This window comes from Tubulanus polymorphus, chromosome 6 (genome assembly GCF_964204645.1).
Source record: "Tubulanus polymorphus chromosome 6, tnTubPoly1.2, whole genome shotgun sequence".
NCBI lineage: Eukaryota > Metazoa > Nemertea > Palaeonemertea > Tubulaniformes > Tubulanidae > Tubulanus > Tubulanus polymorphus.
The window spans coordinates 10,101,509-10,173,597 of NC_134030.1; the positions used below are offsets into that span (position 1 = coordinate 10,101,509).

Genomic DNA, 72,089 nt, shown 5'->3' on the forward strand with positions numbered 1-72,089 from the left:
CAAGCCAACATTACCTACGGGAGAATTCTTGCTTTGTAAGAAGTAAAAAGTATCATTTCGATTTTTTAAAAAAGCCTGAATAACTGTAACGAGAATCAAATGATTTCGCTTTCGATGAACGGGTCAATCCGCAATGAACTCGCTAAATCAACATATCAATTAGCCGATAGCGATTTCATTGTATACCCAGTCGATTATTACGATATCTGAGATCTTAGAACTATTTATCGTTCGTTGCAGTCAGTATTCGTGTCTTTACTGCGCAAAAGCTAAGCGGCTATTGCCAGAACGGTAGTTTTATCGTTAATTGTGCGCGTGCGCGCGACATCCGTTCGCTAGAAGCTCTACCAAAACGCCGGCGAGTCGGGTACGATGCGAGAGATGAAATTCGTCGAACTCAACGCGATCTTTTTAAAAGGACTCATTCGGCGAAGATGAAAAAACACGTTCAGTAGCCGCCGCCGCTTTCCGATCGTTTCTCCGTATAGCGATAACGTTATAGATATTAAACGAAAAAAAACCGATTGGCATTTGTTGTGCTATACTGGTCGAAGATCATGCTGCGTATTCGGACTTTACAGCAACTGTTCCTGGCGTGCTATCTATTTGCGTGGTGCTTGGTTTGTTCGCGTGGCCTCAGTAAAGTTTGCGGGGGCTTCTACCGGACGTGCGACGGGTGCACGAATCAGTTTTTGACGGGAATTTCGTCCAGCATAGAACTGTCGAGTACGCCCAACACTCCGGAAGTTGACTGTTTGTGGAATTGCCTGAAGGAAACGCAGTGTCGGTCGGTCAACTATATGCAAGATACGCAGGTCTGCAAGTTGAACAAGTTCCAGAACAACGACACCGGCACTCGCCTTACCACTAAGCCTGGTTGGATATATCTCCACATGGTAAGCAAGACAGCCCAGTTCCAGGAGTAAGATTAGTGATAAAAACGCGGGCTTAACCCTTTAACTGGCAATCGGTCGCTAGCGACCGATTTGAATAGGCCAGCTATAGTGAATAGAATAGTCAAGTATTGATTTCAGTGAAGCATTCTAACTCATTTTCCTATCAGCAGATGGCAACACCAGACGGCCTACAATGTCTAACAAGGTTGGAAAGTGATATATGATACATTTGGCATGTAGAAGGGGTATGGAAACCACATGTCACGTGGGTCAGATTTCCAAAATTGAGAATATCGTTAGTAGTAATGGTCAATGCACTAAAGACGTTCTCTAGTGAGTTTGGCTGATATTTTGGACATAGTAATGAAAGATTCTGATGATAATTCATATTGGGATGAATCTCATGACAGTTTTTTATTATGGGTGGCCCAAAAATCTGGATGACCTTGGGATCTGTGACCTTGGGATCAGACCCTGAAGGTAACTCCCAAAGTTCGCAAACATGGTATCATTTGAAAGCTTGTAAAAAGAGCTTTCATAAAAAACATACAGTATGGGGTTATCCCTCATATCTACTGAGTTATTAAGTTTTCCCCTTGCAAGGTCCAAAATCTCTCATAGGCCGAAAAATACTTGCCGGTTAAAGGGTTGTATTGCATATAATTATAATAGGAAAATTTACTAAAGAGTCTTGATACTCCAGCCCGTTATGGTCTGTGATTAGGTTATTCCTAACCCAATCGAGGTTAAGTTATTTGGTAATACAGTAAACTCCGCCCAAGTCAGATCCGTTCAACTCGGAACTTCTTTTTTAGACAAATGATATAGCAAGAAAACTAATTTGAAATGGTATTGACGCCATGAAAAATAACATATTTATTGCTTATCGTTGTCGACAATAGATATGAATGATATAATTTAAAATATATCATATAAGGGATCAATAAAGTTATTTTGAATTTGAATATATCGATAATTGAATTGACCGGAAACTAGTCTCGCTCAGATATATTGATGACGTAGTGCTCTCTCAAAAATGATTATTAAAATTTAATCATATGATTACATTCTCTGTCTTCCCATTTCTTTAACATTAACAATAACTAACAATATAGTGCACTAAATTCCCAGCGAACACGTCATGGTAACGCGATTAGGTGAATTTCAACACGAAACAAAAAACATTCTTTAGTCTGTTCTAAAATCGCCGTTGACGGATTGAATGTTCAGGACTGGTGTTTATTTATGCAAAGAAGGCTTTATCTTAACGAAGCTCTTTCAAATTAATTCTTATCAGAACTATAAATTGCATTTATGCAGACGAGACTCCAGTTCTATTCGATGAATATATAAATGGCATTATATCGGGTTCGAGTCCCACGTGTCTATGTTTACTCACCGAGACACGGTTCCACGACACCGGGAAATGCTCGGAAACCTATTATTGTCTCCAGTGTCCGTGTTTCCCTGCTTCATGCTTAACCATTATTGATTATAGCATCGAGTCGTTCTCCGTTTTTCTTTTGCGTACGAGTTAATTTATAAATTAAACACCACCCGGTAACTATATTAGAAATTCGCTATCGGTGGTCTGTGCGTGTTGTCGTTTCCCGCTGTTAGAAACGATTTGTACGAGCGAAAAATGACACCGAGCAAACGCCGGGGTAAACTTTTGACGTGTGTATTACGCGAATGCTAAACGGGACGCTAAACGGTATTTGCCGAACGAAAACAAAGCACTAGATATACATAAAGAGTCAAGTAATGGGCGCGAGAAGGAATATAGCTTGTATCGATTGACGCCCGTATACGAGAGGACTCAGAGGCAATAATCAGAGGTCGCGGCAATAATTTACTGAATCCCACGACGGTTTTTTTTAATACCACGTTTTCGACGAAATCGAAGTAAATTCGTCGTGGCTACATATTAGAACCTGTCCAAATCGTTAATCGAAAATTGTTTCCAACGTGCCTGCAGTTTGAAATGTCGTTGACTCGTGATTCGTCGAAACGGAAGGAAGCATTAGCTACCGCGCTGTCAAACGCGGGAAAACAATAATCAGAAAACGATGATGTATTGCCGCGTCAGACGCGCTGCGTACACCGACTTACTGCCGAGTTCAGGAACCTTTGATAAGCCTACTGCCCGAACTGTGTTTGTTCCCCGATAAAACGTTATATTAAACGTGTTATCTAGCCTTCAAATGTTTCGTTAATTAGATGGTCGCGTAATAATTAGCGCACGCTATGTCACGGTCAAGTTGGTTGGTTGGTTGGTTGGTTGGTTGGTTGGTTGGTTGGTTGGTTGGTTGGTTGGTTGGTTGGTTGGTTGGTTGGTTGGTTGGTTGGTTGGTTGGTTGGTTGGTTGGTTGGTTGGTTGGTTGGTTGGTTGGTTGGTTGGTTGGTTGGTTGGTTGGTTGGTTGGTTGGTTGGTTGGTTGGTTGGTTGGTTGGTTGGTTGAATGATTTTTAGCACATTATGGGTCTGTGCAAATCAAATTCACACTGTTATGCAAATTCAACATTCAATTCTAGATACATCGACGGGATTTGATCGATTGATTAAAAACACCGCGAAATATCGTTGAAAAGAGCTTTTGAATTTTTACCGAAGCAAAAACGGCGAATTTGATAATGAAAAACCCGATACAACGTTCAAGCCGATTAAATAAACGCGACCGGCGAATAGAATGAATTGAATTGTGTGCATTCGAATTTTGATTAAACATTCCTCAGCATTATAGTTGATTGATTTGCAATTAAATCCATTGTGTATCGAAACGATAATGCGGCGAATTATTCATGGGCACGCTTAACCTTGTTTCCCATCTACAACTTAGAATAGAAAAGCCGATTCAGTTTACGCCTGGTAGCTTTTGATAACTAAACGAACACGGGCTTTTATCAAGTACTTTTTAGCTGGAACAGTGGAATTCTATTCTGGTGATAGAGGATTCACTGGATAGGGATAAGTGTACGGTGATTGACAACACTAGGGTTAGGGTTAGACTAATGAAAGTTCTTCTACGTAAATAATTTTATGATTATTCAGGGAGCTTTTTTATAGAAAATGTACGCGATTGAATACACGGAGTCCGCATCTAGTACATACATGGTAAAAGTAATTCAATTTCTATTGCGCCTTTTCCACTGTGACACAACGTTCAACGGCGCTTTCCATTAAATTGGTATTACCCCCAGCCTTTAACTATTTCCCTGGGGAAAAGTTACATCTGAGCAGCTGGGCGCTCAGGAGTCATCTATCAGATGAGGTAACCATTTCCCCCAGGGTGGAGTGAGGCAATGAGGATAAGTGTTTTTCCCGGGAACACTACGGTTCGAACACAAGACCTGGCCTCTCACAGTCGAACGCTCAAACCACTCGACCAAGCCACACCGCTCCACAACCGCTACTTACAATATGTCGTACCACCATGCGTGAGGTGCATTTTTTACATCTACTTTTCCGTAGACGGAAATTGAATTTAAAAAAGGAAAACCAGAAATGAATATGAGATGCATCGCGTTCAATCTATATTCTATTTTGTTCGCTGCCCACCCCATCACTCGACTTCCATTTCACTGCATCCGGTCTTCTCGCAAAACGCTATAATCCGCTCGCGTTTCAACGACCTCCGTAGCTTGGTTACGATCGAACGTTACCGTCGTCGTCGGTTTCAGAGCAGAAGCTGCCCAAGCGTTGTAAATAAATCCGATCCAAAGCGATAATCTAATGATAATCTAATACACCCATTAAGCATATTAAATCATTCAATCAAATTGAATAGCTATAATCGCTCCACGTGAGTTAATCCGCCAAGTAGTTCGTGATAGTTTAGATAATTATACATTATCGGGAAAGCCGGCGTCGAAGTCACATGTGACGGGAACGACGTTGTTATCAGATACTGTTAGAAAAAGCTCTCCGTTAATCTCCGTTAAACCGTCACCTACAACACTTATACTGATATCGTGCACTAACCATCGAAAATGTGTGAAACTGTTTTTTGTTAATGCAAAATATTTTTGTGAACAATGAAATTGCTTTTAGTTCAACCTAGAGCCAAACTTGTATCCGCAGGTTAAAGAGCATTCTACTATTGCGCGCCATTTCTTTTGAATTAGTTACCATACCAATTACATTTTAGTACATCCTTGCTTTTAAAACTCGAATGAAGACTCACCTTTTCGCGCTCATTCCTAACTATTCTTTTATATCTGTTGTTTTACCAATTTTAAAATCATGCATCTCATTTGTAAGCCAAAGAGCATATTTTATGTGGAATTATGGCAATAGATTATTATTTCTTTCATCCATGTATCTATTTATATAATTGCCGGAGAAATCGCCACTATCACATTACTCCACTAACATTATTCCTGGTAATGAAAAATTCATCTCGTTTGGCGCTAGCTCCCTTTTTACTAATGTTCCTCTCGCGCCTACCCTGGATTTTCTCGGACGTAAACTACCCTGAATTTTCTCGGACGTAAACTACCTTCATTAGATTTCAATTTTGATATTCCTATTGATTGTATCATTGAATGAATTTAAATTTGCACTCAGAACTGCATTGAAGGAACATTATTTAGCATAGAGTAAGGAGTAATTGTTTAACCGGCTTCTGCGATATTTTCGGTACAAGGCTGTACCGCCAGTAAAAACCTTAACCTCCCTCATTCCAATTATCCCTTCGCATTTGTGAAACTGCCAATTGTTGAAACATAAGCTGTGGATATTTTCGTGTAGCCATTGCCTTCCATTACTTTCCGTTTTTGTCCTTGACACGACGACCAAGATTTGCTGATAAATAATCGTCATATAATTGTGGAATCGTGCGAACGCGATAATGGCACAATTATTAACGATAATGATCAAAAATCACGAGAATACTCGAAGAGACATTAAAACGCTTAAAATCGATTTTCAATTAGAATATTCGATGGCACGCGATTCAGTAAATCATTCCCATCACGCAATCGGAATGTCAAAATTGGATTTACTATTACGATCGAATTCCCGCATAGAATTATGTAGATTATAATATCATGTAGAACTATATAGAGCGACAGGGAGGGCATCCCCAGGTGACGTCAGATGACGACGTCACTATCGTGATCAAGGGGACAGTGACCGTCGAACGACTTGATGTAAGTCTCTAACTAATACATCCAGAATTAAAGGATCTTAAATCAAGCTACCCATATGTTAGTTTTGATTTCCAGTCTAAATCTTCATTCAATTTTAATCGAATTAATAATCAGAGGGGAGTAAGGTCACGCTAAATTAAGAGAATAGTTTCGAGTCATCACTTTGAAAATGGCTCATAGAACCGAGTTGAAACGTCAAGTCTTCTAGCTTACTACTACTACTACTACTACTACTACTACTACTACTACTACTACTACTACTACTACTACTACTACTACTACAACTACTACTACTAGCTTTTCTTCATCGTCGATTTTTTCCTTCTATTGAATGATTTTTGCTAATTTGAAGTGTCATCCTATTGCCGGCGTTGCAACAATGGTGGTTGAGTTCGAACCCCACTTAAATTGACGGCGTTTCCGCAGTTTTGAATCGGAGCGGTCCCCGCTATGTTTTCAGCATTGCCACTGAGTTTGTAATTCAGGTGGCCTGAACTCTGCCTTACTCTGCCTTAGTGTTAGGACGATAGATAATTCTCATCTTATACAAGGTGCGCGCGGTCTATTAGTAGCCCGGATCAGTAGAACAACGCGGTCTCAACCAAACACGCGTGCTCATCGACGGTTTACTTCGCTCTTCATACTTGGCTTTTCGCGTGAAGAGCAGTGATGCTGGGACCCTAAATTTACCAAGACTCGGAGACTGAGACGCACCATATTGATCACTATTCCTCGAGTCCCTTGACAATTAGAGGCGATCGCTAAAATGTTCTATTTGCGTCTTACTTCCTTAAATGGCAAATCTTAAGCGAAACCTTGATGTTGTCCGAATAAGAAAAAACTCACTCTATATCATCTATGTTTTATTGGATTCGGCAATACGCGTGGTTATAATGTTTGCAGTCCTCTGCTCCAAACTATACACATAATGTGTGATTTACCGGACACGACGCGTGAAATGGAGCGTGTAAATGAACACGGTTTTAGTTTGCGCAAGAAAACGTCACATTTCACATGATTTATCGAGTTGCGGAAAAATGCCATTATAAACACATTCGGTGTACGTGACGCCGTGATAATGTAGTTTTTTTGCCCGTCAATTGGGGACTTGTCATACGCGCAGACAATACAATTTCCCAGGCAATGTAATAGGCATGCAGATTTCCACATCAGCTGTCTATTTCTCAAAAAAGTTATCCGTTTCTCATTTTTTTGGGTCAAAATATTCACATTCACCAGACCTGTTTGAATTCCGCTTGTATTGTATTGCCCATGTGTTAAAGGCGCGTGGATGCGACAGGGGCAAGTTTTATGGACTCTGGTATCAACTCTAACCTTGGTACTTATTTAATTCAATTTTAATCGGGTCAATTCCTGGTTTAGTCTTCTAAAACCAGTCGCACGGTCGTGAATTAAGCTCAAAAGTGGTGTTAAAGTATTTAGACTGCACTTAAGTTGTTAGAGGTTGACTGTAGAACTAACTCAGACTGGTCTTAAATCGAAGACTAACTAATCGAAGAACTAACTCAGACTGGTCTTAAATCATACTGTGCAACTGGCCCTAAGGGCGAACTTCGGTTTTCGCCACTGGACTAGTGGTCGGAACTAATGATTGATATTATTATATTAACTTAATTATTATACTAACGTATTTCACAGCGTCGGCCATCTTGGAAGTAGGTCGGAACTGCAGCGACTGTGCTCAATTACGCGGTCGACCATTTCCGGACCATATTTCCGACTAACTGACATTCGGTTTCGTTTAGTTCGACTATAGTTGACTGACTCCGAAAACCAAAGTTCGCCCTGTCTACATCGCCCTATAAAATAAATCCCTTGTGCGTATGGCAGATATTTTGTACGAGGAGATCGAGTTATACACAGATCACAACAAGCGTTATATCATGACGATAAAAAATAACTCAATACCCGATATATACATTGAGTTTATAATGAGTTTCTTTTGTTTCACTCTCCCTGACATTTCCGTCTATATCAATTTTTCATCTGGCGCTTTCCGTGTTTTTTGTTTCTGAAGAATTGTGAAGCGATGTGCACTTAGGCACCCGAAATTAATAATGCATTGCACGATACCGTTGTTACTGGCAAAACTCGATTAAATCGCGTGAATTAGTGCCTTGTTTCGGTTACGTAGTTTTAATTCGCTCGAAAATGTGACGACGCACGATTCTTTCCATGGAGACGCGACTAATTCCCTCGACGGTTCTGATACCCCAGAGCCGATTTAATTGAGGCATCAAAGTTCGTTGAGAGTAACCTAGTTATCGAAGCGAAATGTGAAATGTAAGACATTGATTTATGAATTCTTTCGTCGAGGTAAAAACGTTTCTACGATTGAATATTCACCGGCAACCAGTCTAACTAGGCTAGCCCCGATATTGATGACGTAGGGCACATCCATTCAGAATCCACCATCAAAAAGACACGAAAATTTATCGCATAGAAAATAAAAATCATGAAATTTATTTAGTTACAAAATAAACGCCAGTATATATTTGTTATTTTGAAACGTCATTATTATTGTACATCGACTCACACAGAACCCCAATTTCAACGATGTATAAAAACATAATTGTAACGGTTTTTACGGAGCCAGAAACACGTAGTTGGAAGGAAATTGACTTTTTGTGTGAATGCGTATATCAGCGATTGTTGTACCACCGATCATTAGCTAAGATCAAGGAACTCTTAAAGATGTTGACGTGGCTACTTCATCCACTACGAACTGACAGTCCTCGATTCTAACGAATAATAACATTATCAACCACGTACCTGGAAGTGTATAAAATGCTTTTGCGATTCGTTAGGCATGGGATTATCAATATAGAAGACTTTATCTGATAATTCAATTTACTGGGAAAATGAGTTCGTTAAACAGTGCACATCTCGGTTGCGAATTGCACCGCCATGTAATAAATCGATATTCACTTTTCTTGTTTGTCTGGTAACTTATATAGGCCAGCTCTCTTTTATGAAAGGTGACAATAAACTAACTTATCATGATACAATATTTTATTACGTGCGATACCGTTCGTAAAGGTTATTCGGATCTTTCTGAATGTGTGCATATCACGAGAAGCGCTTATGACTTCTATCTTAACATATTGAAACTGAACGAATACAAATATTAAATACAATATCGTGTGAAGTAGATTCAGGCGGCAATATTTTGCTACTGCATACGTGGGAATTGGGGGGGGGGGGGAAACTCGCAGTACAGGTGCACGAATGTCATTTTTTCCGATAATATGTCGACACGCGCACTCGTCAGACCCTTATAATTCCATTACGGGCGCTTAAGTACCGAAATTCAACGAACATTTAGGGCGCTTATGTCGGCCGTAATTCACACAGATTCCATTACTCAACAAACGACAGGAGATAGATAGCGCCGTTATGTTATAATGAAAATACTGAAGTGAACTATCGAAGCAAACCTTCTATCGAATCCCGAATTTTCGCGAAAGAAAAAATCTACGCACAACCCCGACTTTTTTCCGTAATATTCAAATGTTGAATACATTCGAAAATTTCATATATTTTCATAGGTACCAAGACCACCGTTGGATCAGTTTTAGCATCATCAACGCCTAAGACCACGTACTATTCATATTAGTCACTTAGTGAGTAGAACCGCTTAGTCGTCGGCGCAATAGTAACCTTAACAAAAACTTAAGATTTTAGATTTTAACTATGTTTCAGGAATAGACGACGTCTCAACTCTATTTTGAAATGATCTTTGTGTTGTGGGAGTGAAGATCAGCAAACCATCACGTCTTCGTCAAAGAGGGAAGCAAAATGAATGGATGCACGGCCAAATTTAAGAAAAATCTTCTGCATTAAATTGAGCGATTTCGTCGGGAATTCTAAAAGGGAGTCGCGAAAAATGTATAATTCTGTACTCAACTTTATGTGTTCAGTTATCAACTAATGATTGCTTTTGTGGTTATATACTAACCTCGAAAAATTGTTATGAAATAAATATTTTCTTTACCATTCTCCGCACCAAGATAATCTTTCCTAGTTCAGGAGACCCGTTTATGAATATGAAACGCTAGCGATAAACTACGGGGATCTTTAAGCCCTAAACGTAATTTACTCGAACTTCCGATTTTCTGGACGAAGTCTCTCGATCATTGGCGCTCTTGTTATGATCAACAATCTTACAGTTCAATTCAATTTTCTTTTATTGATCGCACATATGTATTAAATTAGAATTCATTTATCACTATTGATTGTTGAGTTTACGAGTTTACTTGAACAGATTAAAATAAAAGAAACTTACTTGAAAGTTTACTGACGCCTTGAAAAATAACACATACATTGCTTGTCGACTATGAATAACATCATGATATCATAATATGAATTTTATATAATTGAGGAACAATAAAGTTATTTTGAATTTTGATATATCGATAATTGAATCGAATTGACCGGCAACCAGTCTAGCCATTATATATTGATGACGTAGTGCACATCCTCGAAAAAGATAATCACTTCAATTTATCAAAAATAAAATAGAAGTCATGAAACATGATTAACGCCAAAATTCATTATTTTGATTGTTATTTTGAAACGCCAATACTGATGACGTAATGCGCTTCGAATCACACAGTACCCCCTTATATAACGCATACTAGGTATCAATGTATATAAACATTTATTCTATCGATTTTGCGGTGTCAAAAACACGGGAATTAGATCATTGAAATGCGAGTGGTAAACAATATTGCTAATGAATATACTAAATTAGACATGACATGCTATGATGCAGAGTAGGTGATATTTCTAAAACTGGGAGAATAGTGTGTGCGCAATAGTGATACTGGCAGTGTGATTGCGCACGTCTTGTTTGTCCGGTACTAAATCGTGAAATTTCTGTCTGCTTTACTCGACGAAGTCTCAATGGTCTATGGAAATCTTGTTTGATGATTACATGTTCTACAAATGCAATTATCTTTTAAATAAACATACATGCACGCCTAAATAACCTTGACGTTGTCGATTTCATTTTTGTTTTACGATTCTAAGGCTCTCCAAGCAGTAGAGAATAACGAATATTCGATTTTTGATAAAGTAGGGAACAAGTGTGAAATTTTCCGATTTAAAAATGCACGCAAAAATGAACTGATTTCAACAACTGTGTCCTGGGGCGGGCGCAGGAAAACCCAGTTGGCCTATCCGTTGTTAGGCTAACCAGCTTGAGATAAGAGGCCGCACGAAAACAATGGTTAGCTAACAGCGATTTCCTGCGCCAATTTACGCCTAACCACAGTTTGCTAACAATGATTAGCATTAACAGGGTTTCCCTGCACCCGCCCCTGGGTGTGAAGCCGACATTGATTTAGAACTTGATGATTCGGTCGACTATTAGGGATTAACATTAGCAACGCTTGGGTGGATCGGAAGCTGGAAAATTCCTTGGCCTAACGAGGGATGTGTGTGTCCTACAGGGCCGTCGGAACAGGGGCGGCAGGGGCGGCCGAAGCCGCCCCACTTTTTTGCTTAACAAAATTGTTTTCAAAAGCACGCTGTACCGCGTAGCAGCTCGTCGTTCTCTGTACTCTGTGGTTGGCTCACGATTTCTCATGCTTCTGTGAATGAGACCGTGAAATGGCCCCAAAACGCATCTCCGGCGATTGAATTTTCAAAATTTTTCTAGGGGATGGCCCCAGCCCCCTTCAGACGGCTCTGTCCTATCATGAACCTCATCAGAACGAATTGCATTCCCGAAAGCGTGAGAAACGAACGACTAACAAACAACCGATACAGTGACTATCGGTTCCGTCTCTTGTATCATCCAGCAGATGGCGAGTGAGTGACACCGCAAAGCCGAGCAGACGCGCAATCCAGGATATGACGTCATTCGCAACGCGTTGACAACACGAACAGTAACAACATATACTCATCACAAGCAGCTTTAGCGCGGGATTCCAGATTATTATTAGGAATCGATAGCAATGAATCGATGTAGCGTGCGCGCTGTAAGCAGATTTGGCCTGGTCTCCTATATTACATTAGCTGCAACACACACTGTATCAGACAGACGCGTATTATCTAGAAGATGGACTTGTGAAATGACGGCAAATTGAGGTACGTTTATAATTGTTCGTCCGCATTATGTAGAACTATTGAAAGCCGTTCCATTTCGAATTTGGTTTTTTATATGTATACAAAATGAATGGTTCTTTTCATGGAGCAACAACCGCGTCCATATCTGAATCGCCTATTGGTCATCAATAGATGCCAAAGTATCGACGGATAAGTCGATCATACCAACACACAATCTGGCATATATACGGCTGCAAAGCAAAGCAGTGTCATTAATAATTCCATCATTTCACGCCATACGGTTTAACATCATTGATCGAAAATTCATCGTCGTCTATCGATATGTTGCTCTAGCACGTTAGATATGCATGATATATCTGGTGACATGAAATTGCAGATTTATTCAAGAACCGCATTAGACACGGGCATCGAACTACAAACAGTTCTTCTAGAAATGAAGTTCCATTAAACAGAAACACCATAATGGACACATTTTGGTATCATTCGAAAGCTTCGATCGTATCTTGGCTCCTTAAACCATGATACAAAGCCTTCGAATGTTACCAGATTTGTCCACATGATATGTGTTGAGTAGAAGTAGTATGTAGTGCCCGTCTGTGTTCATGGTGTATGGGATGTCTGAAGAACCCTCTAATCGCTTTCACCAGAGCGATTTTTGGTTTTCATAAGCCGTGATCACACGGATACAATTTGGCCAGGGCCAAATTTGGCCCGTGCCTTATTAGAGAGCGCGTTCACACGCAAACCATTCACTCGATACTAAACAATGCTCAAACAAAGCGGAGTTGATTATTTACGGTGCCATGCAGTTGCAATTCAAACGCAATCATTTGTCTGGTGCTAAAATCTGGCTCGGGCTTGGTCCGACGTTTTTGGTCGGGCCAGATTTGGCCTGGGCCAAACAGGCTCGGGCCCATTTGACACCCGTGTGAACAGTTGTTCCATGAAAAGTTGTGCCAAATTTGGCTCGGGCCAAAAATGCTCGTGTGATAGCGGCTATAGTTATTCGACTAGTGGTCGGAACTAATGACCGAATGGACTATAGCTCGGTCATAACGTAACGTAATGTTGGCCATCTTGGAACTGGGCCCGAAATACTGCGACCGCGCTCAATTCCGGACCATAGTTCTGACCAACCTACGAGCAATCAACTCAACTAGTGTTGAGATGATTACTCGTAGGACTAGATTTTCGGTCGGTTTCGTTTGACTATAGTCGACTAACTCCGACTAACCAAAGTTCGCCCGTGTATTGAGTACACAGGGAAAGTGATGATCTCTGTTTGTACCTAAGTCGTCTATTTAGAGCAGAGGTTAGCAACGAAAGCATCATTATTATACCATCGTCAAAAAACCCCCATGATGAACAAAATGAAATGTCGATCTGTCAACTCATTACGGTGGACGATGATCCGAATACACAAAATGAAATTTCATTGAGTGGCTCCTCAACACAGGACCCCTTCAATCATTTATTAATGCTTTGATTTTTTTCGGACATTGGCTGTGCACGCACGTATCAACGAATCGTGTACATCAAGTTCGTATTTCAATGCCGTGTTCGCTCGCATTAAGAGACTAATCTCCAGATTATAACGTTCTAATGTTCGGATTTCTTACACAACATATTGATTAGTGAACGTCTTTGCGTGTCACTGGTTGAAGAGATGATATACCACATTCTATATTCATAGTGACCATACGCAGTTTACTATTTTCAGAAAGACTCAATGTGATCGCTAGAAGAAGCCGGCCACTCGTTTAATTAAAAAGACGTGGAGATTTCCGCGACCGTCGAGAGATACGGAAACTACGGGAAGAGCTTATAGAAGAGCTCGCAATTTATTCAAAACCGCGTTGAAAGGATACAGCGATGGAATCTATAGCAAGCATCTGCATAATAGCTTCCCAACTGAACTATCTTCGGTTCAAAATGTACGTGGATGCAGCCCGATTAATGACAATCAAAATCGATATAAATCAAATATCTTATTAAGACGCCGCGGACTCTAACAGTTTGAGCATCGCCAGTGACGGCGAGTACACCATCGCCTTTCTCAGACATCGAGTACAACGCAACCCGATATAGATTGGAAATTGACGGGATCTAATCTGTCCTGAACATATCAGAGTATGGATGCGAATTTGACCCGCGGATATTTCCAGATCGGAAATGCCAACAAATCTGGCTCGACGTCGAACACGCGGAACAGTCTGCCGCCTTTGCCTCCGCGTGATCCTTGCGGGTGTATATACCTAGCGCTACTGCTTGCCGGAGCGGGATTTTTGTTGCCGTATAACAGCTTCATCACGGCGGTCGACTATTTCCAGGGCAAATACCCGGGAAGCACGATCGTTTTCGACATGAGCATCACGTACATCGTGGTGGCTTTCATTAGCGTATGCGTTAACAACGTTCTCGTCGAGACGTTTTCGCTGACGACGAGAATCACTTTCGGCTACGTCGTTTCGTTTCTGATGCTGACAGTGGTGACAATTTGTGAAATATGGCTGGAGGTATTCAGCCACAGCGTCGCCTACACTATTAATCTGATAGCCGTGGCGGTGGTCGCTCTCGGCTGTACTGGTAAGTCATCTCCCTCAAAGACGACAATTTTGGAATTAGTTCCTCAATAGTAAGTCACGGTACCCTGTACGTATTTGCCTTGCCTGGCCGACCTAAAGTAGAATCACTCATGTTTCAAGCAGATAATCTAATCACGATCGGAAAACTTGTAGATAATGTGAATTTATATAATCATATGAAAAACGAAGGCGTATACGAAAAGCCTTAAGCTTTGTACATGATTAAAAACGAGCAATTTCATGAGCTATTGAATAAAACCATGAAAATTGAGATCGGCAAAGTTGTCTTAAAATTACCTCTCTCGAGTACGGCAAATTGATGTTGCCGAGGTGTCGATTCGATGGGTGCGCTCAACGTCAAAGAGCTCTCGGCAACGAATTACGAGACCCACTCTCGCGAGATCCTGTGAGGTATAGTGACGACGTTTTAGCGCGCAAAATAGATTTATGCTGCAGATAAGTCGCTAATTTCCGATTTCACGGCGGTATACCGACAGTCTACAGATAGAAATTCGCCGACTTAATCACCATATAAGAATACTAATTATTCTTGACGCGTTTCGGCTTTCGGGGTAGTGAGAAAGTGAAAATATCCCGCGATGATACTGTGTTTTCTAACGTTGGAAAATGAAAATATATAACCCAACCATCAGATGATTCTGTTACCTGTATTCATAAGATCAGAAATGCATAATCTTAGGTTTAATTTACTTCATGGCCATTGCTCGGCACATAGTTAAAGTCTCACCCACTCTACATGGCTCGGGGTTTATGAGAACTCACTTTACCTTCTAGGTTTATTGCTCCATAATAAGTAAATATATTACGAGCAGCACAGATATAACAGTATATTCAATTACAACTTCAGTGACCAGATGGCTTTAAACACAGAACACCCGCCTAGCCGTAGCCGTAGACGAATTCCAAAAACCGTTGACAAATTGAAGGCATATAAGCAATAACCATACTGGGACACCGTGTCCCTCAGCATGGCACAAGCTGCCTTCTTGTGCGTATTCAGTACGTGGAACTAATGGATATCGGTCTGGTGGGAGTTCTCTTTTGCCAGTGTAGACTCGGAAAAATATTCATATCGTTAAGAAACATAATACGGTTAACTGAGATAAGAAACAAAGATATTCCCTTCGCGTTGAGCGTCGCGGCTTTCAAAATGCAATGCGCTCTCTTGGTCTCCTCGTCGAGAAAACAAACGCAAAATCGTCGCATAAGTTAATTCCGGTTCATTTTTCGTTGCAGTTCAGCAGTCCAGTTTCTATGGTTACACCAGTATGCTACCCAGACGATACACTCAAGCAGTGATGACAGGCGAGAGTAAGTTTGTCAATTTTCATATACGCGTATCTCGAGGAAGAAAATGGATACTATATTCGAATGTACTTGAATACGGGAGAAAACCACGTGTGTTCTTGAAACTTGATGGATGTGCGTCCATATACCTGAGTGGCATTTCATTCAAAACTTAAGTCATTATCCGACGATATATCTCTTCGTTCCGCGACGTAAGCCTCGTCGTTAGTTGCAATTTTTGGTTCCCGTAGTCCAATGAAGTTGGAAAGCCACTGCCTGTTGGTGGTAGAAATTACTGTCATAACGTAGTGTTCATAAACATGCCCATCCTGACCCGATAGAACTATTTGATCCGCTGTCTACCTCAGAAAGCGCAGGGCGTACCCAGGAGTTTCACAGGGTTCACTGAATCGCCCTAAATATTTAAGAGGTCCTTTCTTCGGATAATTGGATACCGGCAACACCAAAACACTACAAAACGCCACAAAATACTAGGTTATTTGTCGCGACAAATCAATTAATTTTCAATGAAATTTGAACTAGCTTTTTCAGCTTCCAAATGCGAAAATTATCAAACGAGTCATCGAATATACTCGACTCGAATCTGATCGAAATTTAAAAGAAATTGAAGCGCGGTAACCCGTTTCCGCTAGCGATCCTTGCGGATTATCGCCGATTACTCGCTTCCCTCGGTGGCCTTGTCGGTGTCCAATCGTCTTAACGCACAAAAGGATGGCTCCAGTATTACTTTACGATAGCAAGAGCGCCATAATAGTTTGTCTTGTAACCTGAAACTGTTAATAGTATTTTCTCTTGATAGTTTATCTTGCTTTACGTCAATCAGATCTTTATTTTCCAAGACTAACCCTGTATAATTCTTTATGATTTCTACAGGCGCGGCTGGATTGTTAGTGTCGGTGAATCGAATCGTCACGAAATTGTTGCTTCGCGACGAGAAAATCAACACGATAATCTTCTTCATGCTGTCCATATTAATCGTCTGGATGTGTTTCATCGTATTCCACGTCACCAGACGCACGCAATTCGTCCGCTTTTACGTCAGCGTCTGCGAAAGCGCCGGCGTAGCAGACGACCAGCGCGGAATGACCACTTCCGGTGCAAATCCGGAGGAAGTAAGCTTAGTAAGATATTCTAGTGTGTTCTCAGCACGACAAACTTAATTTTTCGTTTAATTTTTTCTTTACGGTGTACTCGAGTTATCATTGGTGAATTGGTTTCATTTCTAATCATCCCAATAGAACGGCCGTTTCGTTTTTCCACGTGTTTGGAAATTCGAAAAAGAACTTCTTAGAATTTTCTCGTCGGTGGCAAAACATACTAAATCAAAATGCCAATAGATTGTTTCGATGTGCATTCCTCTTTTGTTGTGATCGCGGTAAAAATAAATACAATACCTCCATGATCTAGGACCCGGTTCCATAGTCCTGAGTTAAGATTTGACTCGGAGTTAGTTACGTTAACTCATTGTACATGAACTAATTTTCACTCAGAGTTAACTCAACACTGTGGAAATGGATCCAGTTCCGCTGTGTTGTTGGTCGAGATTTGACCTTAGGGTTTAAACATCGCGGAAATGAACTAAGTCGTAACTCTATAGAGTCGAACTTACCCGACGTCTGGAACTGGATCCAGGATGTTCCGTTTCGCGCACGCTTCTTGTTGTGAGTAGAATTTATTTTCAATATAATCATGAAATAGACTGTCGGATGTATATTCGATGATTCGATGTCAGTTGATATCGTCGATTTAATTCATTCAACCCAGGCAGAGTTGTCGCATTTTTTCATCATAGCTTATAATCGGTGATCTACTAATGCTGTAATTTTCAAGGAGCTGCTTGTGGCTACTGAAGTACTTAAGCTTTCAATCCGCCAAAATACAGAAACTTAAGCTTAATTTTGTTGTAATCTTCTATTTCTGTTAGGGATTACAGATATTTTTAAAAGGGTCGCAGATTCTTAGGGGGTTGGAAAGGGGTGGCCGTCCCACTAATACCTGTGTTGGAGAACACTATAATTTATGCCATACCTTGTACAGGTTGATATAATCGACACGGCTACGCAAAAGGACGGCTATGGAGTACTGGAAATCACATCGCCCGGTTCAACGCCGACCCAGGACACCAAATTCAATAACATCCCGCAATGCCAGATACAATCGACGTCACCGTCGGTTAGCTGTATCCAGCCGAATACGAATACCGAAGTTACGTTCGACAACGAAGTTAGAGTCCAATGTCAAGGAAAATCCTACAAGAAACACATTTCTCTCTGGGATTCTATCAAACGTACGTTGTTAAGACCTCGACTCTACACGAGGTTAATTTGTAGACAAATTCACCGTGCTTTTCTTATGTATTATCTTTAGATTTAATTTCGAGATTTGATTTTGAATTTCATCCGCAAATTTCGACTCAAATTGCAGGCGTACGTGTCCGTAGTAATTGCATTTACACCGTAAAAACCAGTCCAATAATGTTTATCAACATTGATACCTAGTATGCGTTACATAAGGGTTTCTGTGTGAGTCGATGTGCACTACGTCATCAATATCGGCATTTCAAAATTACAATTACATTTGTGAATTTTGGCATTGATTTTGTAATCAAATATATTTCATAACTCTTAAATTATTTTTGATAATTATTTTGGATAGGATGTGCACTACGTCACCAATATATCGGGATTAGACTGGTTGCCGGTGAATTCAATTCTATTCATCGATATATTCAAATCCAAGAATAACTTCGTTGATCTTTTTTATTGTCGACAATAGTTAGTATTACTGTATATGTATTATTTTTCAATGCGTCGATAAACTTTTAAGCTAGTTTTCTTGTTCTACTTGCAGACGGTGTTCTAATGCGACACTACGTATCACGAAACATCTGGCCGTACATGGTATCAATTGCTGCTGCGTATCTGGTGACGCTGAGCCTTTTCCCGGGCATAGAATCTGAGATAATCAGTTGTCGCTTGGGTAGTTGGATGCCCGTAATTCTGATGGCCGCATTCAACTTGGCTGACTTTATAGGAAAGGTAGATGACCTTGGATTATTAGGGTATTAATACATGGGCGAATCTAGGGGGGGTGCGCACCGAAAATAGGGCATATCTTATAATTGAAATGGCACCACGAAAGAAACCTCATAGGAAAACATTACCATAAACTCATTTTTGGGAAAACAATGAAGAGGCTTATGAATTTAAACTTTTAGGCATCATTTTGATATTTTTCATTCACTCATAAAACGTAATGGTAACTTAACACTTTTAGGTGGTGGGGTGCGCACCCCCGCACCCTCCCATTGGATCCGCCGCTTGTATATACTTTCAATTTTATATTTTTCAATCATTCCTATATATTCATCCTTATTTCAGATAATCGCCGCTGTGCCGTATGACTGGCCACCCGGACGACTTCTTCTGTTTTCCGTATTGAGAATACTCATCGTGCCGTTAATGATGCTGTGCGCCGCTCCTAGGAAAACTCCGCTCCTACAACACGAAGCCTGGCCGATACTCTTCTCTGCCGTTCTCGGCCTGAGCAACGGGTACTTCGGCAGCGTACCGATGATCATAGCGCCCTCTAGAGTACCAGACGACCAAAAGGAACTAACGGGCAAGTACATTTATCGGATACTCCAGGATCTAGATCTACAGTTCTGTTTGAGTTAAATTTGACTCTAGGGTTGAAACTTCGAATGTGAATTAATTCTAACTTTTAGAATATGAATTAATGTTAACTCTGAGAATATGAATTAATTCTAACTCAGAGTCAACTCTAACTCACAACTGTGGAACCGGTTCCAGGTGACAATCCCTATCCAGGATATGAGGCTTCGGATACTCCCTGTTGTGAGATGACTTACTATTTTCCTATGATGAGGAATCAGTGATTGATTTCACCGCAAACTACTCCCATTTACAATTTGTGGCTTAATAAAGTGGAACCTCGTCATACGATGAACTTCAGGCCTGACACTTGTAAATATGTTCGTTACAACCGATAGTTCGTTATATCCAGGATGATATAAAAATCTTCCTATTTTGGACGAAATCTAGGTCCGTAATAGCCACCGATAAATCGTTTTATCCGAGGTCGTTATAACGAGGTTCCACTGATCATATTCCATTAGTCCGATCTAAAATGAAAAGGCCAACTTGGAATCGGACTTTTGCCGCTGAAAGCGCTAACGCTTGGTCCGTTCTGAATTAGAACGGATTAAATTTACGCCGTTCTAATTATTAACGCTTGCACGCGGCTTAGATAAATTGTTTGTTTATTGTGCAGTTTGGATTTCGTTACAAAATGTGATAATAAGTTGATCCAACCGGCAAAGTTTGGCCTTTAAGAGCATTCTGTTTATAGTCATTTAAATGTAATGATATGAGAACCTAAGATCCTTAATCTTGAAGATGAGAGCGGCCGCGCAGCGAGTCCTGTCTGGAGGGATGTTATCATGATCTTTCCTACGCCCGTCTACTGTTTTCGACACCGCTCTCTGTAAATCGTTTCAGGTAATATAATGACCTTATCGTACAGCGTTGGGTTGACGGCTGGCAGTGGTATAGCTTACTTGCTGGACCTAATAATCGGACCGCATCCTCTGCACTACTGTGATTATACCCACCTAACCCTGGCGCGTTGGAACTCGACAACGCCCCCTAACGGTGGAAATATCGTATTCGGAAAACCTATTACGTAAAGCTATATGAATGGGTCGAATTTTAGGGGTAAATTTGTCGCATCTTGCATGCTCTGTCTCGGCTTTAACTGGACGCAATGAAAGAATTGAAATATAGCTATGATGTAGAATAACATGTGTTAGCTAATTCCGTGGTACTCTGTGTGAATTTTTCTAAATTCAGAAAGAAACGTTTGATTATTGTTGGATTGTATAGTTATACATGTATTATGAAATAAATGAAGTATATGTGTAACAGAATTAGTTATTTATGTTCTACAGTCGGTTCTACACTACACAAAATACAAGCATCCTCGCAACAGTTGTTACTTTATTCATTAGAAGATGGCAAATGAACTAATGTAAATTTCAACTCAAAAGTCTTACTGCTGGTCCTGGTCTTTAATCCCGGAGCACGGCTCTCGGAAGCTGCAGATAGAAACCGGATATCTGATGCTTACTCTAGGCGCAATAATTCGTGCGTAGCATGCCAGGAGCATGGCGAAGCCGTCTGTCACTGAACTTATGCTAAATCTCCTTATACTTATCCCCTAAGAGCTAGGCCCGGGATCCATTCATCCAGCTATGTAGGACGAATATTATTTTGAAGCACGGTCGATGAGATCGTCGGGTTAATCGAGTAGTGTATACAGTGGAACCTCGTTATAACGAACTCAGATACAACGATTCATCGGATATGATGGTGCGGTGTGGCCGAGCCGTTTAGAGCGTTCGACTCTGGGAAGCCAGGTCGTTGGTTCGAACCCCGTACATTGCCGTAGTGTCCTCGGGCAAGACACTTATCCTCATTGCCTCTCTCCACCCAGGAGTAAAGCGCCCTGAGCAGCCTGGCTGGATTTAGCGCTATATAAGACACATATTATTATGACAAATACAATGTATAGAATATAGAATTTCGTCCAAAGTGAGAACATTTTATTAATTTCATATTGGATATTGGATTTGATCCAAAGAGGCAAAACCTCTCGGCTATAACGAGCATGTTTTCTGGCCCCGTAAAGTTCGTTAGAAATACTAGGGGTCCAGGGACACCATGCCCACTTGGGAACTGGTTTCAAATGCTAAACAATCTAACAATTTCAATATTCAACGCCCCCTGGTGATCATATAAAAAAACCAATGACCTTGAACATGTCATGAACTACAACTTTGCAATCGTTCATGGTAACAAAATATGCCTAGGTACCAATATAATATAATAAGGAAATACTAGGTTATTCTACTATTCAATGCCCCTGGTGACCATATAGATAACTTATTTCCTTAAAACTCACCACAATCATAGACGATGTCACGAGCTACAACTTTGCAATTGATTGTGGTAACAAAATATGTATTGGTACAAATATAATATAGAAATACTAAGATATTGTATTATTCAACACCCCCTGGTGGCCATATACAAAAACCAATGAACTTGAAACTCACCACAATCATAGAACACGTATAAGCTACAACTTTCTAATTCATTGTTGTAAGAAAATATGCTTAAGATATCGATATAATGTAGAAAAACTTTTTCCCACCTACGAATGAGTACTGATGACACCAAGATGGCCGCCAATGGCGTCATAATTGGCTGATCAAAAATACCTATCTCAGGTATAAAACATCCCTTACCAAAGAATACCAATCAGCAATTGCAATGAGAAATGGCAAACAAGTAGGAAGCTACAGGACTCAGAATTCGGGCCAAAATTGACATTTTTGGGCACTTAAAAGGTCCTAGGACGACCATCTTAAGTCCGATCGACCCGATTTTGTTATGCTGATGGGCCCTGGGAGGGTTCAAATATATACGATAGATCAAGGTAATTGATCAAGGCGTCTTCAAAATTTCCCTCAAAAAGTTCAAAAACGTGTAAAAAGTGCTGATTTTGGCGAACAGCAATGGCTGCCAGTCGGCCATCTTGATTCTGACAGAGCAAGTTTTTGGGCTGAAGATGTGTCTAGGGTAGATACATGTATAAACCAAATATCAAGACATTACCTTGAAGCGTCTTCAAAACTTCCCAAAATAACTGGATTCCGTCTACGGACGGACGACGGACGAAAAGTGAACGCAATAGTCCGATGGGACTAAAGTCCCAAGTGGGCTAAAAAGGGGTCGTTGTTTCCGATGAATTTTAACTGTAAATGAGAAGGATTTAGCCCGCAGATTTTTTATCGTACGTAGCAAGCGATGGTTCGTTCGTTCCGAGATTCCACTGTAGTCGTTTCTTCAAACCTGACGATGGTCTCTTTCGATTTCAATTTTAAGAACGAATTTCGTTCGTGTACTCTGTAGTGGGTTTTAATCTCAGGGTTTAATCTCATCGTCGATTTCTCGGGGCGAAATCTATCCTCGTCTGGAGTGTAGCTACCACTACTGCAGCCAAGGGCGCGTCGCCTGAATTACTCAAATTAATACTTTTTCGACCAATCGATTCCCGCGCACAAAAAAAGCAACGAACGACAATAAAACTTATTTGTAAAACTAATGGGTTTATTTGGACCCGTTGTTTTTTACAAAGCGACAGAAATAGAGGCGTGGTCATATTCTACGCAGATTGATAGAGGGAAAAAACTCGATGAAGAAAATGTCGACGAACAAAGATATTGAATGAAAATACATGTCCGAACAAATGTGATTCGAATTACGCCGTAACGATTACCGGACACATCGATCACTCGCTTATTCTATTCTGCAAGTCACTCATCCCGTGAGACAGTTCCACAATGAAAGGTTCGTATTTTATTCTAAGGTAAGGTCAGATTATTTGAACTGAACTAAGATTTAAGGAAGTGCCAAAAGCATACGTAGGTGGGCTTAAACTGGTCTTAAATCTGTGCCGTCAGATCATTTGAACTGAACTAAGATTTAAGGAAGTGCCAAAAGCATACGTAGGTGGGCTTAAACTGGTCTTAAATCTGTGCCATGACTCGTTGGTTCTATATACATATATACATAGCCAATCTAACAACGTAATACCAATCTACGACCACGGTCACGACTGCGCTATTGGAATCCAGGGCCCGGTTACACAGTCGTAAATTAAACCTAAGACCAGCCTTAAGCCGTTAAGGTCTTAGATCTAAACAATAACTGCGCAACCGGTTCCGATGAGTTTTATGATCGGCTTAACAAGATGAGATATATTGAAATTATGCTGAGTGAGTGACTTTGCAGAATACAGGCTCAATCGATCGGAACGTTTTGATTAAAAAAAAAACAGCAGAAGTTTGTACGCGTGTACTTAAATATACACCTGTAGTTGTACAATGCCTAATTGATATTTATGGTTCCTCGAATCCTCCGAGCCCGTCATCAGAAGGAGGCGCCTCGCCGGTTTTCTCGTCGGTGTCATCATCGTCTTTCATGCGTTCTTGTTCCCGACGACGGAAGTCGCACGAATCGCACGATTTAGCGCACTGGAACTGCATGAACGGTTTCGAGTACGGCTGACTGCAGTGACCGGCGTGGGCCCAGAGCTCGCAGTCGCGGTCGTTGTAATCGTTCGGGCAGTCCCCTTTTTCACGAGCTGAAAAATTCAAAAATTATCAAAGATATCATTATTATTCTATATTTTGAATGAACAAAAAGACAAATAGGCCTAAACATGTTTTTAAATTATTTCATTCTTTTTTCAATACCCTCAGCCCACTGAGCGCTACGCAGGGGGCATTGTTAGCGGGTTCGATGTTTACAAGAACCTTCGACTTCGAACCCGTGAACTGATGAAACCAGTCGTAGTTAAATCGTACATTGTACTAAGCTAAGAATAAGCAAAGTAAATGCAGATTTTGCAGCAGGTTTCCATTTGAATACATGTTGAAACGTCGAGGTGGAAAACGGCAACCGGTTTCACAGAACGCCCTTAAGTTTCGTTAGTCATAATAATACAGAAGTAATGCCTCCAGGGGCGGACCTATAGGGTGTCTGATTCAGGGGTAGGTGCACCCCAAAATAGGGCACAAGGTATAATTCAAAGGGCACCTCGAAAGAAAGTTCTCTACTTTCAATCTCAGTTTCAATTTCAGTCACTTTCGTCTCTTACTAGCTAGACGTTTGCAGTGTGATTTAAAGATATGCATTTATAGAGGGACACGCGATGTTTTGCGATATAAAATGAAATCGGATTATGTACGAGTGTCACATTTAAATACTCACAGTCACATGAATCGCAAGAACTGGCGCAGTGAACTTTCATCCAGGTGTTGTATGTACAGTGTCCACCGATTGCCCATTCATCGCACTCCTCGTCACGGGGGTGGCGGTTGTCACACGGTCCTGTAAGAAACGTACGTGAAATGAAATTAGGAAATACATGGCTATCTATATATGTACTGGCGGAGCGCTAAGCGATTTGAACAGGGGCGGGAGAAGGCCGAGGTCCAGAAGAAAATTAGGGCATTTCTCGAATAAAGCGGCCAAGTGTCAAGGACAAGTGGGGTCCCTCCAACTAGGGTAAGCTATCTTAGAAGAAATCCACCCGCAAAGAGATGACGAGTATCAAGTAGTAAGTCAGGATCCGGACCCCTTTGATCAGCCCCGCTAAAAAAACACTGATTTACCGGTAGGTGGCGTCATGATCTATCTTTCGTCGTGTCAAAATAACTTCAATTTCACATTCGTAAGACCCAACAAAAATAGATTAGATCGAATTTTTTACTCGGTGATTGGTATTGTTTTGATTCAATTTTTATTGGCTTAATGTATAGATGAAACACGATTGCCACTCGATGAATCGAAAACTACTGCGGTTAATGTTTTAAGTTCCCTACAAGAACGTACCTCTGACAAGTTTTGGTTTGCTCGGTTTCTCCGTTCCACCCTCAGCGTCTCCGAAGTCGGGAAAATCGTCGTCTTGGGCCAGAATTGGAGCCAGGAATACTACAGATATTTCAAAAACATATACAAATATATTTTAACCCGGCATTTTTATATAAAGCGATCTTTAAAATGCATTTCATTGAAAGCTATACTTACGGCCCAAACTGCATATCAGAAGCATCCACGAAGGCTTCATATTCATATATGACCCTAGAATTTTTAGAAAGAATGCATACAGATTTTAGGCATTCTTTTTTATTACTTTGTCAAGATTCTATGGAATAGCAAAATCAAATAATATTTTGCGAATGAATACATAGTGAACTAGACAATTCACTTTGACCAGCCTTTCGAACTCCATAAAGCGCTTAGACGGTCGTAAAATCGTTCACGGATGTTTGGATTTGAAGGAAAATGTTCCTTCGAGTTTTACACTGGTGTCCGTCATTTCAACGACGAATATAAATCATCAGACCGATCCAAGAACAACATGTACGAATTTATGTTTTTTTCTGTCTATAAATACATCAAAAACGGTCACATACCTTGCGATTATTCGTCAGAGCAGTTTTTACAAGATGAATCTAAGGCTTTGTTCTCGTATCCAACTCGTCCCGCAGTAGTGACCCGGAGTTAATGCCAACACGGCAGCCGCATCAGTCGATGAGGAAAAAAACCTACAAAAACCTCATCCACGTCGACAACAGAAGAGGAGAAAACAGGGGCATCGCAGCGACTAGATCTCTTCGATCGACTCAAGACAACACAAACAGACTTGTTGTCCATCGGATCCTAAACTCGTTTGTGGCTCTAGGGCTTTATATCTTATGCACTTCCCTAGTTATCAAAGGAATCAGTTCATTGTTTTAAATCCGAACTTAAAACCTGTCCTTTTTTCAAACTATCTTGCTGATGTGTCTTTTGTTTTCTGATGTGCAGATATTATTTCTCTACTTATAAACTTAAAACTTATATACTTTATAAATTGGTATATATGAGCAAATAAAACTATCATTGTTTGTAATTATAATTATGATTATCAGTATTGATAAGTGTCGTAAAACGTTGGTTTATGTCTCAAAAACGGAAAAAGGCATTTTGTCGACTTGAATTCCATTTCATTTCGTGGATCTGGTAGTTTTGAAAACCTTGCCGAACTTCAAACTTGCTTTGAAACACGTTTTTGAAGCGATTTACACGGCTTAACAGTGTCGCGAAGTTTCCATCGGGAGCCGCTTATATCGTGTCGGGAGAATGAGAATACAGCTGGTTTCCATCGAAAACTTTTTTTTCTCTGACCCAAACAGTTCCGACATACGTTCGTATTCGTAATCTGGGTTACGAGAAAAAAGACGAAGAGCTCGGTCGAATGAGAAAATAAGGAAGTATATACAACCCCATACATCGATGTGCTACAGTTTACGTACATAGTTTTATTTCAAAATGTAGATAAAAGTAGACATGCAAAATGCTATATGAAAAATCTAGAATGAAGCTCTGTATTTGTGGAAATGGTTATGATATAGGAATTAGAGGACTTCATTTATGGTTCGTCAAATCGACCTATTTCGTCGTCGTCCGGGTTGACCTTTTCACCGGTTTTCTCGTCCTTGCGCTGATCCTCGACAACAGCTCGCAGACGCTCTTGGTGCCGTCGCCGGAATTCGCACGAGTTGCACGAGCGAGCGCACTGGAACTGCATGAACGGTTTAGAGTACGGGTGGTTGCAGTGGCCGGCGTGGGCCCAGATCTCACAGTCATGTTCGTTGTAGTCATTCGGGCACGAACCCCTACGGGGAACTGAAAGGTTTCGAAAAAAGTGCACAAATACGTTGGGATTTAGGGTGCTTATTGACTACAGGGGCTCGTGATATCCGGAGAACTATTATTTTCAGACTGAGGCTAATGAAATCGAAACGAAAAAAAAATTGTTTAATCTTTTCATTTATGTAATTATATCTTCTGGATTTGGCTCCAAAGTTAAGATGTTTACTCCGCAGTCCAAATGAGTTCATTTTCAATCATTTTGGGCCTAGGAAACTATGGTTTTCTGTAGGTTGTACATTAAAGTACATCGGCAAAATACCATAGACACATAATGAAAAAGCTTTATCTATTTATTCCTGAGCCCCGCAAAAAACAGTCGTTTCAACCCACTTAACGATAAGTGACTGCGATGAAAAACGTGAACTTTACCGTGGCAAGTATTACAAGAACTGGCGCAGTAAACCGTCATCCAAAGATTGTGTCGACAATGGTCGTTTACAGCCCACATGTCACATTCTATGTCGCGTATGTGACGGTTGTTACATGGTCCTGAAAATTGCGAAATATATCACAGTCAAATAAGTCGAGAATATGCACAATATCGTGTAAGATGAATATACGAGATAACACAATAGTTAGGCCAAGGATGTAAAAGTTGTGAGACTAAAATAGTATTTGAGCATGACTACTAGAATATAGTCGATAGGTCGAATACCAGCTCAAGGAAACATTTTCGTACTAGTCTTTATGTTTTCGTCTTTATATCGTGGGATTCTCGTATAATATTTTGAGCAACGGTCCGACTGTTAGCCATCATTAGGTATACCGATGGCTAATTACCAAACGCCTGATGATGGCTGTAGTCTTTGGCCGAAACGTTGCTCAGAATATATACTCTCTTACTCAAGAATTTTACATCATTTCTTTGCTTGGCTGAATTGTTGTGGGATTTCTCTCGTGTTAGTCAAATTACTATAATGATTGGTGAATTCAATCTCACTCATTGGGTTAAGCCCCTCGAAAGTTTGTAATCAATAGCATAATTGATTTTTACTATCAACATATAAACTGCCCGCATAATCGTATAAGAAATTGAAGGCAGTCGCATGATATAACGATTTGCTTCTGCATAGAAATGTGCAATTTCACAGGTTTTGGGTGAAAGGATAAACAACAGATCTTACAAATAAATACCTTAAGATCTAAACCTAAATAACAGAATATCTGTAACCACGACAGGTCAATTTCTATGGAATATTTTCTGGAATACACGTATTCTTTTTTTAGAGTGCGAAAGTCTTACACTCTTTGAACGCACGGCACTCGAAACGAAGCATTCCGAAACCCTTGACCGCGCTCGATCTTACAAGCTGCGTCTAATACGTAATACGTACCTCGAGTAATCGAAGGTCGTGTAGGTTTTTCCGTGGCGGCTTCAGCCTCGCCGAAATCAGGAAAATCATCGTCGTCTTCAAACTGGGTTAGAGCTGGCACCAGTAATACTGCAAACAAGTTTTCAATTTCGATACAGTAGAACTCGCTTAATTCGGACCACCTGGGACTGGGACATTTTGTCCAAATTAGACAAAAAAATTAGACGAATTATATGCTCTCATTCGAATAGAAATAACCTAGAGAGGACTGGAATTTTAGTCCGAAATATGTGAAAATCGGATGAATAACCGATCCAAATAAAGCTAGTTGTATTCATCAACAATTACTACAAGGAGAAGATGCCATTTCTCGATTAAATCGATTTGAAATATCAGTTAGATATTAGAAATAGAATTGAATTCAAATTATCATAAGACAAATGCAAATTATTCTGTAACCGCGCTAGTATATTAGTTTTAGGGTTTACTCATAATTTTGTTATGTCACATCAAGTTGTGTAATTCTTCTGACACAATTAACAATAAACTACAAGTTACGTAAAACTTCGACTCAATAAACAATTAACATTTAAACAGCTTTCGACAAAATTCCGACAATTGCTTGAAATCAAAACACATAATTACCGGCCAAACTACAGAAAATGAGCATCAACTTCATTTTACGCTGAAATAGCAAGATTAAAAGATCATAAAAAATCGTTCAATAACATACAGATATTCATCAAAAAGTCCGAACGAAGGAAGATTTGTTGTCATACCTGGTTTGGGTGAGTCAGTAGCTAGGATTTTTACGCAAAGTTCGCGAAACGATCCGTTGAGACAAATGACATCAGAAATGCCTGGTAAATCTTCAAAACGCGGATAAATCCAGTTCACGGGGTCGAAACACCGCGGGAAACAAAGACGAAGGAGGCACATTTTTGTGATCGATGATGCAAAGATACAGGGCGGGCTATTGTTCCAAGAAACAAGGCAAAGTTTTTTCGGTTTTTGTGTCATGCAGATTAGCGTGTTTTATTTCAAAATTTCGAACGTTCGTCGTTATCGGGTCAATCATGCAGTCTTTATTTCCTGCCTCGTTAGCACATTAGGTTTTTGGTAATTTTCCATTTAGTCTTAGCAGGGCGAGTCCAGCTTACCGCTCCTAACACTTGAGCGGTACTCGCGATTTTAGAGGTGTCCTATTTTCAAGTTCTGGTAGAAGTAGGCTAAAATGGTCAATTTGAATGATCGAAAATGGGTAAACTTCTTATTTCTACTGAATAATTTTTCTTTGTCAAAATGTCATATCTTGTGGACACAGAAAAGGAGCCCCAAATTGGTACTCAGATTGCATCTCAAAGCCCTTAGAATTCAAAATGTTCTATAACATAGGAGCCCTTCCACAGCTGAGCAGTACTCAAAACCTTTAGGCTAGATCCGCCCCTGCTTAGTGAACAAGAGTGCGGGAAGATGGATAGATCAGTTCAATACTTCCTAGTTCGTTACGTGTGAATGGGCCAAACAATAAAGTAGAGCTCGACCCAGGGTCCGATTCCGCGTGTGTGAGTTATGAGTGGATACTGACTTAAAATCAGTTATTTCAAAGGATTCAGGACTCAACTCAACAGTCGAAACATCGAAAATGAATTCTAACCGTAGTCAGTGGTGGATCCAGTGGTGTCCGCGGGGTCCGGAAACCTCCCCTTAAAATACCATCTTCAAATATTCCGGACTGAATAATTTTTGGAAGAAAGATCGAAAATACTAAAGAAAATACCAACATTTTGTTGTAGCAATATGCTATTTTATCAATTCTAAAAGATCTTAAAAATCACCTGTAATTTCCTTAAGTAATTTAGTTCGCGAAAAAGAACACCCGGTAAATCAAAAAAAAATTGTGTATGTTAACAACGAAATTGCCACGAAGCTCAGAACAGGCCCTTAATCTTTTAAGTGGGTGACCCTTTTTAGCCATTGACCCTGGATCCGCCACTGGGCCGGTTGCATAGACCAGTCTTAAGATTTAAGACCACAATTTTGGACATAAGTCACGACTGTGCAACAGGCTCCTGGTTCTTTACTCAATTCCGCAAGGAACTGCATGGGTCAGTGGCTTTAAAATGGAAGATAAAGTGAAATCTCAGTCGATGCGAGGAAATAAACCGCTGAATTGTATTATTGATGTATCATAATTTGAACATTTCTGTATGATTTCGATAACGTCTGGGAGTTTGATAGATTTCGATATTGTTAGAGGCGGATTCGTTGAAACGGAAGACTAAACTCTGCCCTCATACGTTTTTTACTTATCCCCGGGATGGTATCGCATTCATATCCAGTGATTTACAAGACCGACTAATTACCAGGCACTTGCTAAAAGCATCGATTATTTTTTTCGTGCGTAATTGACAATTCGATACAAAATCGTAGCCTTCCCGGACCAGACCTATATCGAATTAATTATCGTACGAATTATAATGATATATAAAAATATACAATATTCATATAATGTTATAGCGATAATATCTATCTTGGTATAAGTTGAATTTCATTTACGTTACTATTGAATATATTGAAATTCATCAACAACCAATATCTATAATGATCTTTTGTCGGCGGTCTATTTCGAACTCGCCTAATCTCTATCATCAGTAAGCTCTCCAAGTATATTTATTACTACGTGTTAGGTGCTCGTTCGCCATCTATCGGAAATTCATGGCGAAAACGCGTCGTTTATGGCTCGTCGAAATCGTCGATTTTCTCGTCGCCGTCAGGGGGCGGTTTATCCCCGTTTTCCGCGTGGTGCTCTTTCTTTTCTTCCTTATCCCCTCCTTTGTCTTCTTCCTTTGCTTCCTCCTCTTCTTCTGTCGGGTTCAACCGCTCCTGTTCTTTGGCGCGATGTTCGCACGAGTTGCAGGACTTGGCGCACTGGAATTTCATGAAGCTAGCCGCGTACGGCTCGCTGCAATGACCGGCATGCGCCCAAATCTCGCAGTCAATGTCGTTGTAGTCGTTCGGACACGACCCTTTCTCATTCGCTGAAACAGAAAAACTTAAGATAAATACTGTGGTAATGTTTGATAAATAGGTTTACCTTAATTTTGCAAATTTCTACAATGTTTTAAAATTGGAAACTACAGCCTTACTGGAGGTATTCGCGAATTTTAAGGTATATATCTACAGTAAACTCCGTCCAAGTCGGATCCGATCAACTCGGATAACCGTTCAACTCGGATGTTTTTTTGAATGTTTTTGTGACACTATATATCATGAAATACATAACATCCAACTCGGGCATCACTTAAGCGAAGTCTACTGCGTAAGCCGTAATGACTGTTTTTGCTCTGAAATCTAAACGCCGTGTTACTTTGATAATATCATTGATAATGCTTGTTCAAAGATAATATGTTCGTTGACATGGACCCCTACATCCTCTTGGTACTGGTCAACTCAGTAAACTTTCACATAAGCATTTACGGCGAAGTTTACGTTTAGTTGGTTTAGATCGTGTTCTTTTCTTTCGAGAACTTACAGTGACACGTGTTGCAGGAACTTGCGCAATGTACCTTCATCCAGACATTGTGGTCGCAATGACCGCCGTACGCCCATTCGTCACAATGTTCCATCGTATGGTATCGATTGTCGCAAGGACCTTAGATGGAAAAAGAATGATAATGATAATAGTAATAAGGAAAATAATATTAAACGATTGTAAAGCGCCTATTTCTCTGCGCCAAAGTTCACTGGCACTGTGTCTGGTCAAGCAAATCGCTGATAAGCCTGCAGGAAATGCTTTAGTATGCTTTAGCGAATGCTTAAGTAATCGTTTGAAAATGTTAAGATCAGAGGCACAGCGAAAATTTTGGATAGCACCGTTCCAAATGGATGCAGAAATGGGATTGATAAGATCGACCAGCAAAAGCCTCGAGTCGGTATGATGTGCCAGTCAACAGGTTTCTATTTGATGAATTGATGCCAGTAGGATACTAAAATGCTCGCATTAAACATGGCCGACCCAAAATCGGTATGAGAATTACGATTTTCGGATGGACCTCCGGAGAAATTACGCATTTGCCAGTAATGTCGAGACGGTTTGAAGTAAACATAGAAACCACCCAGAGTGTCCTTTACCTCTGATATTACGATTGACGGGTATATACCGAAATGATTAACCTTCGGGAGAAGAAGTAGTTTAATTGGTAGAGTAACTACACTCAAACGTGTAGAACTGGTTTTAAGATAAAACCCCCACTAAGCTTTAGAATCGAGAAGTTATACTCGAATCAAAAAATCAAAATGACACGACGTTTCGATCTCTCACTAGACATCATCGTCAGGTGTATAATATACATGTTGTGGGTTTTTATCTATACATGTAGTTAGAAACTTTCTAAATGCTCGTTTCAGCCATTCCCAATCGTTTCAGAGCAAGAAATTTCATGCGATTAATATAATTCTCGTTGAATTTGTTTTTTGAGACCATATACGCGTGTAGGCCTACCTTTTTCTAACGGTTTTCTGGTCGGCTCTGGCTTTTCGGCTTCGGCTTCACCAAAATCAGGAAAGTCCTCGTCGCCACCGGCCTCTGCTTCTTCTGTTGTTTCTTCTGTAGGTTTAACATCGACTTCCTTTTCCGTATCTTGTGCCGAGAGGGGTACTACCATCAGCAGTACTGTCCAAGACGTTGATAAATACGGTTCAGAGAATGCATTTCCTTATAAATGGCAGGAATCTATTTCATTTTTTTCAAATACATGAGGTTTTCATCATTTTCAATCAAATGAATTTGAATAAAACCGCATTTCAAAAAATTCTAGAATATCCGAACATGAGATATAGTTAGATGAATTTTGTTGAATCCTTTCATCTTCAATTTAGTTTTAAGGCATCTCAATATTCTAATTGTCTATTTCTTTTTTTTTACTTCTATAAACATTACTCACGTCCAGCGCAGCACAAAGCCAGCAGCCAGCCGGTAATTTTCATCCTTCTAGTTCGGTGTCCAATACGAAGAAAACGTTTCCCAGAGGTTTATCGCAGTTCTTCTAATCTGCCGTTTGATGTTGTCTGCGACTTATGACCGACTAACTTTAGGGGTTGGCGCTTTTTCGTCATGTTTTCTATGTCAGGAAAATATTATCTTGGCATCTTTTATTACATCATCCACGTCGACATCAGCTTATCGGAGACTGGTGTGGTTCGGCGCGTTGATTTGACCTTCTCGGCGCGGATAGACCCGAATTCAGTACATCCCTATCTATACGCCCGTCTGATTTCGACGGCAGCTCGCCGAAGGCGTCACGAATCTTCATAGGAGATCCTACGCTTTGCTTTGTCTATATATGCTCGGCGAATGATACGGCGAAAAAGGCGGTTTCGTTCTTTTTTTATAATGAAAATTCCTGCTCTCAGAAATAAACGACGCTTTTTCAACACGTGTTTTTTTAAACAACTTGAAAAAACATTTCTTTTCCTGTGACTATGGCGCGAATCTGAGGCTTCCGGTTCACAGGAGCAGAGGTCATTTCGTTTTTTGAATATGTAACTCGTACGAGAATGAACGCAGGTCTAGCAAAAAAGTGCCGCCAGTGATCATGAAATTTTTAAATCTGTTCTTAAGATATCGTAGTAGCAGCAACGATAGTAAATAGCTTCGTAGCCTTTTTAGACCTTTCGCCGTTGGAGAATTTCCAAAAGTCTGCTTATTGTGATAGATTAGTTGCATTGGGGAATGCCATCGGTTTTCGTTGTAAGAAAGTTACTGCAATGAAAAGTCTATTTGAACTGGACATCCTGTAATTAAATCCGATATCCTTGTCCTCTTTGATCGCGATATCTGTAGTTCCTTTCTAGTGAAATTTCTTGTTCCATTTAAATAATTCGAAACAACTCTCACTGGTCGTATCCTTTGTGGATTAATCACGCGAGCCATCTCACATTTTTCTAAGAGTAATACCGTTGGCAACAAGGCTGTGGCTTACGTGAATTCGATTGTTTCTCTTCTAAGCAACCAGTCTGGCTATATTATGATCCAATTCGTTTTTACGTCCATGGACCTCATGATCAGCTCTCATTTCTTCCATACCCTTATCTGATTCAGATTGGACGTCTAATTCCGGATGAATATTTTGAACTAAAGATACTGCGTGAGACCAGATATGTAAAAGGTGTAAAAGTTTCCATATGATATTTAGAGGAAAAAGTGTAATAAGAAAAGATTGATGTCTTGATTTTCTAGTTTTTATTTTGTCTTCGTGTAGCTATATCGTGAATCCTGAGTGAATTCGTGGCCATGTATATGGCCAAATGTTTCAAGAGTTAGGACATATGGATAGGTTTACCCATATTACTACGCGATATATTCAACATATGATATTCTGAGCCTTCTCTCCAACAGAGTTACTGATTTTTTCAATTCATCGATTCAATTTCCAAACATCTTACTTATAGAATCGATTCATTTCATTCATCCAAGCTCTGGGGAACGGTATCCACGTATTTCTGGTATTATGTCCCACAGCTCGGCTTTGTGCAGATTTCGAAGTTCTCAAAATGACATAATCAACTGCGTACAGCTTCATGTTTTTCATAAAACGATACAAAATTGTGATAAGCAATTCGAATTATTGATTATCGAGATTCATATTCATTTCAACGAAATACATACATTATTCATACGAGAATAACAAATGCCAAAATGGACGAACTCGATCGATTCCCAATCGTTATGTTATTGGGTGTGAAAATATGGTATGGGTTATCAACGAATTGACGAAAATCCATTTGATTGGCGCTGTTTCATCAATTACCAATGTCAGTCGCAACATATGTCATCATTCTTCATATATAACATATTCATATGTTCATTATACATGGATAATGAATGCACTAATATATTCTTCATTTTTCATACCATGAAATACGAAACCTGCACGCGTCTCTGGTCCATCCTCTCGCTTACTACCGTTGAAAATATGATACGGGATCCTTCTGAGAAAATCCTTAGGAAGATAGCAAGATTCATTTAACAGGTCAAAAATGGCATATAAACATTTTTGGATGGATAGAAGGATCGATTTGATGGCCCAAATGTGCTCAGATCGCCTCTCAGAGCCCTGAAAATAAGAAGAAATAACCGAATCGAAATCCTTCTTATATCATTTCTTTATCAAGAACGGGTGACATATCTTTGATTGCTACGAGTTATAGTAATACAGTCTAGATTAGTTGTGATGTGTTCAGGAATGCTCGATTCAACACGTACCGGTATATGAAAAACAAAACCGTCGTGTGCAACGTCGAATGTTTGGTTAGCACTCAAAAAATTGGGCCGCGGTCACCGAATTTCCAACGCGCTAAGTACGCTTTGCGAACAATGCTTGCGGGCTAGCAGCGTGCACTTTAGATTAAAGCGCCTCAGATACCTAGGTGGACCGAAAAGCGGAACAATCGAGCGCGGTTTTTCGGGGTTGAGAGCAATTTCGGAACCAATTCGTCCCAGGTCTATTTGCGAGGATTGTTTTTGAAGAGAGTTGTGCCTTGCATAAATTACCTATCGGTACTTGAAAGTTGAAGGGTCACCGTGTATGGCTATACTCCGAATTCCGAATAGAAAAAAAAACGAAGAAGAAGATGGAAACTCGGTTTTCGGCAAATCGGCACCCGATATCAGATGGATCGAAATCGAAGAGGGACTCACGTGTCTGGCGGCTGAAACTGCTACTATTCGTTGACGAAGTAGAGCACTTACATCCGGGTAGTTTTACACGTGTTGCAGTCATCATCACCATCATCATCATCACCATCGTCATCATCATGGACGACTGAACCGAAGATCTTCGGGTAAATAGAATAGATATATGATAACGTGCTTTAATCGCATGAAATAATGAGTACTACTAACTATCGATTTAAATCATACATTCATACGTGTACGTGTTAAGTAGACTGTGTATAAATAATAAGCATGACTCCCTTGTCCTATGGGCTTCACAGTGCCATCTTGCCGACGGACAACATGATCGCTTGTTCCTAATACCCCACTACAAAAAAACTCTTACTTCGGAATGAAGTGCGAGAGACATTACATTCCCGAAACAGAATTGTTTTATCTTTTTATGGTGCATTTTCGGATAGGCCTATTTGGTATGATAATCGTATATGTTTAATATGCAGTTAATATGATGTGGCACATTCGTATACAGGAAATTACCAGTTCATCTTCATCAAAGGAAATGCGTCGTTCCGATTTCAATTTTTTACTTCTTGTCTTTTTTTCTCATTTTCTTTTTATCTGAGAACCGGGTTTGATCTTGTTATTTGTTTGAATGGTTGATTTGATTTGATTTGAATTGATCTCGTGACCCTTGCAAACCCGCCACACCTTCCGAGCGCGAAACGGGGGGGTTTTATTTCGGAATCGGAAATCGAAGCACAGTTTTTTCGTCGCCAAAGTGATGAGGTCCTAGAGATCGAGTCCACGGTGATACAAAACTATACTTCTGAGCCCAGGGTGTGCAGCTCAAATTTGTCTCGTGTGTTCAAATTTTGGAGATCCAAACTCAAGATTCAAATTCTGAAACTGGCACCGGTAACAGCTATCATAATCGCGGCGTTCATGGTTTTGCATTTTTCCCTTGTTAGAAATGCCGAATTCATTTTCCCATGTCTTGAAAAGCCTAATTCATTTAGCGTTGAAATTTCATTATAGATTCCTGATTGGACTCTATCGTATTACTGAAAAATACATCTACGTATAGATTGTAGCAAATAACGCTGGATGAAGAATGGCATCTCTGAAAACGCCCATTAAGTGTAAAGTATGAAATTTTCCATCAGATATTTTTCAAAACTGTCGGTCATGCGACCAGTTGCTACCAGATCCATCCTACTACTGCTTGAGCGGTATTCGGTTTTGTAGAAGTGCTCTTCTATTTTTCAATTTCTGGTAGAAATAGTTAAAATGGTCGAAATTAGTAAACTTCTTCTTATTCCTTTTATGAATAATTCTTCGTCGAAATTCTATATTTTGTGGATGGATTGAAGGATAGATTTGATGCCTCAAATATGCTCGGATTTATGGGTGCCCTTCCACAGCGAGCAACACTCAGAAACCTAGTCTAGATCCACCCCTGATACGTATATACACCGCGGTGAAAATGGTATTCAGTCACTTTGGTAGAAATTCTTCTGGACCCAGTTCCACAGTTGTGAGTTAAGACTTGACTCGGAGTTAACTCATTGAAAATGAATTAATTTCAACTCAGAGTTAACTCTAACTCATAACTGTGGAACAGGATCCTGGGTGGCAATCGAATACCACCGGGATATTTTCATATAACCCAGTAAAAATGAAGATCCTTTTCGTTAGCTCCGATCTTAATGAGTCTGAATACTTGCGAATAGACTTGTTACTAATATTTGGGTGATATTTTCTGAATGGTCATAGAAAATAAATCTTCAATAGAAATTCCAATGTTTTAAATAGCCACAACAAGACAAAAACTACCATAAAATCCATCTTCAATCCAATCGATCGCATTAAAGACGAATTCTATTGTAGTTTTTGTCTTGTGTGGCTATCGTAGAAAATCTAAGCGAAATCCCCTCGAAGTCGCTCTTAGAAAAAATATGAGATAACTTATTTGTGTATCTTAAAGATTCGTTTGAAAAAAAAGAGATCAGTATCCGGTCTATTGCTATGCACTTCGCGTCGAGACGGTTGTTGGCTTTACGTGAATTCAAACATTTTTTTTCTTCTATAAAGTGTTCGCTTTTATTAGGTTGCCACCTATTCCTCCGCGTATTCTCGATGACAACAAAAACCTGATCAAACCGTTTTTAAGGGTCGTTTTGGTTAAATAAATTCGTCTTTATTTACCGACGAGTCGCACCCGACTCATTGCCGAGTCACGCACGATCTTGCAAAACGATATATTAAAATCCCGCCGCCGGCTGCCGTTGTTCTTTGTGTGCGCGTACCCGTGTGTATTTTTTTGTACAATATTTTGATTGCATATCTATAACGTATATATATAATATAATACAAATAAAACTCGTCAAGATAATGCCGTGAGATAATAAGAAACGTATATTTTCAATCGGCGTACACGTTGTAATCCCACAGTAAGATAAAGTCGGAGATACGTATCCATATGTTTTTATCTTTGATGCGGGGTGCTTTTACCTTAGTTTGTGTCTTGTATTGTATTTAGTAACGATGTTTAAGTACAGTAAAACATATTTGATTGGGGTTATCACAGTCATTATCGTTTTTGCCGGTATAAATTGGATGCCTTTTTAACACAATGCAATAGCTTTAACACCGGGGGCCGATTTTAAGTGTGAGTTTGGTGAAAGGTTGTGTGCATGTGAGTTTATGTGTGTGTGCGTGTGTGTGTGATTTCCATGGGTGCCAGGGCCATGTTTTATGGTTAAAAGTTTTTAACTTCTCCTGGTATCCATCGACTTATTTTACATTACTAAATTATCGTCTGTAATTTTCTAATGTAACTTAATTCGTAAATAAAGAATAATAATAATAATAATGAATAACAATAATGATAATAATAATACACTCACCAAGCATCAGTACACAAGCAAGACTTATGGATCGGATAGTGATAAATTGAACTGCTAAAATCTTTTCTTTAATGATGCTAGATACATGCAGATGATAATGGATATTAAACGATTCCAAACACGAAAAAGAAGCTACCGTCGGATCGGGGTCGTTTTGGAAAAACTATTTTGCACGTTTTTACAAATACGAATGAAAATGTACATCTCCTTTAACGTAATATCCACGTACATGTACATGTTTACGTATTGACATGTTATCCGATGTGATCTGAGAATTATGCGAGCGACGAGGAAACTCCCACTTCCCAGGAAAGACTAATAAGAAATGAAAACAAACTGAAAGTATCGACTACCAAAAGTCTTGAATATGTTATCTGCTTTTCACTTCGTTGCGAAGTGGGATACTGATACTGTCTTATTGAACCACTTTGCAATCGAGTTCTATGTCACACGATCTTTTCACGTCTCGGCACCTCGTTTGTGGAGTAATTTCGTACCGATTCGTATTCGTAACCGACCATCAGCAGAGTCTTTCAATCGTGCTTTAAATACTTTTTTTATTCAAAGAGTATCGAGATTGTTTTAATGTAAAGCGCTTTTGAATTAGATTAATTTAACTTATCATTAATACAATTTCTAGTTTAGGCATTCCACAATATTAGGCATATCATAATGAATATATTAATAATGATATTTCTGTGGGGTTATTATTTGATCAGGATATTTTTTAGATCTTGAATTATTAGATCACATGAAAAAATGCTGTAGGGCCCTTCGACTGAACATTGGAATCGAAGATTCTTCATTAATGGGACTCTAACCTGCAAAGCCTGGGATTACGTTAACACCAAAAATGCTGCTATTTTCTACTATAATTAGGCAATGTATAATTAAATTTGAAACCAAATTGAATACGACTGGTGTAGTTGATTTGACTGGAATAGTTGATTAAAACTGTGTGTTTTAATTGCCGCAGATGACGGTGTAAAAATAAGGTTAACGTGTAGAAAAGTTAGTCATAAACCGTTATTGAAAATTGCCTGAAATTATTTTTACATGAAGTACTATCGTCGCATGTTATAGTCGGACCGCGTTGTCATGGCGACGACATCCAAGTGTTGCCTCTCCCGTCGTTGTTAAATGGGTCAAGTGCCCTCAGCCAATCGATTCGTTTCATGTACCCCATTTGCATATGTATTTTTCAAACGAAGGCATTGCTGTTTCGCATATGTTAGGTGATATTATTATATATACCAAAAGAACTGGCGGTTCTGTTTTGTTTCATAACACCGAAGCCAAATAATTGCAACGCGTACACGAATATATGAGAAACTTTCCCGCAACTATTTTATCGAACTGCGAGTGCTTTTCCGTCGATCGAATGAAAGTACCTGATAAACTTGCGGTGACGTGTTTCAGAACGATTTAGGAATCGAGCTGAAGAATGAGACCTCTAGATATTCTTTACCGATCAATACTATTGTAGTCGATATGATATGTCCTTTTCACGCAGACGACACTGTTTACAGAGCTGCTGATTGCAGTTTATTTGAACTCAAGGTTGACCATTTAGACAATACGAGCGACAGAAGTAGAAACAATATACCAAGTAACGTAGCGGCGAGTGCCGTATTTACTCGAATATTTTAGCAATTTTACTTGTAAAGATACATAAGTTATGCAACGTTCTGATTTTTCTCGCCTGCATGAGTGAGGACAATTTAAACTGGTTTGGATGCATCGAAAATTATCTCTCAATATACTCGGTCCTTTCGAGGACGAAATTCGAGGAACGGAACAACTTTTCGAGGCGCGCGCGTCCGTGTCCATACGTCAATTTCAATGTCACTCATCACCAGGTCGAAAACGGTAAATAGTTACGTCGCATTTCCCTCAAGCCACTGAACAATGATGTATACCTGTAATTTTAAGCATTTCTATTTTTTGTTAAATTTCGAGAACACGAGATACTAATGTTAATTATTGATATCGTTTATATTGGTTTATTTTGGAACGAGCTGATGAGTAATAACTGAAGAGCACCGGTTCGTATTCGATGACTATTTAAAAGCATTCGTTGTTGTTGCATATACATCGTGTTATACAACTTCATTATTCAACCCTAACATCATTCAAGCCTCTACTTGTTATACGTTTCTACAACTGAACGGATAAAAACAAATTGCTAAAGTGGACCCCAATCGATACATTCCCAATAACGCGGTTTCATCTTTAAGTTTTTCCGAATATGATTGCGACTCCAATGCCGATTGGAGAATTTCGTGGCGTTTTGAATACAACTTGCGTCATCAACGGTTTTCAACGCATCAGTGAACGTATTGATATTAGTTATTATAGGTTCCCTATAACTCCTTGATTTCTTGAAAACTCCTTCTAAACCAAATATATTTTTCAAGATCCTTAAATATCCTTGAACTTGCTGCCCCAAAGTCCTTGAAAATTCCTTAAATTTTGAGAAATTGGCAATTAGAAAATGGTTAGGTTTTATACCTAGTTATTATACACACAGGTTCCACCGAATGAGATGGTTTACCGAGATAATCAGTCGCGATTTAGGAGTAGTGCACAATAATTGGGATTGATAGTGATGCAGACGCTTCCTCGAAATTTGAAATTTTCTCCTTGACAACTCCTTGAAAAGTCCTTGAATTTTGGAAATACTGATCTGTTGGAACCATGTATTAGTTCGGTATCAGTCGCACGCTTTTTGGGACCTTGGAGGTATATGGGGCAGAAGAGCATTCTGAGAAAATTAGTCCGTGCGAGGAGAAGGTGTCCGCTTGCAGGTCTGAGGGCCTCCGCAGAAAGTTTCTGAAAAAAAAATCGGATGATAATTATGAAATGAAGCCATTATTTCTTTTTGATATTGGCCGAGTTCAATTCGGCCAATTTGAAGATTACCAATTCATGACAATTTTGTGATACATAAAACTCCTCGATGAATCGGTCGATATTTGGCTAACTCCCCTCGTCGATCGATTCGGTTCAATCGAGGCGAGTATTTCGTATTCAACTCACTTATTAGCGATGTTATGAACGACTAAATGAAATGATCAAATACATTTTTAAGAGGGTGCATTTTCGAATTTGCAAAAAAAGAATCGAGTACATATCCTCAGCCACAGCTGGTAGGTCTACCCTATCTCCTTGATAAAGTGAAGTTATCGTGGCGTAAAGATGAGTCGTGATACGATATTTTCGCGCGAAAGATTGTTACGTCCAGGATATATATACACTGGTATCGATCACCAAAAGTTTAATGGTTATGAATGCTTCTATGAATTGCCATTCGAAATATATGTTTTCACTTAATTCTTCGAAACTTTCATCAAAATCTTAATTTTGGGACGGGCGTCGTGTGACGTAATAAAAGTTCCTCGATGAACTGGTTACATAAGAATACAATGGAATCCATCTTCATTGAATGAACGAATGAAGTTTTATTTTGCAAAATGAATCTAGTCACATAATCACATAATATCACCGCAGAATGAATTGACAATATGCACGTACCATACATACATAAATACATACATACACATGAATATATACATATGATACCTCAAGATTTTACCTCAAGCCCAACACACACGTCGCAGGGAAACACGAAAAAAACATGTTCTATCTCGGAAACATTGTTTCCCGAAACCGTGTTTCTCGCGTCTCGTTCATGGGGAAACTCGCTGGAACATGTTGCTGTCACGTGTTCCCGTGTTTCCCTGCGTGTCGTGTGCGCTGGGCTTTATTGTACATGTACAAAGATATGCCATAAGGAATGTATAACAAAAATGTACAACACGTTAATGGGTCCACGAAATTCGTTTTCGTCATTTTCTTTTCCCAAACTATCGTACGGCGTTTACAACATGACATATGAAAAAGTATTATAGGACATTCCCTAGTATTGAAAAATTTGAAATGTTAATATGGGTAACCGGAAAAATCAGGAACAACTTGATCAGTTTCATCAAAAAGGGATTGAGATTTTCGCTTGAGCTTGTCAAGCCATATTGTACATTTCCATAATTATTATAATGTTCTGTTTTGCATGCTCTGTGCAAGTTACTTATTGTTGAGCAATAAACTAAACTAAAAAAAAACTGAACTTAACATAGGTATGTGCAGAAAATTGCGGGATCCACACTTCAAGATCATATATTCGTCCTGCAATGAAAACGAGCATAAATGCACATTTTCAACAAAAACATTTGATACAGTTTTATCATTGCGTGTTTAACGACGCGATGTAATTAAAAGCCAAGTCGATACTTTTGCGGATTTTTTTACAATTATTTATACCGCCATGGATGATATTAGATATGTAGCGATATCTGATAACCACTCGTTTTACAAGTGGGCTATTTTCAATATGAAGTCGTTGCATTTCATCATTTCGTGTACGTTAATTGCGATCCAGGCACCGAAAAAAGATCATTTCAACGCCGTATTGTGTGTTGGTTTTGTGGTTCTGAAAACGAAGATATCGGGCGCTTAAACGCATTTTCATGAAACGAAACCGTATTGTTAGCTTTTGGAAAAAATGATACCTTGTTTCTCATAATCGGCTGGGTCGCAGTAAACTGCAATAACAACATTTGTAATCAGTTCATTTCTATAGCTGCCGGGTTCTGTTATGGTTAGCTTGATCGTGATTTTCAAAAAAGTAAAATACAATTATATCAAGTATAATAGATCCACTTATAAGCTCAGCAAAAATGAGAAACGAGGTATCAATTTTTCTAGCCTTTACGCGAAATTATAGATGAATTAAGTGTCTTTAGGCGCCATGTTAAAAAATATGTGTCCTATCATTAAGAATCCATCTACAATTTCTATTAAATGAGACAAAGTTAGCATCTCGCGCAAATTATCATCATTATCATCATTATTGACCGTCGTCCTTTTCCTACTCGTACTACTCAAACAGTTTAACAGTTTATTTGAAAAACTCAACTCAAGACACTATATCGAGATCTGTATGTGTACGGTCGGTTCGAATCCGATTGTTAATGCACCTCTTGGTATTGTACTTTTTCCTTGCATTTCGACATTCATGACCAAACCATGGTTTATCCCGTTTGTCCCATATTTTACGTATACTCGTCTCGCGCGATATTAACCTGGAATATATGGATATTAATATGGAACAATAACAAAAACTGGTCGCCGTGTTTTGTGAAACAGTTTGAAAAATAGACGAAAACATTTCGATTATATACATAATTCGACGTTTCTATTAATACGACGACGGCTGCCATCACGGCGCAGTGTGTGGAGGTATTCGCAGCGCGCGCGTTTACCGATAATACAGACATTCTTGTCTCGATAAAATGAGAATGAATGACTAACTTACTTACTAATTATTACTACTCGTTATAAAAACACGCCCGATAATTACCAATGATTAATATAAGATGCATGTAGATTGTCGGCCATATTCGCTGTATGTATCTTTTACTTAGGCTTTATAGTCAGTTGATGATAAACTTTCGATAAATACGACAGTAGAATCGGCTTGAAAATGAAATCGCGCAAACAGGAAAAACCAAAAAGTTGTTGAATTCAAGTGGATTTCAGAAGTTCGTTCTTTTTTATCAGAACCGAGTGTATTGTTTACGTACGTAGGTTCGTTTCGTTGTTATCAAAAGTATATCGTGATTATTTCAACTCGCGAAATGAAAATAATCGTTCTTTTTTATCATTACCAAGCCGTCCTTGATCGGGGTTTTTTTGCCGGTTTATCGCTACGGAACATCGTGGCTTTTAAACGATTCGAGACGTGCTCCGTAGTATGCTGTCCGCTTTTTAGTTCAATGTCGTTGCAACGATAACAACGATAAAAAAAGCTAGGATGACTCTCCCCGTTTCGCAAAATGACTCACTTCGTGAATCCGCACCCCCTATCACAGGGGCTTGTATATAAGCTTTTAAAGATGTAGTAGTGACTATTACATTATCAATTGTGACAAGCCCTGTGCTCCATATTTAGTCATAATTCGCAGAAGCGTCATCGTCGCTTTTGTTGGCTAAGTCTGGTTTTTTGTTACCCTGGATCCGAGTTTTACGATTCTAAGTCAGGATTTGTAGAAAACAACGTCCTGGTCGTTAAAATTGTCATGAAAATGTTTTTCTACAGCGATATCCAGCACGAAATCGCTAAGTCTATGAATACATGATTAATTTGCAGCTAATCATCATAATATTTGCCGTAACGATCGGTGACGTCGTCCGTGTAACACGCCCTTATAAGTGACGTCACGAAAATGCATTTGTCAGGCGACGCGCAGCACAGGCCGCTGGCGTGTCTCTCCGTGCGCTCCGACGGAGGGCTAAATTGCGCGTAAGACAACTGCATCCGTGTAAAACAAACATCCCGGTCCGAATCCGGATCAAGTTTTCTGTCAGGTACGTGACGCCACGCAATCATTCTCAATCACAGATCGAATTAGTGAATAATCGTTGCTTTTACAGAAATCTTTCTTCCGTTTTTTTTCCTGGTAAACACATTCATTCGTTTGTTTGCACACGTATATTCTTTAGCACGGAAATTTTCATTTGTTCTCATAATTTGATTTGAAATGTTTAGAATTTAAATTTTGATCCGGTTTTTAAATGGTGACGTTCTTTTGGGCAACGATGGAAAACGAATTGCTCTCAATTTGTGGCACTTTTTCATAGTTTCCGCAGTTCAATATGTAACGTGAATGTTGCGATTTAATTTCGTTTTCAAATTAAAGGTTCCGTGCGATAAAGAATATGTATATATCACCATGATGGAACCCTACGCACACCCTAAAGGCATATGCAGTTGTATCAACGTATACATCTCAACGACCAATATTGTATTTATTGGCAGGGCATTCGGTAGCGGAGTGCAGAGGTGCATGTTTTTATATAGTTTTGTTATATTTTCTTAACGTGTGCTGGGGGGAAATAAGTTAATTTATTCACATCTCGTTTATGCGCCTCATGACATACAGCGCGTACACCGGTACACATTCGGCGTGTAACGGTAAGTACGGCGGAACCTCGTTCGTACGAATCTTGTGGTCAAAAGTGAAATTTTCGTGTCAAATAGGTTTCGTATTATCCGAAGCTTAATTCATACGAATATGTTAGCCGGAAAATGCTGGAGATCATCGTAATAAACTGGTTTCGTCATTATCAGAATCGTATTAACGAGGTTCAACTGTAGTACTAACTGTCATGGCGGCGGTGTATGGCTTCTAACTAGTTTATACATACGTATTTCGCTACTGTCTTGTATTTCTTCGACGAAAGCGAAATTAAGATCGTACGAGGATATGGAGAAATAAACGATAGTGAGTAAGAATTATCTCGATCGATATATTGTACGTTTTTCAAACATATCCTCAGCGTCAGACATTTATTTACAAGTCTCTAATACCGGGTAGGTTTTTTTATTGAACAGGATTTAGCCCTTGTTGGTTGCCGAATTATTAGTTCACCTTGTAATTTCTTTTTATGTGCATGATAAGCGATTATTAGTCAACATTGGGTCCAAGTAAGAATTTTTATACTTGGTAACTCTTGGTGATTTATGGAGGGCAATACTAATGAGTTTTTAATCTTAAGATAGGTATTGACCCTGTTATTTATTCGATTTCGTTTGATTTGTTATGATTTAGCATCCCTTACAAACCCACCAAACTTGCTGGGAGCAAAGGGGTTTGATTTTGAAATCGGAAATCGAAGTACAGATATAGTGGTGTGTGATCGGTGGTCTAATCTTTTTTAAATCGAAGTACATAATTGGAAATTTCGGATTCGGTTCATTCGAAGTTAATTTTGTGTTGGCTGCCTTATTTAATACATCGAGATTTTAGAAATAATTACCATACTATACAAGATTGAAAATCATTTTAGTCAATTGATATATTTTTTGTCGTTTTCCACTAATGCCTTTTTCAGGAGGATACCAAATTATATGAAATATCAACTCGTCGCAATCATTGTTGCGTTAATGAGTAAAAATATATTCCAGCGAAGGTTGGTTTTGGTAACCACCGTTTGCTTCACTTTCAATTTCGAATATCGTAACCTCATAAGTATAAATCTTGTGGCCAAAAGTGAAATTGTCGTTCGGGTTTAGTACTATCCAAAGCTTGATTGATATAAATATCTTTGATTTTATTGTAATAAGGATTGACCCTGTTATTCATTCGATTTCTAGATTTCGTTTGATTTCGTCATTTGGAGTCCCTTACAAAAGCACCACATCTACCGGGAACGAAACAGGGGGTTTGATTTTGAAATCGAAGTACATAGTTGTGTGATCGGTGGTCGAGTTTGCTGATTTTTTTCTGTTTAATCGAAGCATAATTGGAAATATGTAAGCTGCGACATGTTGGAGATGATCGTAATAAGCGGTTTTCATCTTAAACATTATCGTAGTAACGAGGTTCAACTGCTTGTAAGACAATTGGGCGCATAACCTGACAGATCATTTCACTCCGCGCATGCTTGACGTCGGTGTAACTTTTGTTTATCGACAGGTTCAATTAGATATGCGTGAATAATCGAGGCGAAATTCTATATAAAGGATGAGTTTTTACAAATGGATGTTTTGCGTTCCCAGTTTGCCTCCCTCAATTGGGATAACTTGTCGATATTTCGGTTAAGGTATTGTTCAGCGTTTTAGACTATTCGCCGCGCTTGTACGCTTTGCGATATCAGTTTCTGACACATATGAAGGGTCATCGTCGTTTCGAAATTTTTTTTTTCACTCGAAAAAAAACTTCAATTGAAAAACTACTTGTAGCCGTCAATCAAATCCGGTGCCATGGTTACTGACCACTTCATCGGCCACGTGACTGCGCCAGGGCGTTGGCTACGTTTCGTATACGGATACATATATTTTTCAACAATAGTATATAGATTATTCCGCAAACAACGTTCGAGCTTCGGCAATAGGCGGCCCACTTGAACGGGAAAAATAATGGAAAGCATATCTGCACGTACTTGAAAATATGAAACTATCGTTGTGCACAGCTTTAACATTCAAACACAACTTTCCCAGGGCAATCGACCAACTCTGTTGCGTTCAGCGAACATGGAGGACCCAGGTCAGAGTAAGTGTTTTAAGAATTCGAAAGGTAACGCGACTTGGCTAATTCATTACCTCTTACTGTTTCTCTAAATGGGGCTTTTGAAGAAGAACTTCTTCGAGTAATTCGCTCATCGCTTGACGATCTATTGTTATATTTGCCGCAAAATCAGCCCGCTGATGACGCGTCCCCGCGACGCCGGCGACCAATCAACGCCCGAAAAGGAATCGGGCTTACTTTATTTTCAGGCCGCCCGATCCGGATGTCTTATAAAGTCCTGATGGCAATGACGGCGCGATCAGACGACCGTATTCGACGATCGAAAACCCAAACGTGCGCGGGCAGAAATACATAGCCGACATACCCGCCATCAGTCACTATGCGTATCTACACCAACCCAGGTAAGTATAATTAATACTTTTGTTAATTTACTTCTCAATTATAATTTTTCTTGTTAAGTTACCGGTTTGAACTTTGTTTTTCATATTGCTGCTGTTCTCTTTTATCTCTTGAGTTTGTTTGTCGTGTTTTGTATTTTGAAGTTTGAAGGTATTTTTCCCTGTTCGGCAATGCGGTGTTTAACATAATTATATACAGTAATATCGACGTAGATATGAAATATGCCGAAGTGATATAGATTATAATACGGAGCAAAATAATATATGCGTATTCGTGCAAGTGCGAGCGGGAATTGATTTTGTATATGATGACATTGCTGCGTTCCGTCTGCAGACGAGCCCACGTCGTGTCGAGCTAACACGTCACTGATGACGAATGACGCCGCTTACGAGATGGATTCCTGTCGGTGGAACTTGCCGCAGGTGGATTCCTGTCGGACTTAGAAGATCCGGGACCCAGTTCCATAGGGTTGTGAGTTTAGCCTTGACAAACACGCGTTGAGCTCTACTATAGCTGCTGGCACGGGCATTAAGATTTTATTCTCTTCTAAAGGTTCAAACGTTGAAAAACGTGCTTCGATTTTGCATCAGAATGATCTTCATTTCTGAGAGTTATCAGTTTTGATATTCCTCGTTAATGACCATAATATCTATTTTTCATTTCGATTATAACAGATAGAAACATATATTTTAGATACTTACATCTTAAGATCCGATATCATTTAGGATGCCTGAATATACAAAATGTCGCGGTTGTTTATGTCAAAGGGTGATATCTTTATTCCGATTACGATTAGTATAGTCACGACTTAAAATGAGTTATGTGCCTGGTTAACTAGCGTAACATACGTTTCCATACGTTTTTTTTTTAATGACCCAGCAAATTAAATTTCGTACTGTCAACGTTGTCGCTTAACGGGTAGCTAAATTGCTAAAATACCAGATTGATAGAAAGTCATCGGAACTGTCGAAATAACAATATTCTTTCAGTAAGTGACGATTATCTAAATTGCTGAAATACCAAATAGATAGTCTTCGGAACTATTCTTCCAGCAAGTAACTTTTTTCGTTCGGGAAAACCCATCGGGAAATAGTAATGCGTAATTCCTTGAAGCATAAATAGAACGATGCTTACTCGTTGTACCGCTTATCAAGAACACCCACACACGATAACGGCAATGTTAGTGGAATTTCAAATGATTTCATACGGTGTTTCGGTGAGTGTTAATGCATGATAAACGCGAACTTGGGCGTGGTTATGAGTAGGGTATAGGTGTTTTTAATTAATCGTGACGGTTCCTAAGACGAATTCACTTCAGTTACATTCAAATCAAAGAGAGAAGATTTTGTAGATTGATATCGGATACTGGCCCGTTCCCACGGTCTTCATTTTTTCTATAGTTCACTTTATGTATTTTTTAGTTCGCGACTTTCTCTGAGGATATGGCAACACTATACACCCGCGCACAAAATGAAGAGGTACTCCATAGGTTTCGATCAGTTGTATGTGGGCCAATAAGGTTTCGAGGGCACCTAATAATACGCATGATTCAAATTCTTCGATAGCGAACTCATTCATACAGCGCGCGGGGTTTTGGCTCGTTCCGAATTTGAAAGTTGATTTTTATTCCACTCCGAGTCGTTTTTATTTTCCTATTTGAAGTTGATTGATTGATTGCCGTTTTCATGAGGTTATCGCTATAAAGTTAACGGGACAGTCCTGATCAATTATTTGATTTTCAGCGAATTTTTCAGACTGCTGGTAGGCTATATCAACACAACCTAAATTATACATACATGTACATACGATATAATTGTATTATGCGATAAACCGAGACGCCTTCAACGGTAGATTGATCGTCACTTTGCACTTGGAAGTTCAAATTTTGATTTAAAAGAATCACAATTCAGATGTAAGCACCGCCGCGGCGGTGAAAGTCGACGAAATGAAAGGTACGTTCAAAGGTTCTCTCAGTAAAGATTTCGTATCGTGATTTTCGTTCTGGGACAATTTCGAATATGATATGGATTGTTTGCCACCGATCCCGGGAAATCGGACGGTCCAGGGGCGGATCTAGCCTAGGTTTCCGAGGTCTTCTCAGCTGTGGAAGGGCACATATATCATAGAATATCTGTCAATTTGGGGCATCGAATCCTTCTCTGTATCCAGAAAACTTTAACCTGTTAAGGAAAATTATTCATAAAAAATTTGACGTTTATCGATTTTCGATTATTCAAATTGGCCATTTTCAATTGATTCTACCAGAACTTGCAGAATAGAAGGGCACTTCTACACCAGTATACTTCCAGCAGTCTGGGTCCACCCTGTGGTCAGATCGCCGGGTCATTCCTGCGATAGCATCTCTATCTTCAGTAACAGATAAATAAGATAAAACCCACTATATCCAGATTAAAAAGGTTTTAAAATAAAATTTATTCGATCAGAAATTAATCGAAAAGACACTAGAGATCATCGTCATGTTTGTCGTCGTTTTTCACTTATCGTACCAATTACATTCTAAATTCTATTAATTTGATTTTATCATATGCAATATATGTGTAAAAAGGTTTGGGCTCATACACGACGCCGCCGATCGGGTCGGTTATTTCAAATATTTGAGTATTTCCGATTTGAGCAATGAAATTTTTAAAACTAACAATATACTCCGCGACTTCGGGGATCTTTTCAAATATCATGCCACGCCGATGCATATGGGCTGTCGCGTCGATTGAGGCGGTTGTTGTCCCAAATATACGAAGGTAGGTGTCACTTGTATTTGCGTTGATAATACGCCGGTATGCCGGTGTGTGTGTGTGTGTGTATGAGAGAGTGTGTAGGTTTTGGAGATAAGGGGGCTGGGTAAACATACGCAACCAGACGTCGTTGCCGTACACCATACGCATAGAACGTACTGCGGCCTGTGCAGTAAGCGTTTTCGAGCCGGCCGATACACGCGGCGCGCCATGCTGTTAAAAAATCATTCGGGAAAACAAATCGGAAGAATCTGTATTTAAGTATAGCGTAGATCTTCGATCGTGAGCGAGTACAGGAATTGGATACCGAGAGTCTGGATGACCACGTGTCGGCAAGTTTGGTGTGGCCACGCTATAGTGGTGGTAGCCTATAACCTCTGGAGCGATAGAAACCGTTCGAAAACAACGGCCTAAAAAGTCGTACGTAAAAAGTCCAGTGTATGGGTTCTTATTTAGTATTTACACGTAACATCTACAAACCGAAATAGTGTGAATATGTATACAGTAGACTTCGCTGAAGGCGGATCTTTTGGGACGTAAGTGTCCCCGGGTAAGTGTCCGACTTCAGAGTGACATCGGAGTTGGAGGATGTTATGTATTTCATATAAGTGTCACCAAAAATACTTCATAAAATATCCGAGTTGATCGGATCCGACTCGGGCGGAAAGTCTGGCGTGTTTTTGTATTTGTTCAATTATATATTATCAAATACCTTTTTCAGCTAAGATATCAACCGCATTTGAAAAGAATATACATTATCGATGTTGCCGTGCGCCGCGCGGGTAGGATATATCTGTCTAGTAATCAAGGGAGCATTCTTTCGACAGTCGAGACAAAAAACTGAACTGTCATGGAGTTGCTCTCTTTATCATCTAGGCATCTCATTCTTCAAACCTTCGCTTAGGTGGTGCTGTATGCAGAGGCGGATCTATGGAAATTGAAAGGCGCGCGCCGGGATCCATGAGAAGAGGGTGGATCCAGAGCTTATATTGAGGGGCAGCATCCGATGAAAAGGGCAACATTAAAAAGAGGCACTAAATCCACTAGTAGCGTAAAGTGGTCTGGTTGCCCTTCTCCGCGAACATTTAGAAAATAAGCCCTGCAGGTGCTATTTCCGAGGATTTGAGCTTGTTTCAACCAAAGAAAAATACCTTAGGAGCCTTAAGACGTCCTCAGATGGTGCCGAATTTTTGACAGAAAAGATTTTCGGGGGCCAACTGAAAATCTAGAGGGTAGCGCGTGCCCCAAGTGCTACGCCCTTGATCCGCGCCTAAATAGGAGAGGTATTTTTCACGGATAAAGTATTAACCATGTCATGAGGAAGGGTACTATAAAGGGGTCAGAATAATCGAGTTTTCGAGAGGATAAGTGCCAAATCCGCACCGGGTTTTGACTATCTACATCTTGACAAAAAGGGCACCCTCAATGGGAATTCAGGGGTCCTGACCCCCGAGACCACCCCCTAAGTGTGACGTTGCGTCATTGAGATATATATTTTGCCGGATTATTTTTGAAGGGAATATTGTGCCATAAAATTGCAATCGTTTGTGGATGTAGTACGGTCGTTTGTTTAATTTCGTTTTGCACTACTCATAGGTGTGTCGTGTACACATTTGATATAAGATACGCGCCCTTCCGCTAAAGAAATTAATTCGATTTACGGGCAAAACACTAACACCCCAACATTTTTTCAGAAAACGTATTTGCTCGATCTAACTCACATTCGATGAAAAAACCGTTCTTCACCACGCCAAATCAGTCATAACGCCATATTTTATCGGTCCCAACGGTGGCATTTCAAAGGACTTAACTAAAACAGGGTGGATCACGTGACTGTGAGGTACCCCACCCTACCAGTGAGATATCCTAAATTCGCCACTGAATTTTACTGCATGAAGCCGACTCTCAAATGAGATTGTCGTTGTTAAGGACTTTTTGGCCGTTGTTCTAACCATAACCTACTGATTGAAACAGGAAGATACGAAAATATTCCCCGGAATGAACGACTTTGTACAAAATGTAACCTAGGAAGAATAGCGACGAATACTATTTCATAATGGAATGTACTTTTTTCGAAAGTTTAAGAAGTCGGTACATACGGCAACAACTAGTAAATTTCCCTAACTCCAAATTCATGAATCTTTTTACATCACAAGACCCAAACATCTTAAGGAAGCTAGAGCAGTATTTATAAAAAAAGGCACACCGCCTCATCAAGCCATCGCTGTGCACACACGTCTTAATTGCGTGTATAATATGTACGAACTTTATAGAAGAAAAAACTGTTACTGTATATTGCAAACGTAACTGGAGTAACTGCATTTGTATAACTGTAAACTGTTTATTTTTTTGTATCCTGTGCTCGAACGAAAAAATTGTATAATTTCTGGAACAATAAATTAAATTAAATCTAAATCTGGCGGTATTTAAAATGCATTCGGTCGACTCTCAAACGAGATAGGCGTCGTTATTGAATAAAATATTAAACGTTCTTTCGATTGTAAATTACTTACCGAATTCGGTGAGGACTACTTCGATATAAATACCTTTCGGAACTAAGATGTATTAAAAAATCCGACTTTAAATTTGGCTAAATTTATCAAAATAGGTCTGGATGTATATAAATCAAACTGGTAGTATATATGTATTGTAAATATGTATTGTATAAAGTATATGTATGTTTGAGCCCAATTTAAAGTTTTTAAAAGCTTTTATTGCCGTTTATGTAATTAATTGTAAATACATGTAATTGTTTTTCCTCAATGGTTGGAGTGTAATCAATATTCGTATTCGTATTCGTACTCTATCATCGCACAAATCACATTTTCTATAGACAGATTTTTATTTCTTTTCCCTAATATACATAATATATGAATAAATAGATTAAGCGGACATCATTATTTAACATTAATACTCAATTAGTATTTCCCGAGTTATTACGCAAAATGGATACAGCATCGTTTCAATTAAACAATTATTAAAATTCAGAAAATGAATTCGATGATTTTCGCGTGCGCGCGTCTATATATTTAGAACAGCGTAAATTCGCGATTGGTTAAACTCATTTCGTCCACAAATCTGCAATAAAAAGGAGAATGGAAAAAATGAAAATGTGCTATGAACAGCGGTTTGTCAAAGATTGTTTAACGTCAACAGGTGTTAACACTATATAATACCACTGTACTACCATATAATGGTAGTACAGTATAGTACGATATAATTCATTCCATTTTATTTACTCAAACTGGTCTGATGGGAAATTCAATTATTCAAAAATTTACACCATAGGCTAGACGTAATGTAGAACTTAAGACTGGTAAAATATTACTTTCACAACATTAGCAGTTGATGTCCGCTTAGCAAAATGTGAGGTAAATGGGGTTTTTGCCAGAAGAGATCGTGCGAGTACATTCAATTTCCAGATTTCAATTCGTATGTTTAATCGGTAGATTTATCTAGATACGAAATTAAAGTATTAAGAATAATGATAATCTGAAAATTTGTGTATCGCCTGTTTCATTTAGGCTAAATAAAAAATTGATACCTTGTTTCTCCGCTCTGCTGAGCTTAAATGTTGACTCGGCCGGCCGCCTATCTACGCTATACATTACTTTTTTTAAAATCGTGATCAATTTTACCATAACAGACCCGGCCGCTATAGACATGAACTGTTTATAAATCTTATCATATTTTACAAAAATGACCCGGCCGCTGCGGAGAAACAAGGTATCATTTTTGTTTAGCCTTAGATTCAATGTTCACAAGTGCTTTATGGATGTTTCTAAAATTGTTTCTAAAACCCATACGCTTTACATAAAAGCTGGTGTTTCGGACTGTTTTAATGTGTTCAGATCATCAAATCTCTGAATCCAAAAAAGAGTTCCAATAAGATGAGGCAATATGTTGGAGACAACGTCCACCAAATAGTTTAAGACAGTCAGAGTGATGTGGGGACAAGAATATTGCCAGAACTGGATCGCAGTGGACGAGCTGGTACATATGGAACTATCTTAAAATCCTGTAACCAATAAGGAGCCAAATTGTTTAGACACTTCAACTCAAGAAGGATAATTGTGAATTTGATTTGCTGTTGCACAGGGAGCCAGTGAAGGGAAACCAACACTGGTGTAATGCGTTCGCCTGTTATTCATTTATCAAACTCATATATTTATTCAAGTTCAGTGTTTATCGGAAAAATAACATTTATTACACATGTACTGGTATACGGGTTAGTTATCTATTGAATTTTGATGAATAGGCTACACTTGATCTTTAAGTATTGACTAAAACAATGGTTCAATCATGATAAATTACAGTCCTGGGCCCAGTTCCACAGTTGTGAGTTAAGATTTGAGTTTAAACATTGAAAAAGAACTAATTTTTACTCAGAGTTAACTCTAATTCACAACTGTGGACCTTGATTCTGGGGCCAGTTGCTCAACGGTTACTTAGAAATAACGAGCGGATAAATGCCATAGTAACAATGAACTTTTAATTGTCACTTTGTCAACTATCCACTGGTTAACTCTAACCAACTTTTCAGCAACTGGCTCCAGATCGTCCACATAAATAAGAATATATTTTTACCTCGTCATTTCGCTGTTGACATGCACATGTCTGCGTACGTACGTCCAGGGCTGTTTTTCCTGAATCGGGCTTTCTTTCGTCCACCAGCCGTATTTTTGCGATGTAATAACAGGCGTTCGGTACAAATCAACCGGACCTGAACAAGAAAGGAATTCGATTTCGACGTGATATATAGGCTATATAATAAAAATCTGAATCCGTGAACAACTGCGATTCGTCACCCGTACTGGATTTTCAAAGTTTTATTGGTACTCTCAAATTGAGCCAATCCATGATCGGACCATGGGGTGCACTCCATTCGATCGGGGTAGAATCACCGAAGTCTCTGTATACATCCTATAGATCACTTCAGCTCTTTGTTGAGAGATTTTATTTTGAAATCTGTTTTTGTCTGAATTTATATTTTTCATAATGTTCTCTAAACTAGGCCTGCTATATTTCATCTAGGGCTCTATTACACCACAGCTGACCCGATGATATTTCAATAACCGTTCAAAGCAAAGCTACTTAGCTATGTTACGTAAATTCTGGTCTTCAAGTGGGGGTCAATTTTGCAGCCACGAATGAGCCTCTCCCCTGAACTTGCGCTGGGATGCCGCATTTCACCAAAATGGAGGGAACCCTCTTTACTCGAGTTCCATTCACCAAGAACCTTAGTATCAGATGTACCACAGTCAGTTACACTAGGATCGTAGAGCGACGGAGATCTCTGTGGAGACAACCACTGCCAGGGCTGGGACCACGGTGAAAAGTTCTGCTGCGGCTGTGGCGTGCTGACTGCCCTTGCCACTTGCAATCGATAAATCAAGAAAACCCTACCTTCAGGACATCGTATATGTTTCGTTCTCATTCTAGTGAGTTCTACATGCGATCCCTGCGGTCCTTCTCCGTAAGATGAGATCTGATCAATCGGAACTACAGACGGTCGTCTCGGTTCTACTCCGGTTTGCGGTCGTTTGATCGGAGGAAGTTTTTGTAATTGTTTGTAGTGTAAAGTGTAATTGCCTGCCGATAATGCCCGCTCGTTCGGTGTGAAACCGGGGTATTTCAAACCTTCCCGTAAAGTATTCTGATACCCGAACTGTGACAAACCGAAAAACGACATCTTTCACGTCGTTTTGTAGGGATTTTAGCGGATTTTATGTGTAAAATTCTTCAAGTTGCTAAGCAGTTGTTTACTTCCTGGTTGACCGCCGCGACATCGAGCGGTTAGTCGTGGTACTACTACATGATTGCGCGGAGATGTCGAATCCCACAAATCCGTTTTCATGGACGCACTCTTTTCTATGAGAATACATGCGAAATTGATTTAAAAATTGACAGTTAAAGTATATTTCAATGATCTAACGAAGCTGTTCACGGGAACCACGAATTCTCGACGGATAGCGTCATGGTCATGAACGACTGTAGCGCAAATCATTAAAAGACCAGACCCGGACCGTACCGATTATCAGCAGGGAAGTTTAGGATTTTCCCAATAAACTAGTGAAATCTATCCAGACGAGTGGTTTGCCGGTTTAACCAAAACCGAATGGAGAACATTGTGCAAACAAAACTGTTCTCTTTATGTCCCATCCAGTATTTCAATGCGTCAAAAGAATTTGACAATCCCCCTGACATTTTAAATCTCGGTTTTAAATCATCCTTGCTAAAAACAGCCCTTAATTTGATTACACAACAAAATTCAACAAAATACTTCATATACGCATCAAAAATGACATTATCATCGTTTTGAAATACCGTGAAGAAATATAGTTCAGAACTCGTAATGAAATGTAATTATGTATTTAGGCCCTGTTGTAAAGATTATTATCTAGTTAATATCCAAGTTTTGTACTTTAGTTCGATAGAAAAGATAATTTGGGGAATTTACCAGGGGGATTTTTCCTTGTGGGTACCGGGGGCTATTGCGTACAACAGTGTTTTAATTTTTGATTTCAAACAGTGGAAATATCGACTATATCAAAATAGGACATTGTTTCTCAAAATAGCATATCGAAATAGGACATTGTTTCTCAAAATAGCATATCAAAACAGGACATTGTTTCTCAATTGAGGCTATTTTGTCGGTTGTCTAGGCAACTTTTCTTCTGCTTTCATCTGGCGCGCGTGTCGTGCGTGATTACAAATCCATCATGGCGCGCGCAGCAGCCTTTGTTCAGATAATGAACGGCGCCCGTCACCAAATATAGGGGAAATCATTAATTCATACAACAGCCGCGACTGGCAGACAAAAGGATAGTTGATTATACTATCACATCTGACGTGTAGTATGAGTAGGGCATTTATACGTAGGGGTAGCGAGCACGCAGCTAGTCAATGGACGCAGAGTACTGCAACTCGCGATTTTTGTAACATCTTCCGTGGAGCCGCTATCGTTGATGACAGGACTTCCTTGTCGAAGAGCTGATGTTTTCAACAGAAATTTCAGATCAGAAGGTAGGTTTGCAAGAAAGCATATATAGGGCCTACAATATAGTGAACGTTAAAATGAAAAAATGAACATACCAATTTGTTAAAAGAATTAAGATAGTGCGCCCTGTGGGAATACTCCAAGTTGCCTCAGATATGATGGGCTACTTTATGAATCATGGATGTATGTAAGGTAAAATGTCAATATAGAGAAAAAATAGCCCTAATGGTTTTCTTAGCTAGTTTTATTTTCAACGCTTCCGTCGTTTAGATAAGATTTCTTTAAGGATATAGCCGACGAGTTGAAAGTAAACTGGGGTATAGCTCAAGAAAACCTTAAGGGCACATTTTTCTTTACATTGTGCGTTGTGGATTTTCACCCCCTATTCAACGCGGATAGTGTCTTCATCGAGGTATGAATCATGGTATAATTCACTAAATCACCCCTACCATTAAGCGCAAATAAAACGGCGCCATCAGTTCGAGACAAAATGGGTGGTTTCTACTTTCATTTTAAGATTTCGAATTCGAAATTTGAAGTCGTCTTCACAAAGGATCTCGGTAGCCACGTGTCTGCATATTGTTGACGTGCGACTGTTGGCAGGTGGTGCTGTTACAAGTGCCGCCACCACACATATTGCATGAGTCATTGGTGTCTCAATTTCCTCAATCAATCTCTGGATTTAGTCACGCTCGAAGCGTTCACTTTAATTATTCATCGCTGATTCTAATATTATTGTTATCGATCGTATAGCTTTGTTGTTGTGAATTAAGTCATAGCGTTAATTCCGCGTTGTCGGCAGTTGACCTTGGATGGATTTTCCATCATTTACAGATGGTGGAGTGAGAAACCACAAAAAAATGAAAAATAAAAACGCATATAGACACGATGAATCATTAAGATCGCAATATCCGTGATGGAAACAATAAAAGCAAAATCCTACGATATATTGCTCAGAGGCTAAAAAGTTAATTCAAAATTCTAGAAATATTTCAGGTTTTAGCTAAAAAATGATATGTCAAATGGATGTTTGACATGTCATTTTATAGTGAAGAAGGGTGGTAGCAACTAAGCGAAATATTTCTACTATTTAAGTTAAACTTTTAAGTCGTTTATCGCGTATAAACAGGATTACTCCAGAAATGAAATAGCGCGTTGTAGCAATACCAGCTCTTGTCTCAGTTTTATCGGCTTTTACAATTTGAATAATTGTGCGCTATATAACACAAAATTTGATACACTTTGTACGTATAAACCGTATGCTTGAAACCATGAGAAATAAGAAACACTTTGATTATTCAGTCTTATTGGAAATTCCTATCCGGAAGTTACCGATACGTGATAAAGTGAGGAAAAGGGCTGTTCACGCGAACAGAAAGTGGATAGATTTATGATCGCGTGTTTTTCAATGCCTAGATCTTGAACCTTTCGCTGAACCGTGAAATAATATGTATATTTCATTACGAATAATCGGTTTTCAATTGTCCTCGACGCCGTATTGCGATTCGAAAGTATAATTTACTACTTCGTTGTAAAATAAAAAGTGTTTTTCTTTATATTTTCCAGTTCATGCGTAGGTCAGTACGCGTTCTCTCGCGGGACAGTAGTTGTTGTTGTGATTGTAAGCGACCGACCATTGCGGCGACCCTGGTACTTTGAAAGAGCTCGTTTCATATCAGTCACCTGGTGCAACGCGACCGAAAAAGCCCGGGGCGGCGGCGGCAAACTCGATATGCGGGGTGGATCATAATTCTACTTGTTCGAACCAGTATCTAGTCTGCGGACAATGACATGGGAGTAAGTTGTACTGTAATCTATGAAACGTCGCAATTTTTTTCAATAGCGTTATCGCAGCGATTATGACTAATCATTCGGCCGCATTTATATATACGTGGAAATACGTCTGTATATATAGCTCACGCGAGAAGGCGCAAGGACGAAAAATTTCACTCCTGAGATGACGTTCTCGTTGAAATCGGGAGGTAATTACTAAAACTGTCGAGCATATATTTGTCGAAGAGCTCGATATTGTCGAAGAGTTGTGGACCGGTAAATAATGCTCACTCTCCTTTGTTTGCCCACTTCAAAGAATTAATTACGTTCCACGCGTAACAATTAGCGAAGGGCCAGGTGTTGAAGCACCTTGATCTCGGGAGTTAATTCTCACAAAGAGCGTGACATTGGATTAAGATAGCAACAGCTGAATAGCGATAAAGTGGCAGTATTTGTACCCCTGGGGATTTTGTCGATCGGCGGCGGGCGATGAGTAAATGTACCTTTGTATCGAGATCTGAGCATAGCGAGAGTTTCGTGTACATGAGGCAGTCAGCTCGCGACGATGGCTCCGGTTTTACTGGGCTTACGCGCTACAGAGACCTTGCCGAAAACCATGTCGGGATCTAGCATCGTTTTGGACGGACAGTGCCCGAATTGCGAAGTCGGTGTTACCGTATCGATAAACGTGCGACAACAGGAACCGCCGAGTCCGCTGAAAAGGCAACGCTCCGCCGAGGAAAATCTACCTCCTATTTCACCGGGTCGGTGTTCATTAGTCGCTAGGCAAAAACAGCTGTTATCTACACGCACCGACGAAAAAAACTGCCTTATCATGGACACGAGCTTCGGCAACCAGACGAATGATGCCCCGGGTACCTTCGATAATTTGGAGAACTCGAGGAATCTTGCCAGTATTCGCAGTCGCATTCCGGATGAGCTGAGAAAAACGCGCGTTATCGAATATCCGCGCATACCTTACGAGGAAATAACCGACGCAGATACGGATATCAAACAGCTACGAAAGCGAGAGTTGCTACGATGTACGATGAACATGAATCGGCATCGGATGGATGGACAGTTTTCGGCGCGAACTGTTCATAAAGACAATACGACCGCCTGTAAAAAACGAGTCACGTTTGACGTCGACGTCGTCGACGGAATGATGTCTAATCTGAATATGGCGGACGACGACAACCAACGAGCGACTCGTTCGAAAAGTTCAAACGACAACCTGTCGCGCGAACGGAGATGCGAGGACAGGTGCAACTTGCCGAAACCGCCTCGCGCCAACGCGGACGCCCAGAATCGTTCTCCGTCGAAAATACCGCGTCGCCCGACCCGCGAAATGAAACTGAAACGATACGCGGCGAAGATGCGTCGTCGCGCGGCGAGACGAGCCGATTGCGAGCGCGAAAACAGGACGTCTACCGAAGTCGGTTTCTTGACCAGGAAACGTTCCCCGACTGAATCTCGAAGGGGTGATTCGATTCTTGACGGGTGTGAAGATACCAGTACCGTCGGCTGTAATACGACCAGGGAGGTGGGACACTCCCACCTCCCTGATACGACGAAACAACGATCGCCCGCGAGCCGTTACGGTGATATCTGCGACATACCTGGCAATGAGAATATGAACGTCGAGCGTGAGTCAGGTGCATCGAACAATGAAAATAGCGATAAAACAGACGGCGCGGACAATGTCAATAAACAGACCGATGGTAATATCAGTAAAGCCGCTGTAATTCGCATCAAACGGAAATTGTTACGTCGGCGCTTAATAGGCGACGCGCAGACGACCGCCAATCCGAGTAACGATGACAAAAATCGTCCCAGACCACCCGCTGACGACTTTCGGCCGCGGGCTTATAGCGATACCGCAGCGCTCACGGCGGACTGTGCTAAAACTAAATCGTCTTCCAACGACCGCCAGCATCGTAATACGATGACGTCACGTAGCCGCGCTTTCAGCAAACTGAAACCTCTTCTCAGCAGGCGGCAAATGCAAGCTTTAAACTTCGTCGCGAACGAAGGCGCCGGCGTCGGCAAAATTGCGAAAGCGGACACCGATAGCATTTTGGATACGATTCCGGCTAGTTATCCGGGTATCGCCCCCAGGCTGGAAGCTCATCCGCTTTTGCCGATATCGTCGGCGACCAGACGACTGCAGCAGCTCGATCGCGTGCAATTACTTTCCGAGGAATTCGAACTGTGAATATATTCAATATATGTATATTTTATATATCTTTGGAATGGATAAATGCAAATGAATTCAGCGAATGGAAAATAATAGATCACCATCGCTCGTGTTCCAGTGGCGAGATTCTTGACATATGGCGGCGTTTGCTATAGGGCCTAATTATCCGCTATCACCCGGTATCTACAAACGCACGATTATAATATAGGCTATTAGTGTATAGTGTTTTATTGTGCTAAATACGAATGTGTATGCAAAATATTTTATCACATGACTATACGATACATTTTGATAATGAAAACATTTACACCGAGTTTTGTACATGTACATGTATATTGCATTTAAATGACGCAAAATATATATGCAAACAATTTTTGTATTGCATTGTCATGTATATACACGATAAGGCAACTTTCATGACGTTGATTGCTATGTGATTATGAGGCGGGCATTGCACTTTTGTATATTTATACATGTATATAGTATATACCATTTTACATTTCAAACGCCAAAGGTTGTCGTACGTTTTACGTACTGTATACGCTTTTCTATATCATGGCTATTACTACTCATCATGTACTGCGAGGAATATCTAATAAAAGCGATTTTTTCACATTTTCGAACATATTCCTATGTTCTTCGTTTTGATACTTACTCACGATGCGCAGCCGATGTGCGTGGAGGACACGAACTTTTCCAACCGTTTTTCCAAACGATTCCCTCGTATTTGCTATCGATGATTTGTTATTAGACCAGCCTTAGCTATTGTTCTATCATTATTTGATGAGACGAAGTTGGCGGGGGCCTGTTGTCCGCTTCAACGAATGTAATTCGAGGGAAAACGCCGTGCGCCTTGTCACCCCGACACTACTCTGACTGGGACAACGATGAGGTAGCGGGTTCTGGCGCATATAGAAATTTTGTCTCCCCCAGGGTCAGTTTACAGTTTAGTTTAATTTATTGCTCAACAAAAATAATTTGCACAGAGCAAAACAGAACATTATAATGATTACAAACAATATTGCTTGACAAGTTAAAATTTCAATTCCTGTTGCACGTATAAACATTTTAGATTTTTTCATTACTAGGGAATGTTCTATAATACTGTTTCACATGTAAGTTCCTCAACTAGGAAGGGACACAGTAAAAATAAAATGAAATTCGTTGCAAACAATATTACGGTTACATTTAGGGCATAGTCTTTCGTCTCGGGGGATCCGGCTATATTATCTGCCGTTTCCATAGGTAAATTGTGTAATTGGAACAATCTACAGACATTAAATGCCCTGGACGCTATCAAAATCGAGGATCAAAAACTAGATAGGCGATATAACAAAAAGGTAATATATCCGGCATTAGCCTATATATGCAACGTTTTCTTTTTAAAATGTAGAGATAGATTCGCAGTCAAGTCGCATTTCTCTTCAGACGAGCAAGGGCGTTAACCTACCTGGTGACACGCTGGAAATAAAAGCAGCTACACGAATTATCGACGAAATAAATAAACAGAAGCAATTTTCTAAATCAATACAGACTTCATCATCTATCGGGTCGATAACAAAACGGTATATACAATCGTATGAAAAATTTTACTGAAGGGTCAGCCAAAATCCTGACGCAGTATTTAGGTCACGATATCGTCAACTACGTATATTCGTGGCAATCAATGTAGGTATTTGACGACGACAAGCAGAGAACATTATGCGATCGGGATCGCCGCGGGTTAAGACTTCAATGGTTTACTAGAATAACTATTTGGAAATGGAAATACATCAGATATTGCTGCTTGTTATTTGGATACTAAGTACATTAGTTGTAGATGACGTAGCGTCTACATCGTGTATAAGAATTGACGATTGTAGCTGTAGAATGGACGATGGAAGCGGAATTATAGACTTATCCGGTTTAGACAGCAAAGACCTTAATGTACCAGCGTGAGTCCACGATCTCAAAGATACCCCCTTTTTGATTGTATATTCCCATATTTAAAATTTCTGATACGGCGTCTGCATATAGCAACATGGCTGATTAGATAGGCCGCTATGGTCCCTGGCAGACGAGACTGGGCCGCATCATACAAAATCCCTGGAAAATTTGCTAAAGATGAATATAAATTATTTTGATCATATTCTATTGGACATCTATATTTGCAAAATATCGAAACAGATCGCGTATATTCCATTTCTATAGCTATTTTCTTTATTTTTTGTTTCGTTTATATTCAAGGACGTATCAGGCTCTATGTATCTATACTATTATCTATATGTTCTCGATTTAACGGAGATTGCCATAAATTAGTCATCTCTTTAAGGATTTTTCTACATGTGAAACCCAAGCCATTGGTGATCATCTCTCAAAATGAATGCCATAATGTGGTGGGTTTTCGCCGCCATAAAACTGGCTGGGGTTTCCTTTTTTGGAATTCAATTCAATGTTTATTTGCTTAGAAAAGGTAAACAGATACAATCTACGCAGGCCTAGCAAGGCCAGAAAGGGCGCTTAACGCTAGCACCCAGTTTCTATACTCATCATCCAGTACGCTACCAGGAGACATTAAATCCGCATTTGTCAGCTCCACGTTAGTTATTGGGCTTTCGATTTAACTGGATTAGTACACAGAGGCGTGGTAATAGAATTAACTATAACCGTACTTTACAGTATATTTACGATTATCACGTGACCTCCCCGCTCGGAAGGGATTTGAGCCAAATGGTATCGAGACTACCACGGCCCGAAATACTGTCCGATTATATTTCGAGTGCGCAGCTACATGCGCATCTTAGATGATGTCATTATTAACCAATCGGAAATCACATCTTAATTAAGCCCGGGTTTTTCCATTTATAGTTTATCCCTTATGCACTCCCGGCAAGGACTCGAACCTGATGGCATCACTAGACCCAGCCACAGAACGAACCCCTGTCACACTAGACCGGGTGCGCAGGTACATGCGCAGGTTTATCCGCAAGAAAACTTGCGACACCAACCAGATTTCACGGAGTCCCCCCAGCCCTTTTTCGAGGTGAATGTAAAACAATATTGTTGATTCCGACATTTTATTCTACCCATCAAACTGCTTTCAAAAATATTCTAATGGCGTTGTGTTCTAAACAAGAGCAGAACAGGAGAAATCATCGAAATGAGGACCCGTGCCATCCTACCCCGCTGTCGGGCGTGCGTAACGGCGAGACAACCCCGAAAAATCTAGTTCACTTTCAATTAACTTTCATCTCGATTTCTAGCCTCCCTCATCATTAGGCATATGAGACCACATGGTAAACTCAGATTGATAATTAGGATCAACATATAGTTACGATTTTCATTCAAGAATTCAAGAAATTATAGATAGATTTTAATTGAATCAGAGTAGAAATCCGGGAGTGGTTGTAGAATATACACTATTAACAATCAAACCTTGTCTTAATGCACACATTTTCTTATCTCTTTTCGAAATTTTCTAAAACTGATAAAATATACAATGAAATTTACTGCGTTGTTTGATGTTTCGAGTGTCGCAGTCGTCAACACAACGAGTTGAAGCATGTAAGGTTTACGGGGCCAAATCAAGATAGATGGTTTTACACCGAGAATGACACTAACTATATTGTTAGGAAGCGATAGAATAAGATATAAACAAGTTATCGCCACAAGATTTTTGATACAGGTTTTGTCTTGTTTGGAGATACTCTGCGCACTTTCTAAAGAAGCTGCATTTGGTCTTGATACTAACTGCATAGCGATTATAACTATACACGAAACACTTAATATGCAGTATGGAGCAATATAACGCATAGTCGGTAAATATACGGACATGGCCATTCTAAAAATGACGTTCTCCGCAGACCGGAAATCAGGAAATAATATGCAGTTTTGGCGCCCGTCTTCGACATAAGTGTGAATGCCATATAAGTTAAAGAGAGCCCCCTCTGCCACAATGGTAATGGTCCATTGACATAATATCAAATACCGACGCCGAAGTTTGGTAAAAGTTGTCGCAGCTTTAAAAGGCATACAAATAGCAAATGATCTTTCAAGAGAAAAAATACACAACGTCCATATAGATAATCTTAATGAAACATTTACCGTTACGAGTAAAAACTTACAAACAAATTCGGAAGTCGTGTAAATGAGGTATATACCAAAGCCTGTACCCGAAGCGTAGCTGATCTTCTCAAGCAATTTTAATGACATTGTGTTTACGTGTATGATATCGGATAAAGCTAATGAGATCAAGTATTGAGTACTGGGACCGTCTAGTTTATTGCGCAATCGAATGAGTAAAACCAACGTGAGCAAGCTACCGACACTACCGAAAATCATCAAGAGATAGATTATAATACTGTACGTGTACCAGACGGTCATTTGCCAACGTTCCGAAGGCGACTGGAGAAATGTGCGATTCATTATTTCGTTTGAAATGAAATTGATACATCTCTGAAATATTAGTTGATGATTTAATGAGGTTTGGTGTGCCAGTGGAGTAATTCGTTATGATGCGTTAGTTGCGTTCGTATCAAACGATAGATATATATATTCATAAATCATATTCAATCATCAATTTAGAATTCAAATCCTTCGGGGTTTTAGATACCCGCACGGATATGAATGATCCCGCTCTGATTTTCGTTTCATGTCTATTTGAAAGAAAACAAACGTGATGTTGAACTTATTGATATTTTAGTGGCACCAAATCTTAACGGAAGTTAAAAAATGCGGTTTCTATCGTACCAAATGAATATAGTTGATTTTGTCAGGCTGTTCGCACATTCTCATTGTAAATAAAAGGAAACAAAAGTACGACGGATTTTTCAATTTGCACTCACCGGTATCGCTTAATTTTAGTAGCGCCAATTATTGATTGAAGTTTGGGGTTTATCTTCTGTTTTATTTAACACGTTGAGGCGAACGCTCAAGGACAATCGAATATTCGTTCAAGATTTTACTATTTAATTGCGATAATTCTAGGACATTCTCTCTCGAATCGCGTCCGAGTATTTTTTGTCGTTTTCCAACTGAATCATAACATCGACATTTGATCGTTACCATAAACTGATTTCAGAACCGGATTTGCAATAGAAAATAGATGGACGCTTCGTCGGGATTATTACAGTAAATATCGATATAACCTTGACCCTCGGACGGCGCCGACACTTTGCTTACACCGAGACTCGAAAGAGCAGATGGTTCCGAGAATTGCAGTGATTTCCTGTGAAATTTTGGATCTAATGAGATCCTGCAATATACATTTTGGATACAGAAGGGATAGATATCCTAAAACACAATTATATCCTTGTGTCAGCGTCCCTGCTTTCTATCCCCCTCTGAGATCCCATGCCCCCTATTTCTTTATGATTTTCATATTTAAATGATTGCAACAGATACCGGCAGTTTGCCAAAACGTCAAGTCGTTTCCGATGTTGAAAAATATACCAACATTGCAAATTAGCGATGCTATCGCAAACGGATAACTAAACTTATCGTTTATATGCTTATTCTTGAAGGCCTGCGAAAAATTCTCCGGACCTAACGTGGAATTTTACACGCCCATAGGGGATCCGTCACCGGTCGAATAGTCATACGATTCGAGTTCATCGCAAGTAGCCGTCAAATACTCGTCAGCTAAATCATCATGGTAAATATTGAATACGCATGGTATAACGGCAAGTAAACTGTATCAATTTTTTGCACATTCCTTACGTTACGTTTACGAAAAAAAACTAGCGGTGAATCTTCTTGCGTATAAGCCCAGGATCCTTCTTTGTCCGACAAAAACTCCTCCTCCATTCAATTTAACTCGCTCTCTCTTCATTCCGTTGCCCTAGACGCCAAATATTGGCCCTGCAACGTAACTAACTTAAACTTGAACTTGATTAGTATGCATTTTGATCACTCTGGAAGGCCAGCTATTCACCTGACACGGGACTACGTATACGACTTAATATAACTGATGCCTTCTTCATCGTTTTCAATATAGGAGCACTAAGGTTTATTTGAAATGCGCTCCCAATGCAGGGAAGGGAAGACTCGATATCTTAGATAGTTCATCAACCGATGTGGTAAGCATTTGGTTTGATTAGTTCATTTTCAATACTGAAATTTGAACTTGATTTTTAAGCCTCTAAATCCAAAAATTATAAAACGAGTGATCGGACAGATTCCTTTTCTCACTCACTGATATTCCACTGAAAATTGATTTACTCTTTAGAAATTGGTTCGAATTTAATCGAAATGTAGGAAAAATTGAAGCGCAGTAACCCAGTGCCACTATAGAGATGCTTACGGATTATCGCATAACACTCTAAAATTATGCAGTTCCCTCACGTCTTTTGGAATCCCTTAAGAAATCATCGCAATAACCAATATGATAAAATTGAAGTACGATATGTGTATTTCTCATGTTGAATGTTTTTGTCCTGTAACTCGTAGGTATTAATGGGGTACGAATGTGAGTGTATGGGCGACTGGACCTTCTAGGTCGTAAGCTTCTTTCAGCTTCACCAGCCACCCAGCGTCTTCTGGTGGTAAATCCTTTCGTTCCTGGAATACCATCACCATTGTCGTTATCGTTATCATTATCGTTATCGTTACCTTTTTGTTATCATTAGCGTTGTCATTATCGTTACCGTTGATGTTATCGTTATCATTATCATTATCGTTTTAACGATCGTTTACATTTTCGTAACCGTTATCGTTATCATCATCGTCGTCATTATCGTTATCATTATCTAAAATGAATAACAGTTCTTCATTTCGTTCAATCATCTTAAGCACCTATTGTCTTGTAAATTCAAACGAAACGATCAGGATTTTTTATCGTTTGAATTACATATCCTTTCAATGATGGCTGTTGTAGTGTAATCTTTTTTCAGAAAATGCAACTCACCAGCGCATTTGCATGTGCCGAAAATGACGGCCTCAGCGTAGGGTCAGTTTTATGTATGATGTAAGTAGATTCTAGTAGGTGGTTGTATCAAAGCCTATACCAGATGGATGCTCCTCCGATCATTTGTAACTTTATAAAAGTGGAATCTGTTTTTATCCATCTCTCTTACAGAGCGCTTGTGTTAGTGTTTGTTTATGTTGTGGGTGGCGTGCTTTTTATGCATTTCGTCAAAAAAGCAGAGGGTACGAATAAGATACCGAATAAGGCGATATGGACCAGTATTCCTGGTCTAATAAAGGTTTGTGAATTTGCAAATGTACGAGAGAGGGGTCTGTGGGGCTGTTAATGGCCACACGCATTATTTTAGATACGACACTTCGATCGTGGAAAAACGCAAAACGAAAAGATTCGTTCTTGCGCCATGATTTATGATTTTCGTTTTTGCTCTATGTTTCATTTTTGCATTTTTCCACGGTCGTGGACATATTGAAAGTAATGCACGTGGCCCCTTATCAGCCACGACGTCAACAGATTCTGATATATAGCCGACGTTCCACGACGTAGGAAAGATACGTATTTAGTTGCCAACATCAGAGACAGCAATTATGTAACCGACCTCGACCGACGACAAATCAACTACATTCTGTACTTCGATTTCCGATTTCCAAATCAAACCCCCTGTTTCGCTCCCAGCAGTTGTGGTGGGTTTGTAAGGGACACCAAAACAGAAAATCTAATGAAATCCCTATTTTAAGATTTAAAAAAACATCAGAGACAGCGATAGTATATGGAAAACTTCGCGGGAAATTACGTAACGTTTTTATATAGGGGATATGTTCAAGGAAAAGCGGCAAAACAAAAACATATCACGCGGGTAGTCTAGTTTGTTTTCCGCACCGCTAATAATCTGCCGCGAAAACAGTATTATAGAATGGAAAACAGCAACTGTGTTAGAATCTAACGCTAAGTGCGTATATCGGATGGATATATTAGCGCATCCAATCGCTGGAATGTTGTTTCCTTACTTCTTTCTACCTCTCTCTCTCCAGCACTCTCGCGCGCCCCCTCTCTCCCTCTCCCTCTCTCTCTCCCTGCCTCTTTTTCGCTCTCTCCGTCTCCCTCATTCTCTGTCTCTCGCTCGCTCCTTCCCTCTCCCAATCTATCCCCCTCTCCCCCCTCATCCTATATCTCTCGATAATTCCAAGATCAGGTTTTGCTATCGTATCTTCGTACTCTTATTACTCGTATTGAATGGAGCCGAGTTGCAGCTGCAAGTCGAAATAAAGCTTAAAACTGCATAGCGGCCGAACATCTTTTTATCCAGTGCTTCTTCTTCGTGGATCGGATATAGCAGAACACTCAAGCTACGCGAATTTCCCAGATCAGTGCTGAAAAACAAATATATCTTTGAAGCGATTCCTCGTGATTCCTTCGTCCATTGCTCATTTTGGCGCATGAAAATGCGATCTCCCTAAAACTTACACGCAGGGGCCGTGCGGACCCAGGGGGACCTGTGAGATTGTTTCAGGTCCGTCAATTTTTTTTGAAAGCCCTTTTTTATTTTGTCAACGAAGATGAAATTGGCACATTCCAATGCGGGAGTACACCCATTCAAAAGTGGCCTCATGGACCCACCCATGAGTCACGTGTATATACTTATTCACACTATGGTGGTACATTCCTCCCAAAATGTTCCAGCCATACGAAAAATGTTCATAGTCTAGACTGGCCTTCTGGTTTTTATTGTACCTTTTTGACGGGGGACACCTGTTTTTGTTAAAAAGTGTTTACAATAACAGAAATCCAGCAATACATGTTATGAGAACAATATATATTTATATAAACAATTACAATAAATTTGCACTGAGTCACTTGCTGCCAATTGATATATCCATTTATAAGACACATTAGGAAAACAGTTGAAGAAAACTTCCAGAAACAAAAAAACGCAGGAAAGAACAGCCTACAATTAGCTCCAAAATCGTGGATTTTGTTTGCATAGTTAGTACCGAGGATAGAAAAGTGCTGACGATCGAGGACCATCGGTCCTAAACTGTTATAGAACGCCATTACACAACTTCACCCCGCGATTACTGCACCGCGCGTCGCGGAATAATAGAATTGAAATACGCGGTAAAAGTCCTTTATGAGGCCACGCAAAAAATTGCTTGTATCTCATCGGTTTTATTATCCGCGCGCTTCAAGAAAAAAGTTCTTCGGTAAAAAAATGAAAATAAAAAATGCGCGTCCCGCGCATGCAGAAATCGGTTGTTGTTTCTTTTTTCAAAAAGTAAAATACTCCCGCACGCTTCCCGAATAAACTACCTGATCACACTTTTTACGTTTTAACTTCACGGTCGATACCCAATTGTTACTGTGGCAGGTGAGTATTTCGGTAACGAAGTGCTATCCATCCTGATTCAAGGTCGTAAACGCCTAAATTTCCCCATTTTAAGAAATAAAAAATAGCCGCCCTCGTCACATTTGGAATTTGGAATAAGGCTTTTTATCTATCTCTCATTTTTTAAAAAAGGAGGTCAAAATTAAAACCTGCCGCCCTCGTCGCTTTCCCAAAAAGGGCTAATGATGAATGTAACAAGGGTACTTCTGCGCGTGGCCTAATGCCACTATTGGGACCAATAAAAGACAGGGCATTACAACGAAGTCGGCGTTATATACGGAATGGAAAGTCACACG

The 72,089-nt window shown here is 39.8% G+C and overlaps 5 protein-coding genes across 6 annotated transcripts; 3 read left to right on the forward strand and 2 right to left on the reverse strand.

The window, feature by feature from the left end:
• The first annotated feature begins 360 nt into the window (after window positions 1-360).
• On the forward strand, window positions 361-10,205 carry LOC141907673 (uncharacterized). Its single transcript, XM_074797395.1, has 3 exons — window positions 361-896; window positions 9,616-9,690; window positions 9,770-10,205. The coding sequence occupies exons 1-2, from the start codon at window positions 558-560 to the stop codon at window positions 9,643-9,645; spliced, it is 369 nt and encodes a 122-aa protein (XP_074653496.1). The 5' UTR covers window positions 361-557; the 3' UTR covers window positions 9,646-9,690; window positions 9,770-10,205.
• A 1,821-nt stretch (window positions 10,206-12,026) lies between these two features.
• On the forward strand, window positions 12,027-20,943 carry LOC141907230 (equilibrative nucleoside transporter 4-like). Of its 2 annotated transcripts, none has more exons than XM_074796812.1 (8): window positions 12,027-12,160; window positions 13,860-14,725; window positions 15,982-16,056; window positions 16,927-17,174; window positions 18,091-18,340; window positions 18,904-19,091; window positions 19,434-19,674; window positions 20,574-20,943. In XM_074796812.1, exons 2-8 carry the CDS (start codon window positions 14,272-14,274, stop codon window positions 20,759-20,761), a joined length of 1,644 nt encoding a protein of 547 aa, XP_074652913.1. In that variant the 5' UTR covers window positions 12,027-12,160; window positions 13,860-14,271; the 3' UTR covers window positions 20,762-20,943. The 2 variants fall into 2 exon arrangements, with proteins under 2 accessions (XP_074652913.1, XP_074652914.1); XM_074796813.1 differs by having other exon boundaries at window positions 16,927-17,165.
• Window positions 20,944-23,225: 2,282 nt separating this feature from the next.
• Window positions 23,226-26,241, reverse strand: LOC141906897 (uncharacterized). The gene is made up of 5 exons (XM_074796360.1): window positions 26,120-26,241; window positions 25,731-25,784; window positions 25,536-25,634; window positions 24,912-25,031; window positions 23,226-24,282 (listed from the first exon to the last, which is right to left on the reverse strand). Exons 2-5 carry the CDS (start codon window positions 25,774-25,776, stop codon window positions 24,038-24,040), a joined length of 510 nt encoding a protein of 169 aa, XP_074652461.1. The 5' UTR covers window positions 25,777-25,784; window positions 26,120-26,241; the 3' UTR covers window positions 23,226-24,037.
• A 28,089-nt stretch (window positions 26,242-54,330) lies between these two features.
• LOC141907446 (sperm microtubule inner protein 11-like) lies at window positions 54,331-57,318 on the reverse strand. Its single transcript, XM_074797090.1, has 3 exons — window positions 56,946-57,318; window positions 56,127-56,262; window positions 54,331-54,617 (listed from the first exon to the last, which is right to left on the reverse strand). The coding sequence occupies exons 1-3, from the start codon at window positions 57,229-57,231 to the stop codon at window positions 54,569-54,571; spliced, it is 471 nt and encodes a 156-aa protein (XP_074653191.1). The 5' UTR covers window positions 57,232-57,318; the 3' UTR covers window positions 54,331-54,568.
• Window positions 57,319-58,458: 1,140 nt separating this feature from the next.
• LOC141907034 (uncharacterized) lies at window positions 58,459-63,090 on the forward strand. The gene is made up of 2 exons (XM_074796579.1): window positions 58,459-58,565; window positions 60,106-63,090. Exon 2 carries the CDS (start codon window positions 60,878-60,880, stop codon window positions 62,525-62,527), a length of 1,650 nt encoding a protein of 549 aa, XP_074652680.1. The 5' UTR covers window positions 58,459-58,565; window positions 60,106-60,877; the 3' UTR covers window positions 62,528-63,090.
• Window positions 63,091-72,089: the final 8,999 nt, after the last annotated feature.

Excerpts from the sequence above, each read along its gene's own strand:
- LOC141907034 (XM_074796579.1), top strand. The coding sequence starts at position 60,878 with ATGGCTCCGGTTTTACTGGGCTTACGCGCTACAGAGACCTTGCCGAAA.
- LOC141906897 (XM_074796360.1), bottom strand. The coding sequence starts at position 25,776 with ATGAATATGAAGCCTTCGTGGATGCTTCTGATATGCAGTTTGGGCC. Across the intron at positions 25,635-25,730 it reads TCTGATATGCAGTTTGGGCC|TATTCCTGGCTCCAATTCTG; the intron begins GTAAGTATAGCT and ends AAATATCTGTAG. Across the intron at positions 25,032-25,535 it reads CAAACCAAAACTTGTCAGAG|GACCGTGTGACAACCGCCAC; the intron begins GTACGTTCTTGT and ends CGTTTCTTACAG.
- LOC141907446 (XM_074797090.1), bottom strand. The coding sequence starts at position 57,231 with ATGTCGTTTTTCGGTTTGTCACAGTTCGGGTATCAGAATACTTTACGG. Across the intron at positions 56,263-56,945 it reads ACATATACGATGTCCTGAAG|GTCCGGTTGATTTGTACCGA; the intron begins GTAGGGTTTTCT and ends TTTCTTGTTCAG. Across the intron at positions 54,618-56,126 it reads GTCAACAGCGAAATGACGAG|ATTTGTGGACGAAATGAGTT; the intron begins GTAAAAATATAT and ends TTTTTATTGCAG.
- LOC141907230 (XM_074796812.1), top strand. The coding sequence starts at position 14,272 with ATGGATGCGAATTTGACCCGCGGATATTTCCAGATCGGAAATGCCAAC. Across the intron at positions 16,057-16,926 it reads AGCAGTGATGACAGGCGAGA|GCGCGGCTGGATTGTTAGTG; the intron begins GTAAGTTTGTCA and ends TGATTTCTACAG. Across the intron at positions 18,341-18,903 it reads TCTCTGGGATTCTATCAAAC|ACGGTGTTCTAATGCGACAC; the intron begins GTACGTTGTTAA and ends TTCTACTTGCAG.
- LOC141907673 (XM_074797395.1), top strand. The coding sequence starts at position 558 with ATGCTGCGTATTCGGACTTTACAGCAACTGTTCCTGGCGTGCTATCTA. Across the intron at positions 897-9,615 it reads GTTGGATATATCTCCACATG|GTACCAAGACCACCGTTGGA; the intron begins GTAAGCAAGACA and ends ATATTTTCATAG.